The following is a 72,089-nucleotide window of genomic DNA, read 5'->3' as shown; positions in this document are numbered from 1 at the left end:
AGTTCAATATGTACTAGAGAGGAAAAATTACATGGGTAGATAAAAATCATCGCATATTGAGTTGCATCGGTGCAGACTGGTTGTACGTTATGCTACTTGCAATTAGAAATAGATCCATGTCTACTAACTCATGTACGCTATGTTCAGACAAAAATGGTGTTTGCTAAGCCGGACTATATGTGAAATGTGGTTGCTTTGTATGATACAACATGGTTACATATCCATTTTTTTTAGCAACTCTCTTGCTTAAATAAAAAGGTAGAAATTTAATGAGTATTTGAGTTGAAAGAAATAATTAAGTCAAAATTATTTTGGTTTTCTAGCAAATGTGTAGACATCCGATAAGTGTAATAAAAACTTAGATAAAAAAATTCCATGAGTTTAAAAAACACAATTGATCTTTACCGTAGCAACGCATGAACATTTGATCTTTGACTAACATGATGCTTGGGTCAACTTTGATCTCGAATGGAGGCATGCCATCAAGCTGACCACAATCCCCTGATTGGTCTGATTTGTTTTCGACTCCCATGATTTTTTTTACCTGGAAGAACTATGTGACGCTTTGGCTCCCACGATTTTTCTTTTTCTTCTGAAATCTTGGGTTTGCTAGACATGTCCTTCATATAGAAAACCTGATGCACATCATTGGCAAGGACGAATGATTTAGTCGCTTGGTTGGATCGATTGCCTTCCACAAAATTGCATTGAGAAACTCATAGCTTTACGAGTGGTTGTGAAGAGTCCACTAGGAACAGTAGTCCTTCTTGTTATTGCATTGGAAGCATGGACAACATAGATGCTGACATGCCTAAGTACTCACCTTTGTTGTTAAGGGTTTGCTAGTGTCTTGGTAGTCTTTGAGCAAATCCGAGATGTCTATGGCGGCGTGCCTGAGCTGCACCCACTTCTCCTTGGCCGATCACAAGTCACGCGATTTTTCATGTGAAATATGCGTGTACGCGCGCGGTGCGTGGGATTTGAACCCACGACCTCAACCCTCGCACATAGCTTCCTTATTACCATCTCACCTACACAGTACATCTGACTGAGTAGAGGATGCAATCCTTTTGTAGTAACTCGTGGGGGACGCTTTAGTCCCGGTTGGTGCTGTCGGATCCTTTACTCCTGGTTGGTAACAGCAACCCGGACTAAAGGTGTCTGCACGGGACTAAAACCTCTTTAGTTCCGAACGTGTGGAGGCTTGCACCCATGTGCCTCCCTCTTGTCTCTTCTTGGATATATAAATGCAGGTGAGTACATATATGTCTCACTCAGTCACTATACTGTCTTATCTTGATGATCATGCAATAATATATGGGCCAGTCCTAGCACGTACGATGTCTTATCTTGATGTCCCAGCACCTCAGACTTAATGCATGTCTTAGCGCCAACTGGGCCGGCACTCGTGTTCCACGCGCACTAGCAGTGGCTACTAGGTGAGCATGGAGATGTCCTACTTATTGTTGCTAGCTCAATTATTCTTTCTTACTACTTAGGGATCCGCACACGTGATCTCAAATTTTTCTTTTTCCTTGAATTGCGCGTGGTCCATGTATAGGCCCTCTCGATTATTGGACAAGTGGATCCCGAGATGATCGATCCATCCATCGTTTTGTTTTTTGTTTGTTTCTTCATAGATTACAATAGTGAAAACGAGGTACGTACGGTGCAATAATGGTCAAGAAACAATTAATTAGTTCGTCCCTCACGTCCTCAGAAATGGTGGATGTGCTGTCAACATCCGTAGATAAAATAGTTTGCTTGGCTATATACAGCAGTGAAACCGACTCCGTCTTTGATTTGAATGCGGAGTGCATCAATTCTGACTCGACGTAGATTTGTCTGCTCGGAATTCCAACTCGACGAGTTGCAGCTTCGATCCCAAGGTGTGGATGCATGCACCCATGTGCCTCTTGTCTGCTCTTGACTGGCTCCTCGAGTGGACTTATAATTAGTTTGTTTTTCCCTTTGGACTTATGTCCTTGCTGTAAATTGGCATCTTCGTGGAACCAGCAGAGCTGATCACGCCAAGCCAACATTCATCTACAGGTACTTACCTAACCTGCCACTTACTAGATGGTACTCCTAATTTATAGGTGAAGGATCGGAACGGGTGACCGGAGGGGGTGAATGTAAGCCTTTTTCAGATTCTCTTCGAGAACAAGGTCTATATCCCAATTACCACCCCAAAGCACATTTCGCTCCTAATCGCTATTGGTAGAATACAGCTGGTGCACATGAGTGGTGGCATTTGGATCAAACGTAACGTTGCGCGCCGTGAATCGTTCACAGCCAACTCAAATAGTCAAATGGAGGCAAAGATAGAGGCCGGGGTGGCCAATCAAGTTATAGTGGTAGAATTAAGTCTCTTTTGAGAAAATCTTACTATTACTAATTTGGAAGCTCCTTTGGAGGCTTGAAGCCTCCAAGTGAAGCCACCTAGGATCCTAGGTGGACACTCTAGAAAAAAGAGAAATATTTAAAATTCCCACAAACAAGCAAAACATCTAGCCATCAATCAATAGACTCAAATCATCATAGTCATTGGATCTATTATATTTTCTAAAAAAATTACCCACCTATGCCATTAAGAACCATTAAGAAAATAGCCTAAAGTAACCCCTAAATCTATATCTAAATTACCCACCTCTGCCATTATATAAAATAAGCTAAAGTAATCCCTAATCTTCATCTAAATTACCCACTTATGCCATTATAAAAAATAGTTTAAAATAACCGCTTAAATTTGCAACTAAATTGTCTACAACTAATACTTAAAAATAACTTAAAGTAACAATATGACATAACTCAATGTATCATAAAAAAATGCATGGGCATGGGGACCTGATGAACAATGCGAAACAAGGAGGAGTAACCCTAACTTGTTCTAAAATTTGTGGTATTCATTTATTGTCCTTGCCACTCAAGGGGGCTTGTTTGAATGGAAAATTCATTCTACACTGGAAGCAGCTCATCTACTGCTTTTAATCTGGCCAACATTGCAAGTCCAAAAGGAAATTTGCAAAGTAAATTTGGTGGTGGTATGCAAATTTAAACTTCAATTCACCGTTAATTGACCTGTATGTCACTACTAGGGAAACCGCTTTCAGTACCGGTCAGTAACCCCCATTTAGTAACTCGTGGGGGACGTTTTAGTCTCGTTTGGTGTCGTCGGACCCTTTACTCCTGGTTGGTAACAGACTAAAGGTGTCTGCACATGACTAAAACCTCTTTCATATTAGTACCAGATGGAGACACCACCCGGTACTAACTGTTGAAGACAACCGGTACTAAAGGTGTCACAGAGGCCTTCACGATGTCTAGCCGTTGGGCCCGGTACTGATGCTTAGGTTAGTACCGGGCCAATAGCAACCCAGTACTGAGCCTCGGGATAAAAGGTCAGTTTTCCAGTAGTGTGTACTTAGAGAGTATCTAATTGTTGGTTGAAATTTAATAAGTTTTACTTCTTTTGTATTAGTTTTGGTGACACCATCTTATGTGTTTATGCATATATAAATGATTTATAACATCATCATACCAATTAACTCGTGATTAATTTATTTCTGCACCTTTTAGTATAGAATATCTTGTCTGTGCTCATCTCGTTCCCTTTGGTATGCTCAAGAAAGCAATAATATAGATAGTCGGTATCGGTACAACCATCATGGAAGGGTACCTTTAATTGTTTGGAAAACGGGAGGTACGGTTCAATAATCGTCCCTCACATCGAATGATTGGTACATCTAGTATATACTCGCAGTGGACTTAGAGTCTGGTGAGCCTTGAAACAGTAGCATTATGGTGGATGTGCTGTCAACTTCCGTAGATAAAATGTATAGTGAATTTCTTATAATAAACAATGATATAGCAATCCTCAGAAACTTGATCACAGGACGTGGGCTCCACAAGTCAACCAATGGTCTCTGTTAACTTCACAAATTAACAGTGGCATAATTATATAATGGTGCTGATATCATTGTGAATGCTGGTGGACGAAATTAAAACAAGCATGGCATTACCACATGCCCTTGGTAGAATACAGCTGGCGCACATCACTACTAGAGAACTGACTTTAGATCCCACCCCCTTTAGTCTCGGTTTAATTTCGGCCCGGGAGAAAAGGGGTGCGCCACGGTAGGCTAGAATGGGGTGCACCTTTACTCTCGGTTCTTTTTATGCAACCGGGACTACATGCCACCCTTTAGTCTCGGTTAAAATGGCTACTTTCCGGGCACCGACGGCGCCACCCTTTACCCCCGGTTGGAGCCACCAACTGGGACAAAAGACCCAACCTTTTGTCCTGGTTGGAGTTACCAACCGGGATAAACGTTTTACTCCCAGTTGGTAATTCCAACCGGGACAAAAGATCCAACCTTTTGTCCCTGTTGGCGTTACCACCCGGGAGTAACCACCAACCAGGACAAAAGAAGCTCTAATCTTTTGTCCCGGTTGGATTTACCAACCGGGATAAAATTTTATCTACAAGTACCTTTTCTTCCTCCTCCACTCCTCCAGCCCGAGCCACTCCACTCCACAAAGACAGAGAAGCTCATCCTCTCCATGGCGCTGAAGCAAGCCTAGGGGAGGTGCTGCTGAATTTTTTTTCCTTATTTCCGTGGGGATTTCACCTATCCAAAGTGTTGTGAAGGTTAGCTACTTCATGCTTTGTTGTTAAGCTTTGTTTTATACTTTAGAGAGGGAGAAAAATTAGTTTGTTTGTTGTTAAGCATGTAGAGGATTTGTATTTATACATGTTTTTGAGCTACAATGTGATGGATAGTTTGAATGTGAGGGAGAATGGACAGTAAATGTGAGGTAGAATTGAGATTATTTCAATTTTATGTATTAGGAAAAAATTAGAGTAAATGTGTTTTTAATATTTATAAATTAGCCATATAAATTGTAGGTGTAATTTCATACTTTAGTACTTTTCAGATAAAGGTATGAAATTAGCCATTTTTAGAATAAGTACATTACGTGGGAAATATTGAATTTTTTAATAGTTTAGTTATTTGTAAATTAAATATGAGCTAAATAATTTGTGGTACATAGAGATGGCTTCTGATGCTGGAGGTAGTGGCGATGGTGGGGGAGATCGTCGTTCCTCTCGCGGCAAGAGGAAAACCATAGTTTTCCCTCACGATAAGCCGAAGAAAATGAGTGCGTGGGAGAAAGCAATGCTTCATTATTTGCAAAGATGTCACGAAGATGCTGTTGCGGCAAATCAGAAACCTCCTTTTGGTGGTCGTTATGCTCCACCGCCAGTCCCCGATGTTCCACTTATAAGTACTACCATTGCAGGAGGTACAAATAAACCACATGATGAGGCTGCGTCCGTGAAACCTTCGTCTTCGCTTCCCAAGGATGCTTGAAGTCCTTCTAGATAGTACTTAGTGGATGGTTTGTCGTAGTGTATCATGTTGTTGTTGCTCTCAAGTTTAAATTTGTGTATTTCTATTTAAACTTTCAGCTATTTTTGAGTTTGTCGTAGTGTATCATGTTGTTTTCTTCTGAAATTTTAATTTGTATATTTCTATCTAAAATTTTAGCAATCTGATGGATTGTTTTATTTCTATCTAAAATTCTAGCACAATCATGAAATTCCAAGGCTACGAGATAAATGGTTATACATTTTACACGAGAGCTCAAGACCAGAAAAGCACGAACCAGAATAGTGGTGTCCGCATAGAAGAGAGTTATACTTTCCGGATAAATAGTTATACATTTTACACGGTGAAGAGGAGGATGATGATGACAACATTCCGAACTGCGCTATAATTCAAACTTATTGTCAATATAATTGCTAATTAAATATATTTTTGCATGTTTGAAATATGTAAAGTTTTAATTTTTGCTTCATGAAATCCAGCGAAACCCGGCGAGATCCGATGCCTACAAGTTCCACCTGGCGAGAATAAATTTCCAAATAGAAGCAAAAAGAAATAGTATAGAATTTATGACTAGTTAAAACTTATTGTAAACAAACTTTGCTAATTTAATATATTTTTGCATGTTTGAAATATGTAAATTTCTTATTTTTCGCTTCCTGAAATCCAGTGAAAACATAAATCGAATAAATTTTCAAAAACCAAAAAACCAGTCGGAAGATGAAAAACAGGAGAAGGCCCCCATTTATCCCGGTTATAAAAACAGAACCGGGATAAAAGGGACTTTTTCGATTCCCGCCTGGAAGTACCCATTTATCCCGGTTGATCATAAACCGAGATAAAGGGGGGGGGGGGTTTTCATCGCGGGTGATCATAAAATGAGATAAAAGGTGCCCCCTTTTATCTCGGTTTGTATTAGAAACCGGGGTTAAATGTCCTGTAATCCCGGTTTCAGTTACAAACCGGGATAAAAAGGGGGGGTCCTGTATAAAACTTACAGAGTCTTCTACACTCCCCCCGCCCAACACTTAGCGAAATTTTCACTCGTCGTCCTCATCCCGCCCGTCGCCTGCCTCCGCCGCCACCGCTCCCAGTCGCCACCGGCGGCCCATCCTATTCGCCGGCCTCCTCCATCTCTGTCGCCGCCGCCATCATCTTTGCCCGCAATCATCGCCGGCCTCCTCCTCTGTCCCCGTCGCCACCGCCGGCGCGTCTATCCCTGTCACCGCGACCTCCGCGCGTACCCCTCATCGCGCACCGGCGCCACCTCCTCCCCGTTGTCGTAGCCGTCCCCGTCGCCAGCCGGCCGGCCGCCTCCCCTGTCGTCGCCGCGCGTCCTCATCGCCAATGCGCCCACCTCCAACTCCGACCGTCGCCCCGGCCCGAATTAATTTTAGAAATTTGGTAGATTACTTCTAATTGTTTGTTGAATATAGTTGTATACTGCTAATTAATGCTTAGAAATTAATTGAACTTTAGTACACATGTTTACAAATTTTTGTTGAAATGCTTAGAAATTAGTTGAAATTTAGTACAATTTGTATATTACATTTTTATATTACATTTTGCATAGTACATTTTGTATATTGCAATTTGTATATTACATTTTGTATGTTACATTTTTTATTACATTTTGCATAGTACATTTCGTATATTACATTTTGTATGTTACATTTTGTATATTACATTTTGCATAGTACATTTTGTATATTACATTTTGTATATTACATTTTGTATGTTACATTTTGTATATTTCAAAAATGTAATACATTTTGTATATTTCAAAAATGTAGTACATTTTGTATATTTCAAAAAAAATTGTTGAAATGAATTTTTTTTCATGGTTTTTCTATATATGATTTCATGTACAAAGTAGTTGAGATCGATGGCAGACGACGAGGCCAGAAGGTATCTATTGGAGTGGATTATTGCTGGTGATAGTAGTTCCAACCTTCCCATAGCGTACACTGATGAAGAGGGTAGCCAGGCACACATGTTTCTCAACCTGTCTGCCAAAGGCAATGAAGAGCCCGAGCCCCAACAAAACGTTACCGTGGCAGAAGGTTCCAATGAGGTATAGATCATATTTTAACCCTCTGTATATATAATATATGATGTTATTCATTATTACTATGTACTAATTAATTAATGAATCTTGAACTGTTAGCCCTCCCTCTGGATCGACGAACCATCGTCCGAAGCCCCGAGGTCCTTCCAAGGTGAAGACTGGAACAAAAAAGGCTATCATCACGGAAGTCATAGAAGAGGGCAGGCCGGTTGCTCCCCAAAAAGTGGCAACACAGTACGTGAGTCAGATTGGGGCAATCGTAAGGGAGAACGTGCCCATCAGCATAAGGGTATGGAAGGGCAAAACGACTAATCCATACGCGCTCCAGGAACCAGAAAAGAATATGCTGTGGGAAGAAGTTAAGAAACATTTCACATTTCTTGACAGATATATTGAAAATGATGTGAAAGCATGGACACTAAAGAAGATGACCACACAATTCCAGACATTCAAGAAGATGTTGGATACCACCTATATTAAGAAGGGCCGAACTCCAGATTTTACTGTGTATCCACAGTGTAAGGACCACTGGGAGGCATTTGTACAATACAAGAGCATCGAAGATAGCAAGAACAAGGTCGCCCAGAACACAGGCAATGTTGGGGGGAAGGAGTACCATCATAAGCTAGGGCGAGGTGGTTACGCCAAAGCAATTCCCAAATGGAATCAGATGGAAAAAGACCTGATTGAGCGGGGTATCGTACCAGGAACAATTGATTGGCCCGAACGATCAAAAAATTGGTATTACGCTCATGGAGGTGAGATAAACCCAGATGATGGGACGGTGGTCTTCGATGACCTATTACGTGAAGCGGTCACAAAGCTTAACAAGATTATTAAAGATGTTAAGGATGGGACGTTGATGGTGTGCCAAGAGAATGATGAGCTCACAATGGCCCTCGGGATTCCGAACACCCAGGACGTACCCGAGGGTTCAGGCTTGTTCCGTGGAAGTTCGCATTCCGAGGCGACTTGGACAAGTACACAAGCCAGAACCAAAGAAAGGAGCAAGAGGATGAGAGGTGGCAGCGCACAATAGAATTCAAACTGCAATCTGTAGAAGTAAGAAATCAGGAGGGAGGCAGTAGATGAATGGCCGACGTAGTTGACAGCCCTTCTCAACACCTCGGGAGCAGCTGTGCATCCACAGGGCTCCTTGAGCCACATACGCCAGGATTACTGGTGGAAGAGCAACTATTCCCTATGGATGCCATCACGCAACACACCACATGTGAGCTGCATATAGCGATCGGCAACCTCAGCATTAAGGTATGTATATATACATAATATTTATGCACCGGAGCCTCGGGAGTGCTTTGGCAATTTGAAGTTTAAGAAATTCATTTCTTTTATATATCTAGGTGGCGTACGGGAGTGCATTGCCAATCCTGCCAAATCATGCATGCCATGGCATGGAGCTTCCACCTGGCTATGCCAGTGTTGGCGTAGAGAAAATCCCTGATAGCCAATTTGAAGGCCTAGAGCTCGACTTCCCAGCAGGTGACGGGTCAACAACACTAGGAGAAGTGGTTCACTAGGAACGCTGGGAGGCAATGACTGATGAGGAACGCTAGACCGAAATCTAAGTGCAAGCTAGTGAGTGGTTGAGGGAACAGAGGGAATTAAGAAAAGCAAGGGAGATGGAGCCACCGCCAGTAGATCGAAGAGAATTATATAAATTCATCAAGACGCAAGAACAAGACAAGAAGAGTCAACCACTACTATCGAACTATGAACGGGCAATAGTAAAGGTTGATGAGAAGAAAAAAAAGGAAAAAAGTCGAGCTGCCAACTGCACCACCAAGTGAACCAAAATGGACCTTTGAGCTAGGCAAGCCTATGGTTAACCCTGATTCGCTAAAGAAGCTATCAACGAAGATGTACGAATTCCATCAATGGTACATGAAGTTGTCTACCGACGAGAGGGAGATGTTAGGCCTTAAGATAAAACCGATAGATTTTCACGGCGAAGGCGAGGCAGTCCTGTGGCTACGATTCAAGGATATATACGAAGTGTACCATCATGGTGCCCTAGACGTCTCTCTGATGAGCGCCTGGACTCTGTAAGTGTCTGTTTATATGTACATGTAAATATTAGCTCATGTCATTTTTTTATGCATGCGTCGCCGTACTAATTAACTTCATCTTCCATTTTATGTAGGATGCTAATTCGGACGTGCCGACATGAAGCGTACCTCCATATTGGCTTCATGGATCCATCCAAAGTGAACCAAGCCCAGATACGAGATTTTCCAGACAAAACGTTGCTAGCAGTAAATTCTTTAGACGGACAAAAATTAAAGGATCACATACTACTTCCATACAACTTCAAGTAAGTGTGTGTATACCGTCTATATTCGTTTTCTTTTTCCTTACCTGATTAATGTTAGTTACCTCTAATATATATGAACATTTACGTACGCAGCTCCCACTGGATCCTCATTATTATTAACATTGATCGAAGTCACGTCACTGTCTTCGATTCGTTGAGGAGAGATCCGAAGGACTACCAAGACGTTGAACACACGCTAGACATGTAATAATTCTGGACCTCTATCTCTATACAAAATTTGTTTCCTAAATTTTCACCTAACACTATATCATTCATTATTTTAATCCGCAGAGCATGGAAAGAATTCATCAGGGCAGACAGATCAGGTCAATTCAAAGAAAAACTTACATAGAGAACAGACTTCCCGATACGTATGAAGCTGCACATTTTGTACATTCTATAGCATGAATATTTAATAACTTAATTGTTTTTCCCCGCAACAGTGCTTAAGACGGGAACCTGGGAATGATAATCTATGTGGCTACTATGTCTGTGAGCACATGCACAATTTATTGGGACCCAAGACCAGCAAGGCCACGGAGCATGAATTTAAAGTATGTAAAATAAAACTATTAATAGTTATTTATTTTTTACAATTGTTCGTGTAAAATTCACATATATGTATCCAAATTACAGATGTGGAATATTCAATTAGGGCTCTTGAAGAAGGAAAGAGTACCGGCAATATGTGAAGGTCTCATTGGATTCCTGGTGGACGAGGTTGTAAATCCAAAAGGAGACTTTCATTACGATGGACGAAAATTAGACGCTCCCAGCACCTCAACGGGAAGATCATCGTAGATATATATATATATATATATATAGTTTGATTTAGTTTGTATATATATGTAATACGTACGCTAATTAGATTTGTGTATATATATAGTACGCTAAGAATTGTATAGTATTTGTGTAAATACTTGTTTGATTCATTTAAATAATTATTTGATTCGTTTAAATACTAGTTTGATTGATTTCATTATAAAAAAAAGTTCTCAACTACTAAAGGTTAACTAAAGGGGTATGTGAGATATGCACAAAATTATAGGCGCCATGCAGGCGCCCTACGCACACACTTTAGTCCTGGTTTGTAAAACAAACCGTGACTAAGAGGAGACCTTTAGTCCCGGTTTGTAACACCAACCGGGACTAAAGGGGTCTGTCCACCGCCTGGCGTGGCAGCCTCGTTAGTCCCGGTTGGTTTTACAAAACGGGATTAAAGGAGAGTTTTATATCCCGGTTGAGGGACCCGTGATAAAAGACCCCCCCTTTTATCTCGACGGATTAATCCCGGTTGCATTTTCGGGAGATATGCAGTCTACGAACCGGAACTAATACCGAGTTCTGTAGTAGTGCATGAGTGGTGGCATTTGGATCAAACATAATGTTCCTAGCGCCGTGAACCGTCCACAGCCAACTCAAATAGTCAAGTGGAGGCAAAGGTAGAGGCTGGGGCAGCCAATCAAGTTATAATGGTAGAATTAAGTCTCTTTTCACAAAATCATACGATTACTAATTTGGATGCTTCTTTTGAAGCTTTTAGTGAAGCCACCTAGGATCCTAGGTGGCTTCACTCTAAAAACCAGAAACTAAAAATTTTCACAAACAATCAAAACATCTAGCCGTCAATCAGTAGACTCAAATCATCATGGATATATGCATGACTACAAGGGAAGGTATGACGAAAAAGGGTCGGAGGCTCTTAGTGTGTGTACGGGGAAACTGCAAAAGCGCCCCAGGTGACAAGTTGAGACATCGCCCCGTAATGCATTATCCTGTGGTCAGGGCCCGCCTTCCATTCAGGATTGTTTCCGGGCATTATCATCTTTTCTAACAAAACACAGTATCGTATGCACACATGCTCACGCACACGAGTTGCACACCAATGCTCACCCACCAAAACCTCACACTCCATGCCTCTATAAGCACCAATTAAAAAATGGGGCATGCCTACTTTTGATGTTAGTAAAATCATCACATGTTGTCAATGGTCAGCTAACGTGCTATCCGAAGAAAGACAAACCTTAACTACACGCTCCACGTAGTACCACCGCTGCCTCGTGATATCCCTATTTCGCCACTGGGCATTTGTAAGAGAAGTGTTGGGAAATGTTAGAAATCTTGTAACGATGGCATGGACGCAATTAAGTATATTGAATGATGGCACTATATATGCAATCTTTTTTCTAACACACGATATAGATAACGATCCTCACGCACACCTTCCACACTACATTATTGTTAAGGAGGTGAACGCCTAACGAGAGTACATTTTCAAAACGTTCTCGAGGTTCACCGTGTCAAATTATGTATTAGTTTTTAATTATGTATTATTTTCAAATTATGTAACCGTGTTTCATGCAAGCAGCTGCTGGCACCATTGTCCGCGCTTGCGCAGGAATTAAATGTCCCACACTACTATCTTTGAATTCTAATTTTGCCTATTGTTTGGCGGGAAGTGCTAATGGACGCTGCATCTCGCGGACCGCGTGGGTTTAGTTTAATTATTAGTGAATGGCTGGATAAGATGTGGATCTGATTTTAATCGCGTGTCAGCAGTTGCCATTGGGCTTTGTCTGATGCCAATGTCAAGCAGAATACCCCCTTTCCTTGCCATTGGACCACCCATTTGCACCTTGTCCATATCATCAGACAGCCTATAAATTGCAGCTGGCAACGTCCACTAAAGAATCACCTCTCAACACAAAACAAATAAACTTAGCTAGGTAACCAAGGAAGGTAGCAGCAAGAGGAGGCAATGGAGGGAAAGAGGACTACCCCTTTGATGGTGATCATGTGCCTGGTCATCTTGAGCCTCAATGTTAACCCGGCCACCGCGGCACAGTGCAGCTGCTGCGTATCCGCCCGGGCAAAAGCATGTTGTTTTGCTTGTATTACTGCAGGTGGCTCCGACTCACTCTGCAAGAACACTTGCTGTTTCCCATGTGTTCTGTCCGATTCTGGTAAATTCAGTAAACTCACTCTATTCAATGCATTTAATTTGTTATATGTACATACAAGCTTTGTAGCATATCGTGGACTAATACATATGTGTGGCCTTCCATGCATTTCCGTTAATGTAATTTGTTGACTTCACTTCCCATCTCACAACTTCAGGCATATTACTTACATCATGAAGATATCTTGTACTCTATTTCCACTGCAAAATTAATTCATGCGCTAATGGGATTTCCATATCTCAATTTGACAGTTGCTGCTAAGATGGAAGAAATGGCAGTGCTTGCTAAGATGGAAGAACCTGGACAAGCCTAAAACGATATGATTGCATTGCTACCAACATGAATGCCATTCATAGGCATATGTTGCTATGCTTCAAGCTATGGCCAAGTTATGTTCATGTTTATCTCCAATAAATTGTTCACCATATGGGGCGACCTCTAGTCGAGGTCCATCTGTTGGTCTCAACCATATGTGTGTCGTGCATCTGTGCGCGCGCATGTGTGGTGACAAGCATGTTTAATTCCTCTCGCTGCTTGTAATAAGGACACAGACACTGTCCACCGTGATATGTGTCATGAGCAGTCTAATATTTTTATGTATTGTCTCTGGCCTTAGCAATTTTATAGAAACATGATTATTATTATTATTATTATTATTATTATTATTATTATTATTATTATTATTATTATTATTATTATCTGTGTGTGCATGTTTTTTAGTTAATTTATTCTCGGCGGATTTTTGATGTTTTTGTGAGTTTTGGATTATGGGAGATAATTATGATTGTCATGCGAAAGAGTATTCCGAATCCTAGTAGGAATGCCAAAGGGGGAAAGAAACTTGGTCGATTTCTGGGCTGCTATCACTTTCCTTATTTTCTCGGGCCTTGGAGACTTGGTGTCATGGGAACAATACAACACACTAAAGGCAGTATAGCTGCGAAAAGTCAACATGATGGGTGGAAAATACACTCATTTTTATCCTCGTTTAAATCGGATATAACTCACCGATTTGATGAGATATCTCTCTAGACCTGCCACTAATGACTGGTGGCCATTTTCGCGTGTTCCATCCATCCCTGCATCTTCATCCCTGGTGACCCTCCTGGCCATTTCCGGCTTTCTATAGCACACTGTTACAGGGCCAAACATGCATCCCGTGGTCATTCTCACGTGTTCTGACCATCCACGTTGTTTCCATCCCCGAAGCCCTTCTTGGCCGTTTTCGGCCACCTGTGGGCTAGAGCACACGGTTCCTTGGTAACCTCTAGTTTGATCACGGAAACCACTGAAAATGAGTATGCTAATAAGGGTTACAAATTTGGTCAAGAAGAAGGGACTTATAACATTGTGGCTGCTCACGGTTATTTTGGTTGATTAATCCGTCAATTTTGGATCCAATTCGGGATTTTTCTTGGGAAGTTTCGGGAAGAAACTGGCTAGTTACTTCAATTACCTTACCCCACGCCCCTGCACCCAATTTCTCGGACGAGTTATATTCCTTTTTTGCTATTACCCCCAGTCTCTAATTCTTCTATATCTGATGATACCTTGTAGCGGCTAGACGAACCATTTAAATTGGTGTCAATTGGAAGTGCAATGATGTATGTAGCTGAGGCATCCTAACGAATGAACGATTTGAACATTGTAGAGTCTCACGAAACCTCCCCTCTTTACCCTCAATTACATCTAAAAGTGATTTGTATACTTTTAAATTCGATGCCCATGGATTACGGATGGAAGTAAGGGGGAAGCAAAAGATGGGTTGCCAATCTGAAACCAGCTATCTTTCCACTTCTATCGCTTCCTAATAGGGCTGTCATGACCAAACACGTAACCTTTTAGCTGTTCCTCACGTTTTCGTCTCTAGAGCCCCTAGGGCAGCTTTCCGACCTCTAGTGGACTATAGCACACGGTTACATGACCGAACATGTCCGCTGCCCATTTTCACTTATTGACCACCTAGTTTCCATCCTCGATGACCCTTCCGAGCCATTTTCAGCGTTTTGTAAGGAATAAGCACACTTATCCAGTGCCATTTTCAAGTGTTCCGACCATCCCCCATGTTTCCATCCCTGATGCCTCTTCGAGCCGCTTTCAACCTATCAACTATAGCGCACAGTTACAATGGCCAAACACGTATCTGGTGGTCATTTTCTTGTGTTCCGAGTGTCCCCGACGTTTTCATCCACTGTACCCCTTCGGGCCATTTTCAACCTCCTGTGAGGTATAGCATACGATTACATGGTTGAACACGCATCCGGTGGCCATGAAGTCTAGCACATGTTTTATTGGTCCATGACTAGACCTAACATGGGGCATAACCGGGCTAACATTTAGTCATTGCTGATTAAAACTAGAATTTTTTTATATATTTTTTATTTTAGTATTTTGCAAAAATATATGGGTTAAAAAAAATTGGTAATCTAAACCTATACCGTCGTTTGAAACGGCAGAAGCTACACTGTAGCAGCATTACCGCCGGTTGAACTAATTCATATGAACTCGGATGGAGATAAACTTTATATGAAAATTGTAGATCTCGACGAGATCTACAACTTTGTAGTTCAAACATTTTTCATTTGGTATTATCTTGGTGCTCAAATAATCGACACAAGTTTTAGATCTAAAATTAAATTTTAGATCTAAAAAATGTTTCGATTATTTGAGCACCAAGATGGCTCCAAATGAAAATAATTTGAACTACAAAGTTGTAAATCTCGTTGAGATCAACAATTTTGATATAAATTTTATCTATATCTGAGTTCATATTAAATATTTATTATCGTCACGGCCAAATATATAAGATCTATGAACTGATCTATAAGAAGACACCATTGAACTAGCAAGAATAACATTCCTCCTAGCTTTGAAGCTTACCTCTTTCAAGTTTCTGGTCATGCTTCTCCTTGTGCCGACTATGGCCTCTCTGTCCTATGTACTTCAAGTGATATCATCTATTCCATGAGCCACTAGGACCTTTGCCCACAATGACATGATCGAGTCACATTTTTGTCCCACTCTTTCGTCAACTTCCTGTTGGTCGAACATACAAACTCTTGCAAGGAATCTGATGGCATGTTATCTAAAGGAAAGACTTGTGTTATTATGGTTAGACCCAGATGCTCTCTCCGTCGACTGTGGCATTATCATCTGCAAACATCTGCAAACATCTTTGCAATCATTTGTTTTGCCAGCTGCTATCAGATCATTAAAAACTTCATTTTCATAGGGAAAAAGGAAGCGTGCGATACCATCCTGTAATAGTGCACTAGTTTAATTAGAGGAGGGCTATCTTCTAAAGGTCACATTTGTTGTTGTGCAAAACAAGATAAACGTAATGTGCTCTGCCCTAAACATGTTTTAAAGACTAGTCTACCATGTGATAATAAGCTGATGATTTGCCTTTCTCCCTTTGTTCCCCCTCCATGTACAATCGATCTACCTTCTATTCTGCATGGCGCCGCACTAGTACCGGGTTGTGGCAGCAACCGGTGCTAGAGGGTATCCCTTTTAGTACCGGTTGATGCCACCAACCGGTAATAGAGGGTGGGTAGCCCTTTAGTACCGGATTAAGGTAACAACCGGTACTAATGCTCACCCTTTAGTACCGGTTGTTGCCCCCAACCGGTACTAAAGGGGTCATCGAGGTGCGCTCCGGATAGTATCCTTTGGAACCGGTACTAATGTAAACATTAGTACCGGTTCCAAATGCAACCGGTACTAAGGCTAGGGATGAAAGATCGTTTTTCTAGTAGTCACATGTCCTTCATATAGAAAACCTGAAGCACATCATTGGCAAGGACGAATGATTTAGTCGGTTGATTGGATCCATTGCCTTCTACGAAATTGAATTGAGAAACACATAGCTTTACGAGTGGTTGTGAAGAGTCCGCTAGGAAGAGTAGTCCTTCTTCTTATTGCATTGGAAGCATGGACAACATAGATGTTGACACGCATAAGTACTCACCTTTGCTGTTAAGGGTTCGCTAGTGTCTTGGTAGTCTTCGAGCAAATCCGAGATGTCTATGGCGGCGTGCCTCAGCCGCTTAAGCCACATCTGCACCCACTTCTCCTTGGCCGATCACAAGTGACATGATTTTTCACTCAAACTATGCGCGTGCGCGCGCGGTGCGTGGGATTCGAACCGATGATCTCAAGCCTCGCGCATAGCTTCCTTACCATCTCACCTACACAGTAAATCTGACTAAGTGGAGGATGCAATCCTTTATAGTAACTCGTGGGGGGTGCTTTAGTCCCGGTTGGTGCCATCGTACCCTTTACTCTTGGTTGGTAACAGCAACCCGGACTAAAGGTGTTTGCGCAGCACTAAAACCTCTTTAGTTCCAGGTAAAAAAGCTACCGGGACTTTTGTTGAGGATGAAAGGTCGTTTTTCTAGCAGTGTCAGCGTCCTGGAGCGCTGCTGAGATGGACTCCAGCATCGACTTCATGTCCTTCAGGTCGTCGCCAAAGTTCCACAGCAAATTGGCCTGCTTCGCAATAGCAGAGGTGAGCTTGTGTTTTTAGCAATTGCGACAACAAGGGAAGTGAGCAGTCTAGCTAAGATCTCCACCATTGCTGCAGAGCTCCCTGAGACGTGTGTGAATGGTGTGTGAAGAGTATTGTGAACAAAGGTGAAATAAACTTATGTATGCAGCTTGCAGCCTCATAAAAGTTTGCAGCATCCCAAGGTGTGGATGCATGCACTCATGTGCCTCTTGTCTGCTCTTGACTGGCTCCTCGAGTCTTGGACGCCTCGTTATCTCTTTTGAAGCTGAATCTTTATAACTAATTTCGAAGATAGAGTATACTGTTCCTCATCTTTTTTTTCCCGTTGGATGGCATATAGTGTTCCTCATATTCGTTGATCCTCGCATGTTATGCGTCGGCAGTAAAAGAAACTGAACTCATTAACCTCGCACGTTCTATGGGGACACCTCTAATAGTAAAACTCGTACTCTCGCATCACCTTGTTTCTGGAGGGGCTCGAGGCTGGTGACTGGCAACGGTAATAGCTAAACTCCAACTGAGCTATAAGCCTCGAGTGTTCTCAGTCGGTTCCGGGCACCGAGCTTTTACCTTTTTACTCTTTAGTCAGATACAATACTCGGAGGAGAACTATGTGAGGTTATGAGTTCTCAACAAAGCTTAACGAAGCAGGAGCCTCGAGGCTGTACGTTCATTCCGGATCGTAGATGGAGCCTCGAGGCTAGATGATCAACTTGGCATGAAGATGAAGTCTCGAGGTTGGAAAACAAGAGGCGTGAGAAACGTGACCACGTGGAAGAGTTCAATTTGTACGCGTCACCTCAAATGACATTTATGTATGGCATATCCTAAGAATGTAGTGGTTGAGGAAGGACATTTTCGGAATGTAAAGTGGCTGATGGGTCACTATAAAAGGGGAGCCCTACCTCATTGTATAGAGAGATCAACTTTTTCCAATTCCAGGTATTATTCTCTTTTCTTTATCAATCTGTTTGGTGTCAAATTCCTTTGAGACCAACACTAGCTGTTGGGAACGGTTCAATAATTCAGAGGCGAGGACAGGAGGCAGCTCACGTAATGACACACAGTTCGAGGCTTAAATGCAAGTTAGTACATAGATGTCTCACTCAGTCACTATACGATCTTATCTTGATGATCATGCAATAATATATAATAGCACCGTCACAGTCAAGCATGAGTTAGAAAGAAAGAGATCGTTGCTCATGATTTGGTGGGGAAGCAAGAGGAAGCTGTCCTAGCACCTCAGACTTAATGCACGTACGATGTCTTAGCGCCAACTGGGCCGGCAGTCGTGTTCCACGCGCACTAGAAGTGGCTACTATACTAGGTGAGCATGGAGATGTCCTACTATTGTTGCTAGCTCAATTATTCTTTTTTCCTAATTAGGGATCTGCACACGTGATCCCAAATTTTGCAGCATCCCATGGTGCCTCTTGTCTGCTCTTATCTCTTTTGAAGCTGCATCTCGTTGACTAATTTCGAAGATAGAGTATACTGTTCCTCATCTCTTTTTTTTCACGTTGGATGGCATATTCGTTGCATTTTGGGCTCTCGGCCAAACTGAATGAATTTGATGTTATATGTGTAGTAGAAGATAACATAACACACCCACGCTCCATATAGATGCCTGAAAAAGATTACATGCTGTTCAAACCTGTGAACAAATTTGCATGAGGCCACGCATGGATTAATTTCACATCCGTCAGATCCAGTTTCTCAAACTCTGAGACCTGACCGATCAGCAAAGGCACTTGTTGGTTGTTCTTTCCTTTGGTCTTATGTCCTTGTTGTATGTTGGCATGTTAATGATGCACGTGCAAAGTTATCACAATGGCCAACAGCTCTAAGAATGTTTTAAAGGTTAGCCAAACATAAGCCCATTTTATCAGCGGCCTGATGGCATGATTGAAAAAATATTTACGCACGAATCCACCCGTACATCACTGTTGATTAGCTAGCGGTCGGCAACAAACCTACTTGTTGGTTGTTTTTCCCCTTGGACTTAGGTCCTTGCTGTATATTGGCATCTTCGTGGAACCAGCAGAGCCGATCACGCCAAGCCAACATTCATCAACGGGTACTTACCTAACCTGCCACTTACTACCTACTACTACTCCTAATTTATAGGTGAAGGATCGGAACCGGCGACCGGAGGGGGTGAATGTAAGCCTTCAAGATTCTTTTCGAGAATAATGTCTATATCCCAATTGCCACCCCAAAGCACACTTCGCTCCTAATTGCTAAGATGACACAATAGTGAAAACGAGGCGCGAATCCTGCAAGATGTGCGCGCTGTTACTGCACATGCATCATGGCATTCCCATAGAATACAGGTGGCGCACATGAGTGCTGGCATTTGGATCACACGTAACGTTGCTAGCGCCGAGAATCGTTCACAGCCAACTCAAATAGTCAAATGGAGGGAAAAGGTAGAGGCCGGGGTGGCCAATCAAGTTACAGTGGTAGAATTAAGTCTCTTTTGAGAAAATCATACTATTACTAATTTTGGAGCTCCTTTTGAAGCCTCCAAGCGAAGCCACCTAGGATCCTAGGTGGACACTCTACAAAAAAGAGACATATTTAAAATTTCCACAAACAAGCAAAATATCTTGCCATCAACGAGTAGACTCAAACATCGTAGCCATTGGATCTATTATAATTTCTAAAAAAATTACCCACCTATGCCATTAAGAAAATAGCCTAAAGTAACCCTAAATTTATATCTAAATTACCCACCTCTGCTATTATATAAAATAAGCTAAAGTAACCCCCTAATCTTCATCTAAATTACCCACTTATGCCATTATAAAAAATAATTTAAAATAACCGCTTAAATTTGCAACTAAATTGTCTACAACTAATACTTAAAAAATAACTTAAAGTAACAATATGACATAACTCAATGTATCATAATAAAATGCTATGCTGCGTGGGCAATAGACATATCAATCTTCCAGCTGATGTACTGCTTGTTACACCAACCTGACTCACTGCCGCTTTAAGCTTGTACACCACACTACTTACCGTCCAAGCACCACTGATTTCTGTGCAACCGTGTTTCATGCAAGCAGCTGCTATCTCTGAATTCTAATTTTTCCTATTGTTTGGCGGGAAGTGCTATGCATGGACGCTGCATCTCGCGGACCGCGTGGGTTTACTTTAATTATTAGTGAATGGCTGGATAAGATGCGGATCTGATTTTAATCGCGTGTCAGCAGTTGCCATTGGGCTTTGTCTGATGCCAATGTCAAGCAGAATACCCCCTTTCCTTGCCATTGGACCACCCATTTGCACCTTGTCCATATCATCACATAGCGCAGCTGCCTATAAATTGCAGCCGGCAACGTCCATTCAAGAATCACCTCTCAACACAAAACCAATAAACTTAGCTAGGTAACCAAGGAAGGTAGCAGAAAGAGGAGGCAATGGAGGGAAAGAGGACTACCGCTTTGATGGTGATCGTGTGCCTGGTCATCTTGAGCCTCAATGTTAACCCGGCCACCGCGGCACAGTGCAGCTGCTGCGTATCCGCCCGGGCAAAAGCATGTTGTTTTGCTTGTATTACTGCAGGTGGCTCCGACTCACTCTGCAAGAACACTTGCTGTTTCCCATGTGTTCTGTCCGATTCTGGTAAATTCAGTAAACTCACTCTATTCAATGCATTTAATTTGTTATATGTACATACAAGCTTTGTAGCATATCGTGGACTAATACGTATGTGTGGCCTTCCATACATTTCCGTTAATGTAATTTGTTGACTTCACTTCCCATCTAACAACTTCAGGCATATTACTTACATCATGAAGACATCTTGTACTCTATTTCCACTGCAAAATTAGCTCCTACGCTAATGGGATTTCCATATCTCAATATGACAGTTGCTGCTAAGATGGAAGAAATGGCAGTGCTTGCTAAGATGGAAGAAGCTGGACAAGCCTAAAACGATATGATTGCATTGCTACCAGCATGAATGCCATTCATAGGCATATGTTGCTATGCTTCAAGCTATGGCCAAGTTATGTTCATGTTTATCTCCAATAAATTGTTCACCATATGGGGCGACCTCTAGTCGAGGTCCATTTGTTGGTCTCAACCATATGTGTGTCGTGCATCTGTGCGCGCGCGTGTGTGTGGTGACAAGCATGTTTAATTCCTCTCGCTGCTTGTAATAAGGACGTAGACACTGTCCACCGTGATATGTGTCATGAGCAGTCTAATATTTTTATGTATTGTCTCTGGCCTTCGCAATTTTATAGAAACATTATTATTATTATTATTATTATTATTATTATTATTATTATTATTATTATTATCTGTGTGTGCATGTTTTTTAGTTAATTTATTCTAGGCGGATTTTTGATGTTTTTGTGAGTTTTGGATTATGGGAGATAATTATGATTGTCATGCGAAAGAGTATTCCGAATCCTAGTAGGAATGCCAAAGGGGGAAAGAAACTTGGTCGATTTCTGGGCTGCTATCACTTTCCTTATTTTCTCGGGCCTTGGAGACTTGGTGTCATGGGAACAATACAACACACTAAAGGCAGTATAGCTGCGAAAAGTCAACATGATGGGTGGAAAATACACTCATTTTTATCCTCGTTTAAATCGGATATAACTCACCGATTTGATGAGATATCTCTCTAGACCTGCCACTAATCACTGGTGGCCATTTTCGCGTGTTCCATCCATCCCTGCATCTTCATCCCTGGTGACCCTCCTGGCCATTTCCGGCTTTCTATAGCACACTGTTACAGGGCCAAACATGCATCCCGTGGTCATTCTCACGTGTTCTGACCATCCACGTTGTTTCCATCCCCGAAGCCCTTCTTGGCCGTTTTCGGCCACCTGTGGGCTAGAGCACACGGTTCCTTGGTAACCTCTAGTTTGATCACGGAAACCACTGAAAATGAGTATGCTAATAAGGGTTACAAATTTGGTCAAGAAGAAGGGACTTATAACATTGTGGCTGCTCACGGTTATTTTGGTTGATTAATCCGTCAATTTTGGATCCAATTCGGGATTTTTCTTGGGAAGTTTCGGGAAGAAACTGGCTAGTTACTTCAATTACCTTACCCCACGCCCCTGCACCCAATTTCTCGGACGAGTTATATTCCTTTTTTGCTATTACCCCCAGTCTCTAATTCTTCTATATCTGATGATACCTTGTAGCGGCTAGACGAACCATTTAAATTGGTGTCAATTGGAAGTGCAATGATGTATGTAGCAAATCCGAGATGTCTATGGCGGCGTGCCTCAGCCGCTTAAGCCACATCTGCACCCACTTCTCCTTGGCCGATCACAAGTGACATGATTTTTCACTCAAACTATGCGCGTGCGCGCGCGGTGCATGGGATTCGAACCGATGATCTCAAGCCTCGCGCATAGCTTCCTTACCATCTCACCTACACAGTAAATCTGACTAAGTGGAGGATGCAATCCTTTATAGTAACTCGTGGGGGGTGCTTTAGTCCCGGTTGGTGCCATCGTACCCTTTACTCCTGGTTGGTAACAGCAACCCGGACTAAAGGTGTTTGCGCAGCACTAAAACCTCTTTAGTTCCAGGTAAAAAAGCTACCGGGACTTTTGTTGAGGATGAAAGGTCGTTTTTCTAGCAGTGTCAGCGTCCTGGAGCGCTGCTGAGATGGACTCCAGCACCGACTTCATGTCCTTCAGGTCGTCGCCAAAGTTCCACAGCAAATTGGCCTGCTTCGCAATAGCAGAGGTGAGCTTGTGTTTTTAGCAATAGCGACAACAAGGGAAGTGAGCAGTCTAGCTAAGATCTCCACCATTGCTGCAGAGCTCCCTGAGACGTGTGTGAATGGTGTGTGAAGAGTATTGTGAACAAAGGTGAAATAAACTTATGTATGCAGCTTGCAGCCTCATAAAAGTTTGCAGCATCCCAAGGTGTGGATGCATGCACTCATGTGCCTCTTGTCTGCTCTTGACTGGCTCCTCGAGTCTTGGACACCTCGTTATCTCTTTTGAAGCTGAATCTTTATAACTAATTTCGAAGATAGAGTATACTGTTCCTCATCTTTTTTTTTCCCGTTGGATGGCATATAGTGTTCCTCATATTCGTTGATCCTCGCATGTTATGCGTCGGCAGTAAAAGAAACTGAACTCATTAACCTCGCACGTTCTATGTCCCATTCCTCATATTCGTTGATCCTCGCATGTTATGCGTCGGCAGTAAAAGAAACTGAACTCATTAACCTCGCACGTTCTATGGGGACACCTCTAATAGTAAAACTCGTACTCTCGCATCACCTTGTTTCTGGAGGGGCTCGAGGCTGGTGACTGGCAACGGTAATAGCTAAACTCCAACTGAGCTATAAGCCTCGAGTGTTCTCAGTCGGTTCCGGGCACCGAGCTTTTACCTTTTTACTCTTTAGTCAGATACAATACTCGGAGGAGAACTATGTGAGGTTATGAGTTCTCAACAAAGCTTAACGAAGCAGGAGCCTCGAGGCTGTACGTTCATTCCGGATCGTAGATGGAGCCTCGAGGCTAGATGATCAACTTGGCATGAAGATGAAGTCTCGAGGTTGGAAAACAAGAGGCGTGAGAAACGTGACCACGTGGAAGAGTTCAATTTGTACGCGTCACCTCAAATGACATTTATGTATGGCATATCCTAAGAATGTAGTGGTTGAGGAAGGACATTTTCGGAATGTAAAGTGGCTGATGGGTCACTATAAAAGGGGAGCCCTACCTCATTGTATAGAGAGATCAACTTTTTCCAATTCCAGGTATTATTCTCTTTTCTTTATCAATCTGTTTGGTGTCAAATTCCTTTGAGACCAACACTAGCTGTTGGGAACGGTTCAATAATTCAGAGGCGAGGACAGGAGGCAGCTCACGTAATGACACACAGTTCGAGGCTTAAATGCAAGTTAGTACATAGATGTCTCACTCAGTCACTATACGATCTTATCTTGATGATCATGCAATAATATATAATAGCACCGTCACAGTCAAGCATGAGTTAGAAAGAAAGAGATCGTTGCTCATGATTTGGTGGGGAAGCAAGAGGAAGCTGTCCTAGCACCTCAGACTTAATGCACGTACGATGTCTTAGCGCCAACTGGGCCGGCAGTCGTGTTCCACGCGCACTAGAAGTGGCTACTATACTAGGTGAGCATGGAGATGTCCTACTATTGTTGCTAGCTCAATTATTCTTTTTTCCTAATTAGGGATCTGCACACGTGATCCCAAATTTTGCAGCATCCCATGGTGCCTCTTGTCTGCTCTTATCTCTTTTGAAGCTGCATCTCGTTGACTAATTTCGAAGATAGAGTATACTGTTCCTCATCTCTTTTTTTTCACGTTGGATGGCATATTCGTTGCATTTTGGGCTCTCGGCCAAACTGAATGAATTTGATGTTATATGTGTAGTAGAAGATAACATAACACACCCACGCTCCATATAGATGCCTGAAAAAGATTACATGCTGTTCAAACCTGTGAACAAATTTGCATGAGGCCACGCATGGATTAATTTCACATCCGTCAGATCCAGTTTCTCAAACTCTGAGACCTGACCGATCAGCAAAGGCACTTGTTGGTTGTTCTTTCCTTTGGTCTTATGTCCTTGTTGTATGTTGGCATGTTAATGATGCACGTGCAAAGTTATCACAATGGCCAACAGCTCTAAGAATGTTTTAAAGGTTAGCCAAACATAAGCCCATTTTATCAGCGGCCTGATGGCATGATTGAAAAAATATTTACGCACGAATCCACCCGTACATCACTGTTGATTAGCTAGCGGTCGGCAACAAACCTACTTGTTGGTTGTTTTTCCCCTTGGACTTAGGTCCTTGCTGTATATTGGCATCTTCGTGGAACCAGCAGAGCCGATCACGCCAAGCCAACATTCATCAACGGGTACTTACCTAACCTGCCACTTACTACCTACTACTACTCCTAATTTATAGGTGAAGGATCGGAACCGGCGACCGGAGGGGGTGAATGTAAGCCTTCAAGATTCTTTTTGAGAATAATGTCTATATCCCAATTGCCACCCCAAAGCACACTTCGCTTTTAATTGCTAAGATGACACAATAGTGAAAACGAGGCGCGAATCCTGCAAGATGTGCGCGCTGTTACTGCACATGCATCATGGCATTCCCATAGAATACAGGTGGCGCACATGAGTGCTGGCATTTGGATCACACGTAACGTTGCTAGCGCCGAGAATCGTTCACAGCCAACTCAAATAGTCAAATGGAGGGAAAAGGTAGAGGCCAGGGTGGCCAATCAAGTTACAGTGGTAGAATTAAGTCTCTTTTGAGAAAATCATACTATTACTAATTTTGGAGCTCCTTTTGAAGCCTCCAAGCGAAGCCACCTAGGATCCTAGGTGGACACTCTACAAAAAAGAGACATATTTAAAATTTCCACAAACAAGCAAAATATCTTGCCATCAACGAGTAGACTCAAACATCGTAGCCATTAGATCTATTATAATTTCTAAAAAAATTACCCACCTATGCCATTAAGAAAATAGCCTAAAGTAACCCTAAATTTATATCTAAATTACCCACCTCTGCTATTATATAAAATAAGCTAAAGTAACCCCCTAATCTTCATCTAAATTACCCACTTATGCCATTATAAAAAATAATTTAAAATAACCGCTTAAATTTGCAACTAAATTGTCTACAACTAATACTTAAAAAATAACTTAAAGTAACAATATGACATAACTCAATGTATCATAATAAAATGCTATGCTGCGTGGGCAATAGACATATCAATCTTCCAGCTGATGTACTGCTTGTTACACTAACCTGACTCACTGCCGCTTTAAGCTTGTACACCACACTACTTACCGTCCAAGCACCACTGATTTCTGTGCAACCGTGTTTCATGCAAGCAGCTGCTATCTCTGAATTCTAATTTTTCCTATTGTTTGGCGGGAAGTGCTATGCATGGACGCTGCATCTCGCGGACCGCGTGGGTTTACTTTAATTATTAGTGAATGGCTGGATAAGATGCGGATCTGATTTTAATCGCGTGTCAGCAGTTGCCATTGGGCTTTGTCTGATGCCAATGTCAAGCAGAATACCCCCTTTCCTTGCCATTGGACCACCCATTTGCACCTTGTCCATATCATCACATAGCGCAGCTGCCTATAAATTGCAGCCGGCAACGTCCATTCAAGAATCACCTCTCAACACAAAACCAATAAACTTAGCTAGGTAACCAAGGAAGGTAGCAGAAAGAGGAGGCAATGGAGGGAAAGAGGACTACCGCTTTGATGGTGATCATGTGCCTGGTCATCTTGAGCCTCAATGTTAACCCGGCCACCGCGGCACAGTGCAGCTGCTGCGTATCCGCCCGGGCAAAAGCATGTTGTTTTGCTTGTATTACTGCAGGTGGCTCCGACTCACTCTGCAAGAACACTTGCTGTTTCCCATGTGTTCTGTCCGATTCTGGTAAATTCAGTAAACTCACTCTATTCAATGCATTTAATTTGTTATATGTACATACAAGCTTTGTAGCATATCGTGGACTAATACGTATGTGTGGCCTTCCATGCATTTCCGTTAATGTAATTTGTTGACTTCACTTCCCATCTCACAACTTCAGGCATATTACTTACATCATGAAGACATCTTGTACTCTATTTCCACTGCAAAATTAACTCATGCGCTAATGGGATTTCCATATCTCAATTTGACAGTTGCTGCTAAGATGGAAGAAATGGCAGTGCTTGCTAAGATGGAAGAAGCTGGACAGGCCTAAAACGATATGATTGCATTGCTACCAGCATGAATGCCATTCATAGGCATATGTTGCTATGCTTCAAGCTATGGCCAAGTTATGTTCATGTTTATCTCCAATAAATTGTTCACCATATGGGGCGACCTGTAGTCGAGGTCCATCTGTTGGTCTCAACTATATGTGTGTCGTGCATCTGTGCGCTCGTGTGTGTGGTGACAAGCATGTTTAATTCCTCTCGCTGCTTGTAATAAGGACACAGACATTGTCCACCGTGATATGTGTCATGAGCAGTCTAATATTTTTATGTATTATCTCTGGCCTTAGCAATTTTATAGAAACATGATTATTATTATTATTATTATTATCTATGTGTGCCTGTTTTTTACTTAATTTATTCTCGGCGGATTTTTGATGTTTTTGTGAGTTTTGGATTATGGGAGATAATTATGATTGTCATGCGAAAGAGTATTCCGAATCCTAGTAGGAATGCCAAAGGGGGAAAGAAACTTGGTCGATTTCTAGGCTGCTATCACTTTCCTTATTTTCTCGGGCCTTGGAGACTTGGTGTCATGGGAACAATACAACACACTAAAGGCAGTATAGCTGCGAAAAGTCAACATGATGGGTGGAAAATACACTCATTTTTATCCTCGTTTAAATCGGATATAAATCACCGATTTGATGAGATATCTCTGTAGACCTGCCACTAATCACTGGTGGCCATTTTCGCGTGTTCCATCCATCCCTGCATCTTCATCCCTGGTGACCCTCCTGGCCATTTCCGGCTTCCTATAGCACACTGTTACAGGGCCAAACATGCATCCCGTGGTCATTCTCACGTGTTCTGACCATCCACGTTGTTTCCATCCCCGAAGCCCTTCTTCGCCGTTTTCGGCCACCTGTGGGCTAGAGCACACGGTTCCTTGGTAACCTCTAGTTTGATCAGGGAAAGAAACCACTGAAAATGAGTCTGCTAATAAGGGTTACAAATTTGGTCAAGAAGAAGGGACTTATAACATTGTGGCTGCTCACGGTTATTTTGGTTGATTAATCCGTCAATTTTGGATCCAATTCGGGATTTTTCTTGGGAAGTTTCGGGAAGAAACTGGCTAGTTACTTCAATTACCTTACCCCACTGCCCCTGCACCCACTTTCTCGGACGAGTTATATTCCTTTTTTGCTATTACCCCCAGTCTCTAATTCTTCTATATCTGATGATACCTTGTAGCGGCTAGACGAACCATTTAAATTGGTGTCAACTGGAAGTGCAATGATGTATGTAGCTGAGGCATCCTAACGAACGAACGATTTGAACATTGTAGAGTCTCACGAAACCTCCCCTCTTTACCCTCAATTACATCTAAAAGTGATTTGTATACTTTTAAATTCGATGCCCATGGATTACGTATGGAAGTAAGGGGGAAGCAAAAGATGGGTTGCCAATCTGAAACCAGCTATCTTTCCACTTCTATCGCTTCCTAATAGGGCTGTCATGACCAAACACGTAACCTTTCAGCTATTCCTCACGTTTTCGTCTCTAGAGCCCCTAGGGCAGCTTTCCGACCTCTAGTGGACTATAGCACACGGTTACATGACTGAACATGTCCGCTGCCCATTTTCACTTATTGACCACCTAGTTTCCATCCTCGATGACCCTTCTGAGCCATTTTCAGCATTTTGTAAGGAATAAGCACACTTATCCAGTGCCATTTTCAAGTGTTCCAACCATCCCCCATGTTTCCATCCCTGATGCCTCTTCGAGCCGCTTTCAACCTATCAACTATAGAGCACAGTTACAATGGCCAAACATGTATCTGGTGGTCATTTTCTTGTGTTCCGAGCGTCCCCGACGTTTTCATCCACTGTACCCCTTCAGGCCATTTTCAACCTCCTGTGAGGTATAGCATACGATTACATGGTCGAACACGCATCCGGTGGCCATGAATTCTAGCACATGTTTTATTGGTCCATGATTAGACCTAAGATGGGGCATAACCGGGCTAACATTTAGTCATTGCTGATTAAAACTAGATTTTTTTTATTTTTATATTTTTTATTTTAGTATTTTGCAAAAATATATGGGTTACAAAAATTGCTAATCTAAACCTATACCGCCATTTGAAACGGCGGAAGCTACACTGTAGCAGCCTTATCGCCGGTTGAACTAATTCATATGAACTCGGATGGAGATAAACTTTATATGAAAATTGTAGATCTCGATGAGATCTACAACTTTGTAGTTCAAACATTTTTCATTTGGTATTATCTTGGTGCTCAAATAATCGACACAAGTTTCCGATCTAAAATTAAATTTTAGATCTAGAAAATGTTTCGATTATTTGAGCACCAAGATGGCTCCAAATGAAAATAATTTGAACTACAAAGTTGTAAATCTCGTTGAGATCAACAATTTTGATATAAATTTTATCTATATCTGAGTTCATATAAATTTTATTATTTTTTGAATGTGTGGTGCCAAGTTTTAGTTCGTGTCGATTATTTGAGCACCAAGATGACACCAAATGAAAAATGTTTCAACTACAAAGTTGTAGATCAAGGTCACCCCGCACCCACAATGACATGAGTCACATAATGAGGAAGCTATATCTGTCACAGGTTCCATAGCTACTTGGCTTCCTGCTTGTGGTGTTATCTTTCTTGAGGGATTTTGGGAGTTATGTGGCACAACTTCACAAGGCAAGGGCAAAACCAGTAGCCCTTATATAAAGGGGCGTTGTGGCCCCCCTCACAGCTATGCCCATATCCTAGAACTGAAAGTAGCTCTCGTTCTCGTGGAGCTTGATCCCCTGGTTAGGTGTTTGACTTGTTGATTAATATCTTGGAACTGAAAGTAGCTCTCGTTCTCATGGAGCTTGATCCCCTGGGAAGGTGTTTGACTTGTTGATTAATATCCTGGATCTGAAAGTAGCTCTCGTTCTCGTGGAGCTTGATCCCCTGGTGAGGTGTTTGACTTGTTTCAAAGACACTACGACAAATACCTCAGTCAGTAGCCACAGAATCAAGATGTTGGCTCACAGGGATGGATATTGATAGCTTGGCTCATTGCAGAAAGAGTTTTCACGTTCCATGTGCAGTTCAGATTGGGCTTGGCATCGGCTCAAAGGGGCTCGGAGGGATCCATAGCTGTCATCACGGCCAAATATATAAGATCTATGAACTGATATATAAGAAGACACCATTGAACTAGCAAGAATAACATTCCTCCTAGCTTTGAAGCTTACCTCTTTCAAGTTTCTGGTCATGCTTCTCCTTGTGCCGACTATGGCCTCTCTGTCCTATGTACTTCAAATGATATCATCTATTCCATGAGCTACTAGGACCTTTGCCCACAATGACATGATCGAGTCACATTTTTGTCCCACTCTTTCGTCAACTTCCTGTTGGTCGAACATACAAACTCTTGCAAGGAATCTGATGGCATGTTATCTAAAGGAAAGACTTGTGTTATTATGGTTAGACCCAGATGCTCTCTCCGTCGACTGTGGCATCTGCTTCATGCAACTTGACCGTCAATCTAGTTGATGGAGCTTCCTTCATACGAGAATGCGAAGCATCCCGCCGTCCGCCACCCCATTAACCGTTTTTCCAGCACTATGCCTTCCTCTTGTGCCCTAAACATGTTTCAAAGATACTACCACATGTGATAAGCTGATTTGCCTTGGAAAGTGGTGAAGGAGTTGGTGAGAGGTCCCGCGGATCAACCGAGTCCCTTGTAAACAAAAGAACAGAGAGCGAACAAATGGAGGACGAGCAAGAATTCTGACTTATTCACATTCTAATAAGCTTATTCACAATGCACCATTGGTCTACTCTATGCCAAATACCTCAGTCAGTAGCCACAGAATCGAGATGTTGCCTCACAGGTATGGATTGATAGCTTGGCTCATTGCAGAAAGAGTTTTCACATTCCATATGCAGTTTAGATTGGGCTTAGCATCAGCTCGAAGGGGCTGGGAGGGCTCCATAGCTTTCATCACAGCCAAATACATAAGATCTATGAACTGATCTATAAGAAGACACATTGAACCAGCAAGAATAACATTCCTCCTAGCTTTGAAGTTTACTTCTTTCAAGCTTCTGGTCATGCCTCTCCTTGTGCCGACTATTGCCTCCCTATCCTGTGTACTTCAAATGATCTGTTCCATGAGCTACCAGGACCTTTGCCCACAATGACATGATCGAGTCACATTTTTGTCCCACTCTTTCGTCAACTTCCCATTGGTCCAACATCCAAACTCCTACAAGGAATTTGATTGTATATTATCTTGGAAAGTGGTGGAGGAGGTTGTGAGAGGTCTCGCGGATAGTTTAGAATCAAATGCTTTAGAATACCCTTACAAAATTTGTGTTGTCTTATCCTTACAAACTCCCTTTGACATTTACTACCCTCCACTATGGACTTTCCCTAAACATGTTTCAAAGACACTACGACAATGTGATAAGTTGAGTAGACAAACAAAAGAGTATACATGGACATCTATATAAGGATGAAACCAATATGTGGAATATAACAAGGAGTTTGTCTGATTTGCCTTGGAAAGTGGTGGAGGACTTGGTCAGAGAGATCTCACCGCAAGTGCAATTTGACGTGGTACTTTAACAGCTATGATACAAGTGAGACATATATACATGACATATCATTACAATGCATCACAAGTTTAGAGGAGGGCTATCTTCCAAAGGTCCATTTAATGTTGTGCAAAAGATGATAAACGTAATGTGTTGTGCCCTAAACATGTTTCAAAGACACTACCATGCATGCGATAATAAGTTGATTTGCCTTTGGAAACTGGTGGAGGAGTTGGTGAGAGGTCTTGAGTGCGATTTGACGTGTTAATTTGAAATACGTTGACGGACCAAATGTTCCTCTATCTCTTCATCATCAGAGTGGTCATAAGTATCATTATCATCTGCAAACATCTTTGCAATCATTTGTTTTGCCAGCTGCTATCAGATCATTAAAAACTTCATTTTCATAGGGAAAAAGGAAGCGTGCGATACCATCCTGTAATAGTGCACTAGTTTAATTAGAGGAGGGCTATCTTCTAAAGGTCACATTTGTTGTTGTGCAAAACAAGATAAACGTAATGTGCTCTGCCCTAAACATGTTTTAAAGACTAGTCTACCATGTGATAATAAGCTGATGATTTGCCTTTCTCCCTTTGTTCCCCCTCCATGTACAATCGATCTACCTTCTATTCTGCATGGCGCCGCACTAGTACCGGGTTGTGGCAGCAACCGGTGCTAGAGGGTATCCCTTTTAGTACCGGTTGATGCCACCAACCGGTAATAGAGGGTGGGTAGCCCTTTAGTACCGGATTAAGGTAACAACCGGTACTAATGCTCACCCTTTAGTACCGGTTGTTGCCCCCAACCGGTACTAAAGGGGTCATCGAGGTGCGCTCCGGACAGTATCCTTTGGAACTGGTACTAATGTAAACATTAGTACCGGTTCCAAATGCAACCGGTACTAAGGCTAGGGATGAAAGATCGTTTTTCTAGTAGTCACATGTCCTTCATATGGAAAACCTGAAGCACATCATTGGCAAGGACGAATGATTTAGTCGGTTGGTTGGATCCATTGCCTTCTACGAAATTGCATTGAGAAACACATAGCTTTATGAGTGGTTGTGAAGAGTCCGCTAGGAAGAGTAGTCCTTCTTCTTATTGCATTGGAAGCATGGACAACATAGATGTTGACATGCATAAGTACTCACCTTTGCTGTTAAGGGTTCACTAGTGTCTTGGTAGTCTTCGAGCAAATCCAAGATGTCTATGGCGGCGTGCCTCAGCCGCTTAAGCCACATCTGCACCCACTTCTCCTTGGCCGATCACAAGTGACATGATTTTTCACTCAAACTATGCGCGTGCGCGCGCGGTGCGTGGGATTCGAACCGATGATCTCAAGCCTCGCGCATAGCTTCCTTACCATCTCACCTACACAGTAAATCTGACTAAGTGGAGGATGCAATCCTTTATAGTAACTCGTGGGGGGTGCTTTAGTCCCGGTTGGTGCCATCGTACCCTTTACTCTTGGTTGGTAACAGCAACCCGGACTAAAGGTGTTTGCGCAGCACTAAAACCTCTTTAGTTCCAGGTAAAAAAGCTATCGGGACTTTTGTTGAGGATGAAAGGTTGTTTTTCTAGCAGTGTCAGCGTCCTGGAGCGCTGCTGAGATGGACTCCAGCACCGACTTCATGTCCTTCAGGTCGTCGCCAAAGTTCCACAGCAAATTGGTCTGCTTCGCAATAGCAGAGGTGAGCTTGTGTTTTTAGCAATAGCGACAACAAGGGAAGTGAGCAGTCTAGCTAAGATCTCCACCATTGCTGCAGAGCTCCCTGAGACGTGTGTGAATGGTGTGTGAAGAGTATTGTGAACAAAGGTGAAATAAACTTATGTATGCAGCTTGCAGCCTCATAAAAGTTTGCAGCATCCCAAGGTGTGGATGCATGCACTCATGTGCCTCTTGTCTGCTCTTGACTGGCTCCTCGAGTCTTGGACGCCTCGTTATCTCTTTTGAAGCTGAATCTTTATAACTAATTTCGAAGATAGAGTATACTGTTCCTCATCTTTTTTTTTCCCCCGTTGGATGGCATATAGTGTTCCTCATATTCGTTGATCCTCGCATGTTATGCGTCGGCAGTAAAAGAAACTGAACTCATTAACCTCGCACGTTCTATGGGGACACCTCTAATAGTAAAACTCGTACTCTCGCATCACCTTGTTTCTGGAGGGGCTCGAGGCTGGTGACTGGCAACGGTAATAGCTAAACTCCAACTGAGCTAAGCCTCGAGTGTTCTCAGTCGGTTCCGGGCACCGAGCTTTTACCTTTTTACTCTTTAGTCAGATACAATACTCGGAGGAGAACTATGTGAGGTTATGAGTTCTCAACAAAGCTTAACGAAGCAGGAGCCTCGAGGCTGTACGTTCATTCCGGATCGTAGATGGAGCCTCGAGGCTAGATGATCAACTTGGCATGAAGATGAAGTCTCGAGGTTGGAAAACAAGAGGCGTGAGAAACGTGACCATGTGGAAGAGTTCAATTTGTACACGTCACCTCAAATGACATTTATGTATGGCATATCCTAAGAATGTAGTGGTTGAGGAAGGACATTTTCGGAATGTAAAGTGGCTGATGGGTCACTATAAAAGGGGAGCCCTACCTCATTGTATAGAGAGATCAACTTTTTCCAATTCCAAGTATTATTCTCTTTTCTTTATCAATCTGTTTGGTGTCAAATTCCTTTGAGACCAAGCTGTTGGGAACGGTTCAATAATTCAGAGGCGAGGACAGGAGGCAGCTCACGTAATGACACACAGTTCGAGGCTTAAATGCAAGTTAGTACATAGATGTCTCACTCAGTCACTATACGATCTTATCTTGATGATCATGCAATAATATATAATAGCACCGTCACAGTCAAGCATGAGTTAGAAAGAAAGAGATCGTTGCTCATGATTTGGTGGGGAAGCAAGAGGAAGCTGTCCTAGCACCTCAGACTTAATGCACGTACGATGTCTTAGCGCCAACTGGGCCGGCAGTCGTGTTCCACGCGCACTAGAAGTGGCTACTATACTAGGTGAGCATGGAGATGTCCTACTATTGTTGCTAGCTCAATTATTCTTTTTTCCTAATAAGGGATCTGCACACGTGATCCCAAATTTTGCAGCATCCCATGGTGTCTCTTGTCTGCTCTTATCTCTTTTGAAGCTGCATCTCGTTGACTAATTTCGAAGATAGAGTATACTGTTCCTCATCTCTTTTTTTTCACGTTGGATGGCATATTCGTTGCATTTTGGGCTCTCGGGCAAACTGAATGAATTTGATGTTATATGTGTAGTAGAAGATAACATAACACACCCACGCTCCATATAGATGCCTGAAAAAGATTACATGCTGTTCAAACCTGTGAACAAATTTGCATGAGGCCACGCATGGATTAATTTCACATCCGTCAGATCCAGTTTCTCAAACTCTGAGACCTGACCGATCAGCAAAGGCACTTGTTGGTTGTTCTTTCCTTTGGTCTTATGTCCTTGTTGTATGTTGGCATGTTAATGATGCACGTGCAAAGTTATCACAATGGCCAACAGCTCTAAGAATGTTTTAAAGGTTAGCCAACCATAAGCCCATTTTATCAGCGGCCTGATGGCATGATTGAAAAAATATTTACGCACGAATCCACCCGTACGTCACTGTTGATTAGCTAGCGGTCGGCAACAAACCCACTTGTTGGTTGTTTTTCCCTTTGGACCTAGGTCCTTGCTGTATATTGGCATCTTCGTGGAACCAGCAGAGCCAATCACGCCAAGCCAACATTCATCAACGGGTACTTACCTAACCTGCCACTTACTACCTACTACTACTCCTAATTTATAGGTGAAGGATCGGAACCGGCGACCGGAGGGGGTGAATGTAAGACTTCAAGATTCTTTTCGAGAATAATGTCTATATCCCAATTGCCACCCCAAAGCACACTTCGCTCCTAATTGCTAAGATGACACAATAGTGAAAACGAGGCGCGAATCCTGCAAGATGTGCGCGCTGTTACTGCACATGCATCATGGCATTCCCATAGAATACAGGTGGCGCACATGAGTGCTGGCATTTGGATCACACGTAACGTTGCTAGCGCCGAGAATCGTTCACAGCCAACTCAAATAGTCAAATGGAGGCAAAAGGTAGAGGCCGGGGCGGCCAATCAAGTTACAGTGGTAGAATTAAGTCTCTTTTGAGAAAATCATACTATTACTAATTTTGGACCTCCTTTTGAAGCCTCCAAGCGAAGCCACCTAGGATCCTACGTGGACACTCTACAAAAAAGAGACATATTTAAAATTTCCACAAACAAGCAAAACATCTTGCCATCAACGAGTAGACTCAAACATCGTAGCCATTGGATCTATTATAATTTCTAAAAAAATTACCCACCTATGCCATTAAGAAAATAGCCTAAAGTAACCCTAAATTTATATCTAAATTACCCACCTCTGCTATTATATAAAATAAGCTAAAGTAACCCCCTAATCTTCATCTAAATTACCCACTTATGCCATTATAAAAAATAATTTAAAATAACCGCTTAAATTTGCAACTAAATTGTCTACAACTAATACTTAAAAAATAACTTAAAGTAACAATATGACATAACTCAATGTATCATAATAAAATGCTATGCTGCGTGGGCAATAGACATATCAATCTTCCAGCTGATGTACTGCTTGTTACACCAACGTGACTCACTGCCGCTTTAAGCTTGTACACCACACTACTTACCGTCCAAGCACCACTGATTTCTGTGCAACCGTGTTTCATGCAAGCAGCTCCTATCTCTGAATTCTAATTTTTCCTATTGTTTGGCGGGAAGTGCTATGCATGGACGCTGCATCTCGCGGACCGCGTGGGTTTACTTTAATTATTAGTGAATGGATGGATAAGATGCGGATCTGATTTTAATCGCGTGTCAGCAGTTGCCATTGGGCTTTGTCTGATGCCAATGTCAAGCAGAATACCCCCTTTCCTTGCCATTGGACCACCCATTTGCACCTTGTCCATATCATCACATAGCGCAGCTGCCTATAAATTGCAGCCGGCAACGTCCATTCAAGAATCACCTCTCAACACAAAACTAATAAACTTAGCTAGGTAACCAAGGAAGGTAGCAGAAAGAGGAGGCAATGGAGGGAAAGAGGACTACCGCTTTGATGGTGATCATGTGCCTGGTCATCTTGAGCCTCAATGTTAACCCGGCCACCGCGGCACAGTGCAGCTGCTGCGTATCCGCCCGGGCAAAAGCATGTTGTTTTGCTTGTATTACTGCAGGTGGCTCCGACTCACTCTGCAAGAACACTTGCTGTTTCCCATGTGTTCTGTCCGATTCTGGTAAATTCAGTAAACTCACTCTATTCAATGCATTTAATTTGTTATATGTACATACAAGCTTTGTAGCATATCGTGGACTAATACGTATGTGTGGCCTTCCATGCATTTCCGTTAATGTAATTTGTTGACTTCACTTCCCATCTCACAACTTCAGGCATATTACTTACATCATGAAGACATCTTGTACTCTATTTCCACTGCAAAATTAACTCATGCGCTAATGGGATTTCCATATCTCAATTTGACAGTTGCTGCTAAGATGGAAGAAATGGCAGTGCTTGCTAAGATGGAAGAAGCTGGACAAGCCTAAAACGATATGATTGCATTGCTACCAGCATGAATGCCATTCATAGGCATATGTTGCTATGCTTCAAGCTATGGCCAAGTTATGTTCATGTTTATCTCCAATAAATTGTTCACCATATGGGGCGACCTCTAGTCGAGGTCCATCTGTTGGTCTCAACTATATGTGTGTCGTGCATCTGCGCGCGCGTGTGTGTGGTGACAAGCATATTTAATTCCTCTCGCTGCTTGTAATAAGGACACAGACACTGTCCACCGTGATATGTGTCATGAACAGTCTAATATGTTTATGTATTGTCTCTGGCCTTAGCAATTTTATTGAAACATGATTATTATTATTATCTGTTTGTGCATGTTTTTTACTTAATTTATTCTCGGCAGATTTTTGATGTTTTTGTGAGTTTTGGATTGTGGGAGATAATTATGATTGTCATGCGAAAGAGTATTCCGAATTCTAGTAGGAATGCCAAAGGGGGAAAGAAACTTGGTCGATTTCTGGGCTGCTATCACTTTCCTTATTTTCTCGGGCCTCGGAGACTTGGTGTTAGGGGAACAATACAACACACTAAAGGCGGTACAGCTGCGAAAAGACAACATGATGAGTGGAAAATACACTCATTTTTATCCTCGTTTAAACTGGATATAACTCATTGCTAGGCTTGGGTTTGCCCTCTTTCTCCTGATCCTAACTGGTTGATGTTGTTGCTCGCGATGCCAGATGTGTTGCAATGCTTTGTTTTTTATGTTGCAATTTGATCGGAAAATTGTTGGAGAACACGGTCTTGTTGTTCTCCGGTGAGCTCCTCCCTAGGGTCTAATGTGCAAATGTCTGGACTCATATATGCTTGGAGGATCAAATCTGGAGAAAGGCAAGGCGTTTGAATGTTTTCATCTTCAACTGTTGCAATTGATTTCATGATGTTTCATCTAGTCATTTCAAATGTGGCATTTGGTGATTTGAAATGTTTCAACCACTTATTTCAGCTTTTTGCAATTTGCATAAAGCTTCTTTTCTTAATTTCATCGTCGTCGTCATCATCATCACTGTCAAGGTTGTTGTTGGATATGGCTCCATAATTCAGAGGTAAGGAGAGGAGGCAGCTCGTGCAATGACCAGTTGGAGGCCTAAATGCATATGTTATATGTGCTCATTCAGTCACTATATATATTACCTTGATACCATGCAATAATTGTACTGTAGCAGTCAGGAAGCAGTTGCTGACAAGCTGAGGAAGCAAGGCAGCCGTATCATCGAAGACTTAACAATGCAGGATGTCTGATCGTGCACTCGTGGTGCACAACACGACCCAGCAGCCCAAGACAAGGTATGATGTGGCCAACAACAATTTAGAGCCACTCAAGATTTATGTTTGTTGGGGATCCCAAAAATCTGAACATCCTGGAGCACCGTTTGTGGGATAAAAACCCCTTAACCTTGCAAGTTATGCGTCGGCAGGAAAAGTAACAGAACACCTTTAACCTCGCACGTTCTATGGGGACACCTCTTATAGTAAAACTCGCACCCTCACATCACCTTGCTTCTAGAGGGGCTCGAGGCTGGTCACTGGCAACGGTAATAGCTAAACTCCAACTAAGTTAAGCCTCGAGTGTTCTGAGTCGGTTCCGGGCACCGAGCTTTTACCTTTTTACTCTTTAGTTAGGAACAATACTCAGAGGAGAACTATGTGAGTTTATGAGTTCTCAACAAAGCTTAACGAAGCAGTGTCAAAAGAGTTGAACACGGTTGCCCTATCTTGGCTCGCCGTGGTTGCACGTTTATATAGGGGGAAGGTCCCAAGAGATTACAATGCATGTTGTTACAGATAGAGTTAACCAGCATTCAAATACATCAAGATTCTATGTCTATCTACTAGCCGGCCAACTCAAACCAACAACTCTTATCTCTAAGATACAATCCTCGTCTCATACGACGGTTCTTCTAACAGTCCCTCTCAATCTAAACTTCTCTTCCTTTTGATATTTAGATTGCTCTTGAAAGCTTCCAGCAATCCGCACGGCAAGGCTTTGGTAAACAGTCCGCAAGCTGGTCTCTGGAAGCAACCAACAGCACCTGCAGCTTTTTATTTACCACACGCTCGCGAACAAAGTGAAAATCAATTTCTATATGCTTTGCTCTCGCATGAAAGACTGGATTGGCAGACAAATATGTAGCTCCCAAATTGTCACACTGTAAATATGGTGGTTGATGCAGCCGTATACCCAGCTCCTTTAGCAAGGATTCCAACCATATTAACTCTGCAGTTGCATTTGCCATAGACTTGTATTCAACTTCTGTACTTGATCTTGAGATAGTGGCTTGGTTTCTAGCACTCTAAGAAATCAAGTTCAGACCAAAGAAAACTGCAAACCCTCCGATAGATCTTCTATCATCAACACTTCCTGCCCAATCAGCATCACAGAAAGCAATAACCAAGGTGGAGGATGACGCCTGAAAATTTAGTCCAAGATCCAATGTGAACTTGACATACCGAAGTATCCTTTTTACAGCAGTCCAATGAACCGTGGTAGGAGCATGTAGAAATTGACACACTTTGTTCACAGAGAATGCTAGATCCGGTCAGGTAGGAGTGAGATATTGCAATGCACCAACGACGCTTCTGTACCTCGTACTATCGCTTGAATTCAGCAACTCCCCTTCATACTTTGAAAGTTTCTCACTAGTAGACAATGGTGTAGATGATGGTTTGCAATTCTCCATACCAACCCGTGACAAAATCTCCTTTGCATACTTTTCTTGTGTTAGCAGCAGAGTATTCTTTTCTCTTTTAATTTAAATACCCAGGAAGTAACTGAGGTCCCCCAGATCTTTTAGAGCAAAATCCTTCTTGAGATCAGCAAGCAACGTCGTAACAGCTTCACTTGATGAACTTGTCACAATTGTATCATCAACATAAATCAACATATAAATTATGACACCCAATCTTTGATAGATGAATAACGAAGTGTCTGATATAGATGCAACAAATCCAAGTGCAATAAGTTTGGAACATAACTTAGCATACCAAGCTCGCGGGGCTTGTTTCAAGCCGTAGATAGCCTTGTCCAATTTCCACACAAGATGCAAAGCTCCTTTTTCAAATCCTGCAGGTTGCCTCATATAAACTTCTTTTTCCAGAACACCATGAAGAAACACATTCTATACATCTAACTATCTTGGACACCACCCTTTCGAAATAGCAATTGAGAGGACAAGCCTGACAGTTGCAATCTTAACCACTGGACTGAAAGTATCCTCATAATCAATGCCATACCGTTGCTGAAAACCCTTTACAACTAGCCTTGCTTTATATCTATCTATGGTACCATCTGATTTTTTCTTGATTTTGAATACCCACTTGCAATCAATAATATTGTTACCCTTTATTTCAGGAACTAAGTGCCAAGTTTGATTTCTAATGAGAGCATCAAATTCATCTTGCATAGCCTTTTTTCCATCTATAATCATTTAGAGTTTCATGAAAATCCTGTGGTTCCGCAGAAGCTAAGAACAACCCATACCTGATCATGTCCTGGAACTATGTAAGTTTCGTAATCCCACTTTGAAGCCGTGTCCGTTGTCTTGGCACTGAAATAGACGGCGCAGGGGCAGCCAGCGCCAAAGAACTGGCCTGACCAGGCATAGATTCCACACCGGATCCGCTTCCCGAAGAGGATCCAGCGCTAGCACGACTCGGGGCAGCAGGCACGGGTGGGAGACTGTCTGGCGTGATAGATGGGTCCCCCCCCACGCGTCGGACTCCCGGCGGCTGGCGCAGGCGATTGGCCAAGTGCGGGGCCATGCGGCGACGGAGGAGCGCCGGGTGCGGGCGCTGGGCATGTCGTGGAGCCACGCGTCGGAGATGTATTCGACGACATGGGCACTGCTGGGAAGGAGGGGAGCAAAACGGATGCTGCCGCCGAATCTCCCTGGGAGTCAACGCCTGGACCGTCGGCACCTGGCATCAAATCCTCCTGGAATGTGCCGCCGTGATTTTCTGCGTCACCGTGCGCCCAGCCCGGTGACAGTTTCCCCTGAAAAACATCTTGCGCATTACTATCATGCAAACGGTCAGTAGTATAGTAATATTGTCTATGCAACTTACATCCCCCGGATTACGAAGATGGTCAGGTAAAAGAAGAATCTCTTTACTGAGAAGGGCGCCTGCATTGGGATGTAAGTGAGCAAACGGAAAGATCGATTCATCGAAAACAACATCTCGGGAGATATAAATTCTGCCGGTAGAGGGATCTAAGCACTTGAAGCCTTTATGCATGAAACTGTAACTAGGAAAGGTGCATTTAACAGAACGAAAAGCTAGCTTGCGAGTATTATAGGGTTGCAAATTAGGCCAACAAGCGCACCCAAAAATGCGACGAGAGCTGTAATCAGGCTTTTCTTGGAGCAAGTGTTCTATAGGAGTATCGAAATTAAGAATTTTACTGGGAAGCATATTAATGAGATAAGTGGCGGTCAAAAAAGCTTGATCCCAAAATTTTAAAGGCATTGAAGCATTTGCGAGAAGAGCGAGACCAACTTCAACAGTATGACGATGCTTTCTCTCGACGAGGCCATTTTGCTGGTGGGCATGAGGACATAAGACGCGATGTGCTATACCAATTTGCTGAAAGAAGGAATTCAACTTCTCATATTCGCCTCCCCAGTTGGTTTGCATGGATACAGTTTTCTTATTGTGTTTTCGCTCCACTAGATTCTGAAATTCTTTGAACACTTGAAAGACATCAAATTTCTTTTTCGGGAGATAAATCTAGGTGAACCTACTATAATCATCAATAAAGCTCACATAGTAGGAATATCGACCAACAGAATTAGGTGTAAGCCCCCAAACATCAGAATGAATAAGATCAAGCGAAGCTTTTGACGAATTTATTGAACTAGAATATGGAAGTTGATGGCTTTTAGCCATTTGACATGAATCACAAACTGACTCAAAATTAGTACTACCACAAGGAAGATTATTATGATTAAGCACACGCTGAATAATAGGATAAGCTGGATGGCCTAAGCGGCTATGCCATCTAGAAGCAGATGGTTTGATGGCACCATAAACTCTCTTGTCATCGCCTTCTTCTGACAAGATGGATTCTAATGGATAAAGGCCTGCTTTGCATCTACCTTGATGAAGGATTTTCCTCGTTTCCTGATCCTTAGGGCGTGTTTGGCATGGCTCTGGAGCTGACCTCCAGCAACTCTAGCCAATTTTACAGCCAACACACCCCAACTCCAAAACTCCATGGAGCTGTAGTGCAAATGGGGGTGGAGTTTTGGAGCACCTCTTTTGCAACTCCAAAACTACCCAATATGAACCTCCTCGTGGAGTTGGTGGGTAATTACCTACCAATACCACTAGTTACACAAAAATGATTCGCTTCTTTTCTCCCGAGTCTCCGGCACCGTGACTCCCTCCCGCGCGCCTGTTCTTTCTCCTTACCCCCGCTGCCGACCATCCTCCCTCCCGCCTCCCCTCCATCGGTCTCCTCCCCCGATCTCCCTTCTCTCTTGGAAGGGGACCTTGGATCCCTTGATCTCCAAGGCCTTCCTCCCATTGCCACCGCCACCACCACCGACCGTCTCCCCCGTGGTGGTCTCGTCCCACTCTCCGGCTGCCAGATCGAGCAAAGCTGCCACTGCCACGCTCCCCACCACGTAGACGCGCACCCGCTCGTTCCTGGGTTCCTCGCCACCATGTACGTCGAGAACGCGGACGTCGCTGTGGCCACATGGGTGCTGAGACGACGGAGGCCACGGCGGTCATGTGGAACGCGGTGCTCATGTGCTGCACGCGGCTCAGGCTTGTCGACAACGCACTGGAGCTCGCGAAGCGCATGGCAAGATCGGGGCTAGAGCCCAGCTTGCTGACATGGAACACTGTGCTGTTGGGCTGCTCGTATCACGGGTGGGACCAAGTGTATGTGACCAAGTCTACAAAACTTTCCATGTTTTCACAGACATAGTAGCCACATAGATCGTTCCCGTGTTCCTGTCTTAAGCACTTCAGTGGGGAAACAAACAAGTTATGAAATATTCGTGATATAGAATATTGTACAAAATGTGGGAACTCTCTTCCTGGGAAATACCATAGCACTTTCGTGGCAACTCTCTTCCTGGGATGTTGCCCCTCGACATTACCAGGATCATCTCGCCTGATCTTATACCACAGTGCTTCGCACACAGGGCAAGCATCCAGATCCTCATATTCAGCACTGCGATAGAGGATACAATCATTAGGGCATGCATGTATCTTCTGAACCTCCAATCAAAGAGGGAAAACAATCCGTTTAGCTTCATATGTTGTGGATGGCAATTCATTATTCTCGGGAAAAATCTTCTTGACAATTTCCAACATCCCCTAAAATGCTTTATGGGACACACCATTTTTAGCCTTCCATTGCATAAATTCTAGTGTGGTACCCAGTTTTTTATGGTCCTGTTGGCAATCTGCGTACAACAATTTTAGGTGATCATCTATCACGCGCTGCAACTTTGCTTCTTTCTTGTCAGTTTCGCAATCTCTGGGTGCATCCCTTAGCACCTGACCGAGGTCATCAGTAGGGCCATCTTTTGCAAACTCATCTTCATCAGCCTCGCCCATTGTAGTATCTGCAAAAGCTTGACCTGCACCCCAGTCCGGAATGTTGTCATCATCCTCCTCCTCTTCGTCGTCTTCCATTACAACCCCTCTTTCACCGTGCTTGGTCCAAACCAAATAGTTAGGTGTGAAACCGTATCTAAACAAGTGGCTGGGAATAGTCCCCTAGACAGCCTTTGAATAGTCCTTGTTGTTACCGCATTGGGTGCATGGACAACATATGAACCCGTTCTCTAGCTTGTTCGCTTTGGCCACTTCGAGAAAATTATGCAAGCCATCAATAAACACCTTGGTTCGTCTGTCTGCATTATACATCCATTGCCGGTCCATCTGCATCGTATTACGCAAGCCGTCAATAAAATGGATTACAATCAAACTATCCATCACATTGCTGAAATTTTAGATAGAAATACACATTAAAATTTCAGACCCAAACAACATGATACACTACAACAAACTCAAATGTTGCTGAAAGTTTACGTAGAAATACACAAATTTAAATTTGAGAGCAACAACAACATGATACACTACGACAAACCATCCACTTAGTACTATCTAGAAGGATTTCAAGCATCCTTGGGCGGCGAAGATGAAGGTTTCGCTGACGCAGCCTTATCATATGGTTTATCTATACCTCCTGCAACAGTAGTACTAATAAGTGGACCTAAAACACCCGGGAATGGCGGTGGAGCATAACGACCACCAAAAGGAGGTTCCTGACCCGCCGCAATAGCATCTTCATGACATCTTCGCAAATAACGAAGCACTGCTTTCTCCCACGCGCTCATTTTCTTCGGCTTATCGTGAGGGCCAACTACAGTTTTCCCCTTGCCGCAAGAGGAATGAAGATCTCCCCCACCATCGCCACTACCTCCAGCAGCAGAAGCCATCTCTATGTACCACAAATTATTTAGCTCATATTTGCAAATAACTAAACTATTAAAAAAATTCAATATTTCCCACATAATTTACATATTCTAAAAATGGCTAATTACATAACTCTATCTAAAAAGTACTAAACTATGAAATTACACCTACAATTTATTTACCTTAATTTTATGGCTAATGTATAAAGATTAAAAACACATTTACTCTAGTTTTTCCGAATACTTAAAATTGAAATCCTCTCCATTCTACCTCACATTTACTCTCCATTCTCCCTCACATTCAAATTATCCATCACATTGTATCTCAAAAACATGTATAAATACAAATCCTCTCCATTCTCCCTCTTTCTAACAAGCAAACTCATTCTTCTCCCACTCTAAAGTATAAAACAAAGCATAACAATAATAAATGAATAGAGAATGAAGTAGCTAACCTTCACAACACTTTGGATGAGTGAAGTCCCCAACAAAATGAGGAAAAAAAATTCGGCAGCACCTCCCCTAGGCTTGCTTCGGCGCCATGGAGAGGATGGAGCTTCTCTATCTTTGTGGAGTGGAGTGGCTCGGGCTGGACGAGTGGAGGAGGAAGAAAGCAGCTTTAAGGGGGAAAAGATTTTCTCCCGGTTGGTAAACCAAACCGGGACAAAAGTATGGCTCTTTTGTCCCGGTTCGTGTTTACTCCCGGTTGGTGGCTCCAACCGGGATGAAAATGCCAACCTTTTGTCCCGGTTTGAGTTACCAACCAGGAGTAAACTTTTTATCCCGGTTGGTAATGCCAACCAGAAAAAAAGGGCGAGGTTTTTGTCCCAGTTGGTGGCTCCAACCGGGACAAAAGGGGGGGCACTGTCGGTGGCAAAAATCTAGCCGCTCAAATCAGGACAAAAGGGGGGCTTTAGTACCGGTTTTAAACATGAACCGGGACTAAAGGTGCGCCCCATTCCAGCCTACCGTAGCGCACCCCCTTTTCTCTCGGGCCTACATTAAATTGAGACTAAAAGGGGGGGATTGAAAGTCAATTCTCTAGTAGTGCATGTTGGTCTTGCTGCGGGCTTGTGCAGGACTTGCTCTGCTAAAGAAAGGCAAGGAGCTGCACAGTTTTGCGCTGAGAAGATCCTATGATTACGATATGGTTGTTAGAAAAGCCACGATCACTTTGGCGCGCGGCGATCGTGGCCGGGGGCATGGCATTCCAGGAAGTGGAGTCGACGACGTGTCGGTGCTGAGAGGCTGGGGCATCGGCATGCGGTGACGGCAGCCGGCAAGAATGACGATGCTGACGCGGAGGACCCGGACGCGCCGGCCAAGGTGTCCAACATGACGCTGCTGCCGATGGTGCAGGCGCCTGCCGCGTACTCCCCAGCGCCCGTGGCCTCGGCCACTCTATCATTCGCAGCGCCGCCCAAGCCTGGTGGCGGTGAGAGATTTTTTTTTAATCGATTGATTTTGATCGATCGCGTCCAAATCTCGCCGCTCTAATGCCGAGTCGATTTGATTTCTCTCCATGCATCCACGCCTTCTGAGGAAGAAGAAGATGGGGATATAGAGGATGAAAAGTGGGGCTTGAATTTGGGGCAACAATGGCAATCCACACTGAGATCGGTCTTTTTTGGAGCTGATGCACTCTTCTAGCCAAACACCCCATCTAGACAGTTCCAACTCCACCCAAAGCTGGCTCCACCTGGATTTTTGGAGTAGAGTAGCTCCACCTAGAGTTGGAGCCATGCCAAATAGGGCCTTAATGAAAAAGAATTTTGGATGAAATTCATGGAAGGCATTGTTATCGGAAGCTAATTTATGGATGGAAACAAGATTTTTGTGAGCAATAGGAACATGAAGGATATTGTTTAGATGCAATTTTCTACCCAGCATATGTAAAGTTGAATGATCAATATTACTAATTTTCATACCTGGACCGTTAGCAGCCTGTACTTGATCTCGACCATTATACTTGTCCTTGACGGTCAACTTGTCAAGCTCGCCAGTAATGTGGTCGGTTGCGCCACTGTCTGTATACCAGTTAGTATCATAACCATAGCTTGTAGCTGTTGTGCCGGCAACCTTTTCTTGCTCATCTTCGTCGTATCTATACCAGAATCTTGGTGCTTCATGGACATACATTCTTGCAGATTTGACAGATTACTTTCTTGGGCTGACTGCTACTGTTGCTGTTGTTCTGGCCACCACGGTTCTGGCCACGGCCACCGTTGGTGCGCCCTCAATTGCGCCCTCCATTGCCACGACCGCCATTGCCGTGTCCCCGAAATCCTCCACGAGAAGATGAGTTTGCCCAAGATGTATATTGTCCCGCTTCATTATATGCTTCCAGGCGCATCTCATAAAACAACAGATGAGAGTATAGATCGGAAAGAGAGAGGGAATCAGCACAGCCAAGCATCGAGGACACAAACGGATTATATTCGAAATCAAGACCATTAAGTATGTAAGATGCCATCTCACCATCGTCAATAATGACTTCTACTGCCGCCAACTCATCTTTGATAGCCACCATCTTGGTGTAGTAAGTTGATGAAGTCATGCTACCCTTTCTTGCCGTCAGCCTTCACCAGTTCCATGGTCTTGGCCGGGCTCCTTGACAGATCCGTTGAGGACTCCCATGAGCTGCGCGCCCCGCACAGCAGGCAAGAATTGAGCCCTCCATAAGACATAATTCTCCCCTGTAAGCTTTTCAGCTACAGGAGCTCCAAGCTGCGCCGCCGTGGGTGCAGTGGCTGACGATGACGATGATGACACCATGACTGTTGCATGCAAGGTGATGACGTGTGCCAGGCAACAAGGTGGCGTGCGCCAGGTGGTGTAGATGTAGATGTATTTTATGGAAGAAGGGCTCTGATTACCATGTCAAAAGAGTTGAACACGGTTGCCCTATCTTGGCTCGCCGTGGTTGCATGTTTATATAGGGGGAAAGTCCCAACAGATTACAATGCATGTTGTTATAGATAAAGTTTAGCCAGCATTCAAATACATCAAGATTCTATCTCTATCTACTAGCCGGCCAACTCAAACCATAACAACTCTTATCTCTAAGATACAATCCTCGTCTCATACGACGGTTCTTCTAACAAGCAGGAGCCTCGAGGCTGGACCTTCATTCCGGATCGTGGATGGAGCCTCGAGGCTAGATGATCAACTTGGCGTGAAGATGAAGTCTCGAGGTTGGAAAACAGGAGGCGTGAGAAATGTGACCACGTGGAAGAGTTCAATTTGTACGGCATATCCTAGGAATGTAGTGGTTGAGAAAGGATATTTTCGGAATGTAAAGTGGCTCATGGGTCACTATAAAAGGGGAGCACCTACCCATTGTAAAGAGAGATCAACTTTTCCCAATTCCAAGTATTATTCTCTTTTCTTCATAAATCTGGTTGGTGTCAAATTTCGTCGAGACCAACACTGTTGGAAACGGTTCAATAATTCAGAGGCGAGGAGAGGAGGCAGCTCACGTAACGACACACAGTTCGAGGCTTAAATGTAAGTTATAGTACATGTCTCACTCAGTCACTATACGATCTTATCATGATGATCATGCAATATTATATAATAGCACCGTCACAGTCAAGCATGAGTTAAAGAAAGAGATCGTTGGGCACCTCAGACTTAATGCACGTACGATGTCTTAGCGCCAACTGGGCCGGCAGTCGTGTTCCACATTTTGCTAGCACAATTATTCTTTTTTCCTAATTAGGGATCCGCACACGTGATCCCAAATTTTGCAGCATCCCAAGGTGTGGATGCATGCACCCATGTGCCTCTTGTCTGCTCTTATCTCTTTTGAAGCTGAATCTCGTTAATTAATTTCGAAGATAGAGTATACTGTTCCACATCTTTTTTTCACGTTGGATGGCATATTCGTTGCATTTTGGGCTCTCAGCCAAACTGAATGAATTTAATGTTATATGTGTAGTAGAAGATAACATAACACCCCCACGCTCCATATAGATGCCTGAAAAAGATTACATGCTGTTCAAACCTGATCTGAACAAATTTGCATGAAGCCACGCATGGATTAATTTCTCATCTTTATCCCGGATGGATTTTCGGGAGATTTGGCCCCTACTGAAAGCGAGAATAATACACGCATAATTTGATTTCATTCATTTGAGTTGAACGTATTACATTATATGGGGAAAGGAAGAAGCCGGACAGGCCACAGAAGTTGAACGGCGCAGTAGCTGAAAGGCCATCCGCAGGAGGCTATCAATGCATGCGTGCGTGAAGACAAAAGCTGGAAGGATTAGCCATCAATGCAAGGATTAGGTGTCTAACACGTACCAACCGAGACTAAAGGCGAGTTTTCTACCGGTGTATGTATTTAAGCATATATAAATGAGCTATAACATCATCATACCAATTAACTCGTTTGGTATGCTCAAGAAAGCAATAATATAGATAGTCGGTATCGGTACAACCATCACGGAAGGGTACCTTTTAATTGTTTGGAAAACGAGAGGTACGGTGCAATAGTCGACAAGAAACAATTAGTTCGTCCCTCATATCGAATGATTGGTACACATCTAGTATAGTCGGATTAAAACAAATTAATATATACTCGCAGTGGACTTAGAGTCTGGTGGGCCATGAATTATGGTGGATGTGCTGTCAACTTCCGTAGATAATAAACAAAGATATAGCAATCCTCGGAAACTTGATCAGAGACTGTTAACTTCACAGAGTTGCAAGAAAATTAAAAGTGGGATAATTACATAATGGTGATGATATCATTGTGAATGCTGATGGACGAAATTAAAACAAACATGGCATTACCACATGCCACTTGGTAGAATACAGGTGGCGCACATGAGTGGTGGCATTGGGATCAAACGTAACGTTGCTAGCGCGGTGAACCGTTCTGAGCCAACTCAAATAGTCAAGTGGAGACAAAGGTAGAGGCTCGGGCCGCCAATCAAGGTATAGTGGTAGAATTAAGTCTCTTTTGAGAAAATCTTATGATTACTAATTTGGACGCTTCTTTTGAAGCTTTCAGGTGAAGCCACCTAGGATCCTAGGTGGACACTCTAAAAAAATAGAAACTAAAAATTCTCACAAACAAGCAAAATATCTAACTGTCAATCAGTAGACTCAAATCATCATGGATATATGCATGACTACAAGAGAAGGTTTGACAAAAAAGGGTCGGAGGCTCTTAGTGTGTGTACGGGGAAACTGCAAAAGCCGCCCCAGGTGACACGTTGAGACATCGCCGCGTAAGGTATTATCTTGTCGTCAGGGCCCGCCTTCTATTCTGGATTGTTTAGAGGCATTATCTTCTTTTTCTAACAAAACACATTATCTTACGCACACATGCTCACGCACACGAGTTGCACACCAATGCTCACCCACCAAAACCTCCCACTCCATGCACCAATTAAAAAATGGGGCATGCCTAATTTTGATGTTAGTAAAATCATCACATGTTGTCAATGGTCAGCTAACGTGCCATCCGAAGAAAGACAAACATTAACTATATATGCAATCTTTTTCTAACACAGGATATAGATAACGACCCTCACGCACACCTTCCACAATATATATGCGCATGGTCTCTAAATTATTGAGATGATCCCCGTAAGTTCTCGATCGATGCATTTTCTTGATTCATACATCAAGTCATCTAAGTATCCCATAAGTATAACTGATAATTACATGCCTATATATGGTTATTTCTACCTTTCCATGGGACCAAGGGAGTAAGATCAAATACATCATGCCAGCTGGTTCAGTTGGTGCGTGTGAAAGGCTAGTCTGCCTCGCAGAACTCTATCGTTTATTCCATTAACGAGTTGGCTAACTATATACGGTAATCAAACTTATTTTTCAGTCCTTCGTACAGTCGCTACGCGATTATAAAAATAGATCTCGCTACGGGATTAAAAAAATAGATCTCTCGCTAAATCTTAAAGTGGTCAATTTAGATAGCGTCTATGTACGCCGTTATTGTTAAGAAGGTGAACTGCGTACCAAAGTCTAGTTTCAAAACGTTCTCGATGTAAACCATGTCAAAAATTTCTTTTTGGTACCACAGAGCCGGCTGCATGGCCTACACTAGTAGAGAACTCGCCTTTAGTCCCGGTTGGTAGGGTGCATATCTCTCGAAAATCCATCCGGGATAAACCAACCGGGACAAAAGGGGGGGTCTTTAGTCCCGGGTCCTTCAACCGGGAGTAAAGGTCACCCTTTAGTCCCGGTTGGCGCGGGACAGGCCCTTTACTCCCGGTTGGGAAAAGCAACCGGGAGTAAAGGGTGCCCCTTTAGTCCCGGTTGGGTTTCCCAACCGGGACTAAAGTCCTATTTAAATTTTCCTGCATGGCATCTTAAATTTTCATGCATCACGTACGTAGTACCGCGGCCCTTTTGTTAACCTTTAGTAGTTGAGACTTTTTTTATAATGAAATCAACTAGTATTTAAACGAATGAAATTTGTAATTATACAATTACTATATATACGCAATTCATATACACAATTCAACTAGTATAATGAAATCACCTATATATACAAATCGATCTTAGCGCGTGTTATGTATACAAATCAAACTATATATCTACAATCTTCCCGTCGAGGTGTTGCTCGGAGCGTCTAATTGTCGTCCATCGTAATAAAATTCTCCCTGTGGATTTACCACCTCGTCCATTAGGAATCCAACGAGACCTTCACATATTGCCGCTACCCTTTTTTTTCTTCAAGAGTCCTTGTTGAATATTTAACATCTATAATTTGGAAATTTGTGAATGTTACACGAACAATTAAATATAAGGAGCTAGAAAATAATTAACTAGTAATAGTTTTATTTTACGTACTTTAAAGTTGTGCGGCGTCATCTTTAGTCCCTTGGGTCCCATAAAAATGTGCATGTGCTCACAGATGTAGTAGCCACATAGATTATTCCCGAGTTCCTGTCTTAAGCACTTCAGTGTCGAAAAAAATAAGTTATGAAATATTCGTGTTATACAATGTACTAAATGTGCAGACTTCATACGTACCAGGAAGTCTGTGTTCCATGTAAGTTTTTCTTTGAATGGACCTTTGTGTGTCCTTATGAATTGTTTCCATGCGCTGCGGATTAGAATAATGAATGATATAGTGTAACAGGGATAAAATTTAGGAAACAAACTTTTGCATAGAGATAAAGGTCCAAAATTATTACAAGCCTAGCATGTCTTGCATGTCTTGGTACTCCACCGGATCTTTCCTCAACGAATCGAAGACAGTGACGTGGCTTCTTTCAAGCTCAATTATAATAAGGATCCAGTGGAAGCTGCGTACGTAAAATGTTCATGCATATTAGAGCTAACTAATTAATCAGGTAAGGAAAAAGACAACGAAAGTAGACGGTATACACACACTTACCTGAAGTTGTATGGAAGTAGTATGAAATCCTTGAATTTTTGTTTGTCTAGGAAATTGTATACTTCCACCAAGGTTTTTTCCGGCGATAATTGTATCTGTTTTTGGTTAACTACGGATGGACCCATGAAGCCAATATGTAGGTACGCCTCTCGTCGGCACGTCTGAATTAGCATGCTACATAAAATGGAAGACGAAGTTAGTACGGTGACGCACGCAAAAAAAATAATGATATGAGGCAAAATTTACATGTAGATAAACGGACACTTACACAACCCAAGCGCTGATCCGAGATGTTTATACAAATTTCAACAAACCAAGCGCTGATCCAAGATGTTTATACAAATTTCAACAAATTAGTAGTACTTTGTATGAATTTCTACAAAATTTCTACTAATTTCTACATATTTATTGGAATTTCTACAAAATTTCTACTAATGCCTAATAATTTTACAATAACATGAATCCCACAAAGTTCGGAATGTTTATACAAATTTCAACAAATTAGTAGTACTTTGTAAGAATTTCTACCAAATTTCTACTAATTTCAACATATTTATTGGAATTTCTAGCAAATTACAACTAATTCCTACTAATTTGAATGAATTTCTACAAAATTTATCAACTGATTTTCTATTGATTTTCTAACTAATCTACAAATATCTATTGATTTTCTAACTAATCTACTAATATCTATTCATTTTCTAACTAAAAAATAAAAAAGGTCCTTGCTTACGCAAGCCGGTGGGTTTGCGTCAGCAAGAGCTGTTCATTCCCGGTGCCAGTGCCGGCGGACCTCACGCGGTGCCTAGCTGGGCGACGAGATGGCCGGGACGGCGGGACGGCGGCGGCCGGGGCGGTGGGACGGCGGAGGCGGGGACGGAGCGAGGTGGCCACAGCAACAACGGGCGGAGGCGGACGGCGACGAGGGACGGAGGCGGCGCGCGCGACAGAGGCGGTGATGAGGCGGCGACAGAGAATGTGGCGTTGACTGAGGCGGGGACGAGGCCCCGCGATGGAGGCGGCCGGCTGCGACGAGGTCGAGGGGGCACGACGGAGGAGGATCGGAGGCGGGCCGGGGCGATGGAGGAGGAGGTGGTCTGGGCGCGGGCGAGGCGGTCGGGCGGCGGGACGATGATGGCCGGGGCGATGGACGACGAGGACGACGGCGGCCGGCGAGGGAGGCGGATGGGCGGTGACGGAGCTGGCGGAAGGGCGCGGGATCTTGGCAGCGGTGAAAATTTGGCTAAGTGTCGTAACTAGCGTGGGGTGGTGGTAGAAGAGGCTACAGTGCCTTTTATCCCTCCCCCCTTTTATCGCGGTTCGTAATTGAACCCGGGACTAAAGGCCCTTTTATCCCGGGTGCCAACACCAACCGGGACAAAAGGGCCCCCCCTTTTATCCCGGTTGCTAACTGTAACCTGGATAAAAGGGTACGTCCCCAGCGGGAAACGAAAACTACCCTTTTATCCCGGTTGTAGTTGTCAACCGGGATAAAAAGGGGGCCTTTTGTCCCGGTTGGCGTTGGCACCCGAGACAAAAGGGACGGCCTTTGATCCCGGTTGCTTTTGGCAACAGGGATAAAAGGTCCTTTTGTCCCGGTTTCTATTGGCACCCGGGACAAAAGTGCCTTTTCCCACACTTTCATCTCCCGCCTATTTTTTGGAAAAGGATTTTATGTATGTTTTCACTGCATTTCAGGATGCAAAAACAAAAAAATTCACATATTTTGAATATGCAAAAATATATTTAATTAGCAAGTATATTGACAATAAGTGTGAATTAGTCATTAATTCTATACCAGTTCGTTTAGCCTCTAAAATAATTATTTTACTGCATCGCAATGATCGAGAAATTATTCAATTAAATAATTTCAACGCGCAAAAATAATCCATGTATGTGTGTGGTTAACATTGTTCATGTTTATCTAATAAATCTTCACCTCAACAAATTTAAGAACACATGAAATCATACATAGGTTAAATTAAAAATTGTATCAAGTACTTCACAAAGGTCAAGTAAATTTAGCGCATTACAATACAACGTTGTAAAATTTCTTCTTCACGAAAGTTCCTTGATCATGATCGCGGCGTAAGTATGGAGCCTCTTCTTTGGATACCAGGATGCTTGGGTCAACTTCAACTGCGAATGGAGGCATGCCATCAAACTGATCATAATCATCTGATTCGTCTATTTTATCCTCGACTCCAATGATTTTCTTTTACCTGGAAGAACTATGTGGCACTTTGGCTCCCATGTCTCTTCTGGATTTCTCTTGGGTTTGCTAGACATGTCCTTCACATAGAAAACCTGATGCACATCATTCGCAAGTACGAATGGGTCATCACTGTATCCAGTCTTGCTCAGATCTACTATTGTCATTCCGTACTGATCTTTGGTTACGGCAGTTAGCTTCACCCAATTGCAAAGAAATACAGGGATGTACAGCGGTCCGTATTCGAGTTCCCATATCTCCTGTATGAAACCATAATACGACTCCTTGTTATTATTTCTATCTATGGCATCTATGCGGACACCACTATTCTGGTTCGTGCTTTTCTGGTCCTAGGCTCTCGTGTAAAATGTATAACCATTTATCTCATAGTCTTGAAATTTCACGATTGTGCTAGCAGGTCCCCTGGCTAACCAAGCGAGCTGTAGGTAAATCTCAGAGTTACCCATGAGTTGTTGGCGCAACCAGGAGGAAAAAGTTTCCATGTGATGATGTGTAAGCCAAGCATCGGATTTCGTCAGGTTTTTGGAAAACTACCATCTGCCTGTGCTGCTCGATATAGGGAGACACAAAGGATGACTATTGCAGAACAGTGTAGTGTGCCTTGTCGAACAAATCAGTATCATTGCTCAAACTTGATTTCCTTCCAAGGGTGCCCATTCCCCGGAGCCTCCCCTCGTGGCGTGAAGTTGGAACCCCAATCGAGTCAATTGAGTCAATAAAATCAACACAAAACTCGATCAACTCCTCTGTTCCATATCCCTTGCCGGGTTGTTTTGGGCCTTGGATAAGCGCCGGCATCATAATGAACTTCCGCTTCATGCACAGCCAAGGAGGAAGGTTGAACATACATAGGGTCACAGGCCAAGTACTATAGCCACTACTCAACTCACCGAATGGATTGAATCCATCAATACTTAAACCAAACCTTATGTTCCTTGCTTCACTTTCAAAGTTCGGGAATGCTCTATTAATTGATCTCCACTGGGCCCCATCTGCGGGGTGTCTCAGCATCTCATCTTCCATATGTTCTTCTTTGTGCCATCGCATCAACTTAGCATTTGCCTTGTTCCTGAACAAGCGCTTCAAGCGTGGTATTATAGGGAAATACCACATCACCTTCGCGGGAACTCTCTTCTTGGGAGACTGCCCCTCGACATCACCAGGATCATCTCGCCTGATCTTCTAGACAATGTTCAACATCCCCTGAAATGCCTTATCGGACACAGCATTTTTTGCCTTCCATTGCACAAATTATAGTGTCGTACCTAGTTTTTTATGGCCCTGCTGGCAATCTGGGTACAACAATTTTTGGTGATCATCTATCATGCGTTGCAACTTTGCTGCTTCCTTCTCAGTTTCGCAATCTCTGTGTGCATCTCGTAGCACCTGACCAAGGTCATCGTAGGGCCATTTTCTGCAAACTCATCTTCATCAGCCTCGCCCATTGTAGTATCTGCAAAAGCTTGGCCTGCAACCTAGTCCGGAATGTTGCCATCCTCCTCCTCCTCCTCACCATCTTCCATTACAACCCCTCTTTCACCGTGCTTGGTCCAAACCAAATAGTTAGGCATGAAACCGTATCTAAACAAGTGGCTGTGAATAGTCCCCCAGGAATCCTTTGAATAGTCCTTCTTGTTATTGCATTGGAAGCATGGACAACATACGATCCCATTCTCTGGCTTGTTCGCTTTGGCCACTTCGAGAAAATAATGCAAGCCATCAATAAACACCTTGCTCCGTCTGTCTGCATTATACATCCATTGCCGGTCCATCTGCATCGTATTACGCATGAAAATGGATTACACTTGAAAATGGATTACGCGTGAAAATTGATTACACTTGAAAATGGATTACACATGAAAATTGATTACACTTGAAAATGGATTACGCGTGAAAATTGATTACACTTGAAAATGGATTACGCGTGAAAATTGATTACACTTGAAAATGGATTCATGATTGAAAGCATGTCAAACGTTGTAGTGCAAATAATGCTGAAAGTTTAGATATAGATACAAATACACATATTTAAATTAAATATCCAAACAACATGATACAATACAACAAGCCATCCACTGGTTATTATCTAGGAGGACTTTAAGCATCCTTGGGCGGTGAAGATGAAGGTTCCGCTGACCCAGCCTCATCCTGTGGTTTATTTGTGCCACCTGAAATGGTAGTACTAAGTGGACGTGAAACACCCGGGACTGAGGGTGGAGCATAACGACAACCAAAAGGAGGTTCCTGACCCGCGGCAACAGCTTCTTCATGACGTTTCTGCAAATAACGAAGCATTGCTTTCTCCAACGCGCTCATTTTCTTCGGCTTATCCTGAGGGCCAACTATGATTTTCCCCTTGCCGAAAGAGGAACGACGATCGCCCCCACCATCGCCACTTCCTCCAGTAGCAGAAGCCATCTATGTACAAAAATTCTTACCTTAGCGGTGAACTTGTTGAACTTGAAGATCGTGATCATCTCGGTGAGCATGTTCTCAACTGAGCGGCACCATACTTCGTCATGGAAGAGGTTCGATTTTACGAGAAAGGGGACACAGTCATCCACGATGTCTGTTGCCTCTCTTTCTCGTAAAATCGAACCTCCTCCTTGACGTCCGTTGCTGCTCCACGGAGAACATGCTTACCGAGATGATCACGGTATGCCTACAGAACTTGTTGAACTTGAAGACCGTGATCATCTGGCGAGCATGTTCTCAACTGGGCGGCATCGCACTTCGTCATGAAAGAGGTTCGATTCTACGAAAAAGGGGATACGGTCACGATGTCCGTATCCACTCTTTCTCGTAGAACATTCTCGCCGACATGAACACGGTATGCAAGTTCAATAAGTATGAATTTGAAAAACCATATTGAATTTGATAAGATAAACCGTCTAGACAAGGTAGCATCATTCTTAAATCACTGCAAGAATACATACTATATATGACACATCAATCTCCCTCACATTCTAGCTTAAAGTACCTCTCCATTTTCTACTTCATCACATTCTAGCAAATAAACTTTCCATCTCCAAAGCATAAATCAAAGCGTAACACGAGGATGAAGTAGCAAACCTTCACAACACTTGTGTTGGCTGAGTGAAATTCCCACGAAAATGAGGGTAAAAAAATTCGGGCAGCACCTCCCTTGCTTCGGCACCACCGGAGAGTAGGTGAAGCTGAGCTCTCTGTCTTTGTGGTGGACTGGCTCGGGCTGGAGGAGGAAGAAAGACCTCTGTCTTGGTATATAATGGGGATGAGTTTTTATCCCAGTTAGAAACTCCAACTGACACAAAAAGAAACACCTTTTGTCCCGATTGAAAGTTTACTCCCGGTTTGAGGCTCCAACCGGGACAAAAGGGCCGACAAAATGACTAAAAGTTTACTCCCGGTTGGAACCTCCAACCGGGAGTAAACTATTTGTCCCGGTTGGTAACACCAACCGGGACAAAAGGTCCACCCACCCTTTTTTCCCGGTTGGAGGCTCCAACCGGGACAAAAGGGTGGCCTTTAGTCCCGGTTGCAAATACCAACCGGGAGTAAATCTCCCCTCTATTTTTGCCTACCATGGCGCACCCCCTTTTCTCCCGGGCCTACTTTAAACCGGGATAAAAGGGGGTGCATCGAAAGTCAGTTCTCTACTTGTGCTAATAGAACCTTTTTCAGTAAGATGGTCCTTTTTTTAGGGCCGGAAGACAACAAACGGGTAACCATATGCTAATCCAACTGTTTCGGGCCCACCTTATATAATTTAGACGTTTTTCGTCAAAATATATGGACAATATAATTGTCAAATTCTTTCGTTACAGGATTGTATAAAATGATCTCTTGCTAAATCTTATAGTTGTTTATTTAGCTAGCGTCGATGTACCTATTTTACAGTCGCAGTTATTGTTAAGGAGGTGAACGCGTAACGAGAGTACATTTTCAAAACGTTCTCAAGGTGCACCGTGTCAAATTATGTATTAGTTTTTAATTGTTGGCATAGAATTATCTACATATTGAGAAATACAGGTAAAATTGATCATAGTCAAACTGCCTATGCGGAGACTTTAATTTAAACCCTATCTTCCTTTCATCCATCTTTCCAATTATTGGTCTTATATACCGTGGTTGGAATTTCTTGTCATTTTAATTTATGCCTATATATGATAACGTAAGCTCATTTTTTTTCATAGATTCAGTAGAAACTCAATTTTTCTTGCTGAATGCAATGCACACCTTTTATGTCAATTGGAGCCACTTCGCTAATTGCGACCGATCCATCCATATTTCCTCTAATCAGATAGGAAATCAAATTGGTATTTTTTACTTCTCTCCACCTATCAGTTTTAGGATGAATTTCATATATAGATCTAGCTACTAATTCTGTATACATCGTGTTGCAAAGTTTAGCTTTTTTTACTAAGTCTTGTGGTCCTTGTGGAGGCAGAGAAACAGAACGTGGTCTGCTGGGGTACAACCTGGAGTAGGGCGCCGCACGACGAAGTGATCTATACACACATGTAAAATGCAAAAATCTTGGCGACACGGGGAACCCTACCAACCTCCTTCTCTGCCCTCTCTGTAAAATATTCTCTTCTGCCTCTCGGCTGAAACGTGCGAAAGTAAAATTACTTGGTAACAAAGACTGTATACCTTATCCATCAACTGTATACATGTATAAGATACATACGTACATTGGAGCTACACAATACAAGTAGACAGCCATTCGCACCTTATCCATATCAGGACCACCCATTTGCACCTTGTCCATATCATCACATAGCGCAGCTGCCTATAAATTGCAGCCTCAACTATATGTATGTTGTGCATCTGTGCACGCGTGCGTGTGGTGACAAGCATCTCTCGCTGCTTGTAACAAGGACACAGACACTGACCACCGTGATATGTGTCATGAATAGTCTAATATGTTTATGTATTGTCTCTGGCCTTAGCAATTTTACTGAAACTTGATTATTATTATTATCTATGTGTGCATGTTTTTTACTTAATTTATTCTCGTGCGTGTGGTGCCAATGCACAACATGTTTCAAGCTATTATCTGGTTTATTATCGCACGCACAGATAAATTAAGTAAAAACCATGTTATGCTTAAAACCAGATATTATTATCTGGACAAGCCTAAAACGATAGCATCAATGCCATTCATACGCATATGTTGCTATGCTTCAAGCTATGGCCAAGTTATGTTAATGTTTATCTCCAATAAATTGTTCACCATATGGGGCCACCTCTAGTCGATCCATCTGTTGGTCTCAACTATATGTATGTCGTGCATCTGTGCGCGCGTGTGTGTGGTGACAAGCATATATAATTCCTCTCGTTGCTTGTAATAAGGACACAAACACTGTCCACCGTGATATGTGTCATGAACAGTCTAATATGTTTTTGTATTATCTCTGGCCTTAGCAATTTTTTTGAAACAAGATTATTATTATTATTGGTGTGTGCATGTTTTTTACTTAATTTATTCTCGGAGGATGTTTAATGTTTTTGTGAGTTTTGGACTACGGGAGATAATTAAGATTGTCATGCGAAAGAGGATTCCGAATCCTAGTAGGAAAGCCAAAGGGGGAAAGAAACTTGGTCGATTTCTGGGCTGCTATCACTTTCCTTATTTTCACGGACCTCGGAGACTTGGTGTTAGGGGAACAATACAACACACTAAAGGCGGTACAGCTGCGAAAAGACAACATGATGAGTGGAAAATACACTCATTTTTATCCTCGTTTAAACCGGATATAACTCATTGCTAGGCTTGTGTTTGCCCTCTTTCTCCTGATCCTAACTGGTTGATGTTGTAGCTCATGATACCGCCAGATGTTGCAATGCTTTGTTTTTTATGTTGCAATTTGATCGGAAAATTGTTGGAGAACAAGGTCTTGTTGTTCTCCGGTGAGCTCCTCCCAAGGGTCTAATGTGCAAATGGCTGGACTCATGCTTGAGGGTCAAATCTAGAGAAAGGCAAGGCATTTGATTGTTTTCATCTTCAACTGTTGCAATTGATTTTGTGATGTTTCATCTAGTCATTTCAAATGTGGCATTTGGTGATTTGAAATGTTTCAACCACTTATTTCAGCTTTTTGCAATTTGCATGAAGCTTCTTTTCTTAATTTTAGATGTTACATCTATTTTTCTCGACTGTTTCAACAATCATTAAATAATGTTTCATCTGTTTTTCAGAATCTATATGTTGCATACCATATTTCATCTTGTTACACCTATCTAATCGATATGTTTCATGGTTTTGTGTAAGAAATTTTCGGATGTTGCGATTTAGTTTAATTTGAGAAGGATATGCGACATATTTCTGCAATTTTAATGCCCCTATTTAGCTTGGGTGAGCAGCATATTGGAAGCTGGTGCTTGCTCTAGACCCAGCAATGGATAGTGGGATATTTTATGCAACATGGAACAATGTTTCGGTGGGACTTTTTTTTGAGCCAGATCCTGAAGTGGTGTCGGACCTGATCGGACGGCTGCTCGTGCATCCGATGCTAGCACCCCGGACCATACGTTCGGGCGCTAGCAACGCCCATAAGTTATTCATTTGTGATCGTTTAGGGTCACAAACACACAACACATGCTAGTTTTTCATTTAGTGGTAAGTATTAGCACGACTAGATTAATGGATGTATGTTTTGAGTACCAACTTTTTCATTTGATCTCGGATGAATAGAAACTTTATATCAAAATTGTAGAGCTCAACGAGGCCTAATACTTTGCAGTTGATAACTTTACCATCACCTGCCATATGCGGCAATGATCCTAGCCATATTCCTTTTGATATTGGTAAACAATACTGTTAGTTTGCGAAGAACATACATGTATCCATATAAATACTTTCTAAAAAATTTCTGGCTATCTATTTAGTTTCCAAACTTTAGGAACCGTATGTGGCGTGAAAGATCACATTTATGTGGAGTTCAATATGTACTAGAGTAGAAAAATTACATGGGAAGATAAAAATTATCGCATATTGAGCTGCGTCGGTGCAGGCTGGTTATATGCTACTTGCAATTAGAAATATATCCATGTCTACTAACTCATGTATGCTATGTTCAGATAACAATGGTGTTTGCAAAGCCGGACTATATGTGAAATGTGGTTGCTTTGTATGATACAATATGGTTACGTATCCATTTTTTTGTAGCAACTCTCTTGCTTAAATAAAAACGTAGAAATTTAATGAGTATTTGAGTTGAAAGAAATAATTAAGTCAAAATTATTTTGGTTTTCTAGCAAATGTGTAGACATCCAATAAGTGTAATAAAAACTTAGATAAAAAAATCCATGAGTTTAAAAAACACAATTGATATTTACCATAGCAACGCACGAACATTTGAACTTTGGCTAACATGATGCTTGGGTCAACTTCGACATCGAATGGAGGCATGCCATCAAGCTGACAATAATCCCCTGATTGGTCTGATTTGTTCTTGACTCCCATGATTTTTTTTACTTGGAAGAACAATGTGGCGCTTTGGCTCACATGATTTTTCTTTTGTTCTGAAATCTTGGGTTTGCTAGACATGCCCTTCATATAGAAAACCTGATGCACATCATTGGCAAGGACGAATGATTTAGTCGCTTGGTTGGATCGATTGCCTTCTATGAAATTGCATTGAGAAACGCATACCTTTACGAGTGATTGTGAAGAGTCCGCTAGGAAGAGTAGTCCTTCGTGTTATTGCATTGGAAGCATGGACAACATAGATGCTGACATACATAAGTACTCACCTTTGCTGTTAAGGGTTCCTAGTTTCTTGGTAGTCTTCGAGCAAATCCGAGATGTCTATGGCAGTGTGCCTCAGGCACTTAAGCAACAGCTGCACCCATTTCTCCTTGGCTGATCACAAGTCACGCGAAATATGCGCGTGCGTGCGTGGTGCATGGGATTCGAACTCACGACCTCAAGCCTCGCGCATAGCTTCCTTACCATCTCACCTACACAGTACATCTGACTGAGTAGAGGATGCTAGGATTTTTGTTGAGGATGGAATGTCGTTTTTCTACCGGTGTCAGCGTCCTGAAGCGCTGCTGAGATGGACTCCAGCACCGAGTTCATGTCCTTCAGGTCGTCGCCGAAGTTCCACAGGAAATTGGCCTGCTCCGCAATAGCATTGGTGAGCTTGTCTTTGGCAATTGCGACGACAGTGGAAGTGATTGTGAACAAAGGTTAAATAAACTTATGTCTGCAGCTTGCAGCAGGATAAAATAGTTTACTTGGCTATACATATGGACCCATAAAAGTTTGCAGCATGCCAAGGTGTGGATGCATGCACCACTACTCATGTGCCTCTTCTTGGATAAATGCAAGTTAGTACATACATGTCTCACTCAGTCACTATACGATCTTATCCTGATGATCATGCAATAATATATAATAGCACCGTCACAGTCAAGCATGAGTTAGAAGAAAGAGATCGTTGGGCACCACAGACTTAGGCCCCGTTTGGATCCCCACTGTTAAAGTTTAGCACCTGTCACATCGGATGTTTGGATGCTAATTAGAAGTATTAAACATAGACTACTTACAAAACTAATTGCACAAATGGAGTCTAATTCGCGAGATGAATCTATTAAGCCTAATTAGTCCATAATTTGATAATGTGGTGCTACAGTAACCATTTGATAATGATGGATGAATTAGCCTTAATAGATTCATCTCGCGAAGTAGCACAGGGGTTCTGCAATTAGTTTTATAATTAGCTCATGTTTAGTCCTCCTAATTAGCATCCGAACATCCGATGTGACACTGCTAAAGTTTAGCGTCCAGTATCCAAACACCCCCTTAATGCACGTACGATGTCTTAGCGCCAACTGGGCCGGCGCACTAGTAGTGGCTACTAGGTGAGCATGGAGATGTCCTACTATATATTGTTATTAGGATCCGCACACGTGATCCCAAATTTTTCTTTTTCCTTGAATTCCTCTCGATTATTGGATCCCGAGCTGATCCATCCATCGTTTTGTTTTTTGTTTGTTTCTTTATAGATTACAATAGTGAAAACGAGGCGCGAATCATGCAAGATGTACACGCTGTTACTGCACTTGCATCATGGCATTACCACATGCCACTTGCGCACATGAGTGGTGGCATTTGGATCAAGCGTAACGTAAGGGTACCTTTAATTGTTTGGAAAACGGGAAAATGGGAGGTACGGTGCAATAATGGACAAGAAACAATTAATTAGTTCATCCCTCACATCCGCAGAAATGGTGGATGTGCTTTCAATATTGGCATCTTCGTGAAAATAGCAGAGCCGATCACGCCAAGTCAACATTCATCAACGAGTACTTATCTAACCTGCCACTTACTACCTGCTACTCCTAATTTATAGGTGAAGGATCGGAACACGGGCGACCGGAGGGGGCGAATGTAAGCTTTTAAGATTCTCTTCGAGAATAAGGTCTATATCCCAATTGCAACCCCAAAGCACACTTCGCTCCTAATCGCTAAGATGATACAATAGTGAAAACGAGGTGCGAATCCTACAAGATGTGCACGCTGTTACTGCACATGCATCATGGCATTCCCACATGCCACTTGGTAGAATACAGCTGGCGCACATGAGTAGTGGCATTTGGATCAAACGTAATGTTGCCAGCACCGTGAATCGTTGACAGCCAACTCAAATAGTCAAATGGAGGCAAAGGTAGAGGCCGGGGCGGCCAATCAAGTTATAGTGGTAGAATCAAGTCTCTTTTGAGAAAATCTTACTATTACTAATTTGGAAGCTCCTTTTGAAGCCTCCAAGTGAAACCACCTAGCATTCTAGGTGGACACTCTAGAAAAAAGAGAAATATTTAAAATTCCCACAAACAAGCAAAACATCTTGCCATCAATCATTAGACTCAAATCATCGTAGCCATTGGATCTATTATATTTTCTAAAAAAATTACCCACCTATTCCATTAAGAAAATAGCCTAAAGTAACCCCTAAATCTATATCTAAATTACCCACCTCTGCCATTATATAAAATAAGCTAAAGTAACCCCCTAATCTTCATCTAAATTACCCACTTATGCCATTATAAAAAAATAATTTAAAATAACTACTTAAATTTGCAACTAAATTGCCTATAACTAATACTTAAAAAATAACTTAAAGTAACAATATGACATAACTCAATGTATCATAATAAAATGTTATGCTGCATGGGCATTGGGACCTGATGAAAAATGCGAAACAAGGGATTTCACCGGCTAAAATCATCCAGTGTGAACACAGGCCCCTAAGTTCGGAGTATGAATGTCATGCTTCCAACTTTTGTAAGTCCAGCGTCCTGAATCTTCTAGCCAATACAATCTGCTTTATAGCTTCATGGGCTCGATACTTTGACTTTTCTGTTGTTGCTGGATGTTTCTTCAAGCTACTCCTCAAGTAAATCCAATCACTCTGTATCAGCTTGTTATCCTTTCGCATTTTACTTTGACATTGTGCAGTATGTGGAATTAAAGATAATAACAAGCCTCTATAGACATCAATCTTCCAGCTGATGTACTGCTTGTTACACAAGGCCGCTTTAAGCTTGTACACCACACTACTTGCCGTCCAAGCACCACTGATTGCCGTGTTTCATGCAAGCAGCTGCTGGCACACTACTATCTCTGAATTCTAATTTTTCCTATTGTTTGGCGGGAAGTGTATGCATGGACGCTGCATCTCGCGGACCGCGTGGGTTTAGTTTAATTATTAGTGAATGGCTGGATAAGATGTGGATCTGATTTTAATCGCGTGTCAGCAGTTGCCATTGGGCTTTGTCTGATGCCAATACCCCCTTTCCTTGCCATTGGACCACCCATTTGCACCTTGTCCATATCATCACACAGCCTATAAATTGCAGCCGGCAACGTCCATTCAAGAATCACCTCTCAACACAAAACCAATAAACTTAGCAAGGTAACCAAGGAAGGTAGCAGCAAGAGAAGGCAATGGAGGGAAAGAGGACTACCGCTTTGATGGTGATCATGTGCCTGGTCATCTTGAGCCTCAATGTTAACCCGGCCACCGCGGCACAGTGTGGCTGCTGCGTATCCACCCGAGCAAAAGCATGTTGTTTTGCTTGTATTGCTGCGGGTAGCCCCGACTTCATCTGCAAGAACACTTGCTGTTTCCCATGTACTCTGACCGATTCCGGTAAAATTCACTAAACTCACTCTATTCAATGCATTTAATTTGTTATATGTACATAGAAGGCTTTGTAGCATATCGTGGACTAATACGTATGCATGCGTGGCCTTCCATGCATTTCCGTTAATGTAATTTGTTGACTTCACTTCCCATCTCACAACTTCAGGCATGTTACTTACATCATGAAGACATCTTGTACTCTATTTCCACTGCAAAATTAACTCATGTGCTAATGGAATTTTCATATCTCAATTTGACAGTTGTTGCTAAGATGGAAGAAATGGGAGTGCTTGCTAAGATGGAAGAAGCTGGACAAGCCTAAAACGATATGATTGCATTGCTACCAGCATGAATGCCATTCATAGGCATATGTTGCTATGCTTCAAGCTATGGCCAAGTTATGTTAATGTTTATCTCCAATAAATTGTTCACCATATGGGGCAACCATTTGTTGGTCTCAACTATATGTATGTCGTGCATCTGTGCACGCGTGTGTGTGGTGACAAGCATCTCTCGCTGCTTGTAATAAGGATACTGACACTGTCCACTGTGATATGTGTCATGAATAGTCTAATATGTTTATGTATTGTCTCTAGCCTTAGAAATTTTATTGAAACATGATTATTATTATTATTATCTGTGTGTGCATGTTTTTACATAATTTATTCTCGGTGGATTTTTGATAGTTTTGTGAGTTTTGAACTATGGGAGATAATTAAGATTGTCATGCGAAAGAGGATTCCGAATCCTAGTAGAAAAGCCAAAGGGGGAAAGAAACTTGGTCGATTTCTAGGCTGCTATCACTTTCCTTATTTTCTTGAGTCTTGGAGACTTGGTGTTAGGGGAACAATAGAACACACGAAAGGAAAGGCGGTACAGCTGCGAAAAGACTACACTCATTTTTATCCTCGTTTAAACCGGATATAACTCATCGATTTGATGAGATATCTCTCTAGACCTACCACTAACCACTAATTATTGCATAGATGTGCAAATCATTTTTTTATTTATGAATTCTAGATTTTACTATTCATACCAGTTTGTATAAATGCCGGCTCTAGTGCTCTCCCTTCCGATCTCTTTATGTTAATTTTTATAATCGGAAACGTGAGATTGGACTAACTATATATATAGTTTCAACAACCATTCAAAAAATAAATATTAATAATATGAAATCGGCATGCATGGTGTCGGGTCCCTGGTGTCCTATCCGTGTGTGAGGCGGAGTGAAACTGAGAGAGGATGTATGGTGCGTGACAATCGCAAGACATCTCCATGTTCAAGCACAACCACAATGCAAATGCCTGCCCTTCGATCCGACTGGTAGCTAGATTTGTGTACTGACCACTCCTGGCAACATCATAGCTTGTGTGCTGGCAAGACCAGTGACCTGGCAAGGTGAGGTGGGTCACTCAGACATGGTGCATAGTCTGAGGTGAGTCTGCTTTATTCCAATCTCTTTCAACAGTGTTAGACATCCATCGATCATGATTTGTGAAGTACCTGGATTTATTACATAATACAACATTTCCCATCTAACTATTACCATAAGGTTTCCATACACTGCACAACCATGATGAATTCTTGATTGATTTTTGGAACGCCGAAAGCACGATTGTTATTATCCTTTATAATTTCATTAAATTGCCATTAACCATGATACATTCTATGAGATATGGATGATACTAAATCAATGCATCAGCTCTCAACAGTATCGTTCTAACGTTATGGATCCAACTGCTAGCAATACAAGGGGAAGGGGTAAAGATCTATCGGACCTAGTATAGATAAAGCGATAAAAGCATGCAAGGTCGAACTTGCCGATACGATCAAATAACTTGTGAACGTTTAAACAAGACTAGAAGCCGATGAGAACAACCTAAGCAGATCTAATTAAGCAGTAACGCTGAAAACAAATGGAATATTGGACAAACCCTAGCAAGTTTTATTTACAATATAAGATAACTCGATAATTAGCCACACGATAAAAGATTAGAATATTGGATGATGCCTAGAAACTTTTAATATAGATAACGTAATGACCGGATGACGGTACTTACAAGTTCGTCGGATATCGAAGCTGATGCAGCCCTGCGCGCAAGAAGATACTCATCAAAAAGCTACGTTACTTCTACTCCTAAGGGTTTGGCTGCGTGGCGCCCAAAAATTGCATTGATTAATCGAGAGATAAAATCTTGCAAGCCTCAGGGTGCACATATTTATACCCTTGAGGTTGCCTAGACTCCTGATCAGCTAAATTTTGAAGTTGATAAGTTATTCGTTTGTGATTGTTTAGGGTCACAAACACACGACACATGCTAGTTTTTTAATTTGTGGTAAGGATTAGCACGACTAGATTAATGGATGTATATTTTGAGTACCAACTTTTTCATTTGATCTCGGATGAATAGAAACTTTCGATCAAAATTGTAGAGCTCGACGAGGCCTAATACTTTGTAGTTGACAACTTTTTCATATGATCGCGGAGGCCATGGTCGTCACCAGCAAGACCTCGGCGTGCGAGACTCAGGTGGTTCTTCCAACGTTTAATGGGGTGGCTCAGCGCAGGGGGCAGCTGCAACACGTGGCTGTGCAGGCGACCGGTGGCGGCCCAGGTGCAGGCACCTAGCAGAGGCGCGTGGCACCGGGTAGACAACATCCTCGGGTAGCGCGGTGATGGCCCTTGGGGGCACGGCGGTCGGTGGCTCACATGCTCGCGTGGCGGTTCTACGGGGACACTATGGCTGGCGTAAGCGCTCCCCGCGGGCAGGTGGTGAGGGTGCTCCCCGCTGTCACATGCAGCCGGTGGTGTGGCTTCTGTCGCTGTGGTGCAGTGCGGCGGCACCGCTTAACGCGAGCAACGATCGAGACTTGGACGCTCACACTGGGGGCGGTTGTGGGGTGTGGGGGAGCGGGTAGAAGCAAGTGTGCCAGTTCGTCCAATAATGGTTCATCCCTCGCTACAAGAAAAACCTCCTCTAGATACACTTTATTCCTATGTTAGATACGCTTTATTTCATTTCTACTGAAGTATAGATGCGCTTGAGTAAAGCATGTCTGGAGCGTCTCCACACGGACCGTGTCAGAAACTGTAGATACATTTTGTTAAACGTGTCTAAATTTATATCTAAATTACCCACCTCTGCTATTATATAAAATAAGCTAAAGTAACCCCCTAATCTTCATCTAAATTACCCACTTATTCCATTATAAAAAATAATTTAAAATAACCGCTTAAATTTGCAACTAAATTGTCTACAACTAATACTTAAAAAATAACTTAAAGTAACAATATGACATAACTCAATGTATCATAATAAAATGCTATGCTGCGTGGGCAATAGACATATCAATCTTCCAGCTGATGTACTGCTTGTTACACCAACGTGACTCACTGCCGCTTTAAGCTTGTACACCACACTACTTACCGTCCAAGCACCACTGATTTCTGTGCAACCGTGTTTCATGCAAGCAGCTGCTATCTCTGAATTCTAATTTTTCCTATTGTTTGCGGGAAGTGCTATGCATGGACGCTGCATCTCGCGGACCGCGTGGGTTTAGTTTAATTATTAGTGAATGGCTGGATAAGATGTGGATCTGATTTTAATCGCGTGTCAGCAGTTGCCATTGGGCTTTGTCTGATGCCAATGTCAAGCAGAATACCCCCTTTCCTTGCCATTGGACCACCCATTTGCACCTTGTCCATATCATCACATAGCGCAGCTGCCTATAAATTGCAGCCGGCAACGTCCATTCAAGAATCACCTCTCAACACAAAACCAATAAACTTAGCTAGGTAACCAAGGAAGGTAGCAGCAAGAGGAGGCAATGGAGGGAAAGAGGACTACCGCTTTGATGGTGATCATGTGCCTGGTCATCTTGAGCCTCAATGTTAACCCGGCCACCGCGGCACAGTGCAGCTGCTGCGTATCCGCCCGGGCAAAAGCATGTTGTTTTGCTTGTATTACTGCAGGTGGCTCCGACTCACTCTGCAAGAACACTTGCTGTTTCCCATGTGTTCTGTCCGATTCTGGTAAATTCAGTAAACTCACTCTATTCAATGCATTTAATTTGTTATATGTACATACAAGCTTTGTAGCATATCGTGGACTAATACGTATGTGTGGCCTTCCATGCATTTCCGTTAATGTAATTTGTTGACTTCACTTCCCATCTCACAACTTCAGGCATATTACTTACATCATGAAGACATCTTGTACTCTATTTCCAGTGCAAAATTAACTCATACGCTAATGGGATACCATATCTCAATTTGACAGTTGCTGCTAAGATGGAAGAAATGGCAGTGCTTGCTAAGATGGAAGAAGCTGGACAAGCCTAAAACGATATGATTGCATTGCTACCAGCATGAATGCCATTCATAGGCATATGTTGCTATGCTTCAAGCTATGGCCAAGTTATGTTCATGTTTATCTCCAATAAATTGTTCACCATATGAGGCGACCTCTAGTCGAGGTCCATCTGTTGGTCTCAACTATATGTGTGTCGTGCATCTGTGCGCTCGTGTGTGTGGTGTCAAGCATATTTAATTCCTCTCGCTGCTTGTAATAAGGACATAGACACTGTCCACCGTGATATGTGTCATGAACAGTCTAATATGTTTATGTATTGTCTCTGGCCTTAGCAATTTTATTGAAACATGATTATTATTATTATTTGTTTGTGCATGTTTTTTACTTAATTTATTCTCGGCGGATTTTTGATGTTTTTGTGAGTTTTGGATTATGGGAGATAATTATGATTGTCATGCGAAAGAGTATTCCGAATCCTAGTAGGAATGCCAAAGGGGGAAAGAAACTTGGTCGATTTCTGGGCTGCTATCACTTTCCTTATTTTCTCGGGCCTCGGAGACTTGGTGTTAGGGGAACAATACAACATACTAAAGGCGGTACAGCTGCGAAAAGACAACATGATGAGTGGAAAATACACTCATTTTTATCCTCGTTTAAACCGGATATAACTCATTGCTAGGCTTGGGTTTGCCCTCTTTCTCCTAATCCTAACTGGTTGATGTTGTAGCTCGCGATGCCAGATGTGTTGCAATGCTTTCTTTTTTATGTTGCAATTTGATCGGAAAATTGTTGGAGAACACGGTCTTGTTGTTCTCCGGTGAGCTCCTCCCAAGGGTCTAATGTGCAAATGGCTGGACTCATATATGCTTGGAGGGTCAAATCTGGAGAAAGGCAAGGCGTTTGAATGTTTTCATCTTCAACTGTTGCAATTGATTTCGTGATGTTTCATCTAGTCATTTCAAATGTGGCATTTGGTGATTTGAAATGTTTCAACCACTTTTTCAGCTTTTTGCAATTTGCATAAAGCTTCTTTTCTTAATTTCATCATCGTCGTCATCATCATCACTGTCAAGGTTGTTGTTGGATATGGCTCCATAATTCAGAGGTAAGGAGAGGAGGCAGCTCGTGCAATGACCAGTTGGAGGCCTAAATGCATATGTTATATGTGCTCATTCAGTCACTATATATATTACCTTGATACCATGCAATAATTGTACTGTAGCAGTCAAGAAGCAGTTGCTGACAAGCTGAGGAAGCAAGGCAGCCGTATCATCGAAGACTTAACAGTGCAGGATGTCTGATCGTGCACTCGTGGTGCACAACACGACCCAGCAGCCCAAGACAAGGTATGATGTGGCCAACAACAATTTAGAGCCACTCAAGATTGCTGTTTGTTGGGGATCCCAAAAATCTGAACATCCTGGAGCACCGTTTGTGGGATAAAAACCCCTTAACCTTGCAAGTTATGCGTCGGCAGGAAAAGTAACGGAACACCTTTAACCTCGCACGTTCTATAGGGACACCTCTTATAGTAAAACTCGCACCCTCGCATCACCTTGCTTCTAGAGGGGCTCGAGGCTGGTCACTGGCAATGGTAATAGCTAAACTCCAACTAAGTTAAGCCTCGAGTGTTCTGAGTCGGTTCCGGGCACCGAGCTTTTACCTGTTTACTCTTTAGTTAGGAACAATACTCAAAGGAGAACTATGTGAGTTTATGAGTTCTCAACAAAGCTTAACGAAGCAGTGTCAAAAGAGTTGAACACGGTTGCCCTATCTTGGCTCACCGTGGTTGCACGTTTATATAGGGGGAAGGTCCCAATAGATTACAATGCATGTTGTTACAGATAGAGTTAACCAGCATTCAAATACATCAAGATTCTATCTCTATCTACTAGCCGGCCAACTCAAACCATAACAACTCTTATCTCTAAGATACAATCATCGTCTCATACGACGGTTCTTCTAACAGTCCCTCTCAATCTAAACTTCTCTTCCTTTTGATATTTAGATTGCTCTTGAAAGCTTCCAGCAATCCGCACGGCAAGGCTTTGGTAAACAGTCCGCAAGCTGGTCTCTGGAAGCAACCAACAGCACCTGCAGCTTTTTATTAACCACACGCTCGCGAACAAAGTGAAAATCAATTTCTATATGCTTTGCTCTCGCATGAAAGACTGGATTGGCAGACAAATATGTAGCTCCCAAATTGTCACACTGTAAACATGGTGGTTGATGCAGCCGTATACCCAGCTCCTTTAGCAAGGATTCCAACCATATTAACTCTGCAGTTGCATTTGCCATAGACTTGTATTCAACTTCTGTACTTGATCTTGAGATAGTGGCTTGGTTTCTAGCACT

The 72,089-nt window shown here is 42.6% G+C and overlaps 5 protein-coding genes across 8 annotated transcripts; all 5 read left to right on the top strand.

The window, feature by feature from the left end:
• The first annotated feature begins 12,485 nt into the window (after positions 1–12,485).
• Positions 12,486–13,375, top strand: LOC111255720. Its single transcript, XM_022829344.1, has 2 exons — positions 12,486–12,753; positions 13,002–13,375. Exons 1-2 carry the CDS (start codon positions 12,549–12,551, stop codon positions 13,061–13,063), a joined length of 267 nt encoding a protein of 88 aa, XP_022685079.1. The 5' UTR covers positions 12,486–12,548; the 3' UTR covers positions 13,064–13,375.
• Positions 13,376–20,604: 7,229 nt separating this feature from the next.
• LOC101764691 lies at positions 20,605–21,539 on the top strand. Its single transcript, XM_004979516.3, has 2 exons — positions 20,605–20,890; positions 21,139–21,539. The coding sequence occupies exons 1-2, from the start codon at positions 20,686–20,688 to the stop codon at positions 21,198–21,200; spliced, it is 267 nt and encodes an 88-aa protein (XP_004979573.1). The 5' UTR covers positions 20,605–20,685; the 3' UTR covers positions 21,201–21,539.
• A 4,898-nt stretch (positions 21,540–26,437) lies between these two features.
• On the top strand, positions 26,438–27,340 carry LOC101764287. Its single transcript, XM_004979515.4, has 2 exons — positions 26,438–26,699; positions 26,948–27,340. Exons 1-2 carry the CDS (start codon positions 26,495–26,497, stop codon positions 27,007–27,009), a joined length of 267 nt encoding a protein of 88 aa, XP_004979572.1. The 5' UTR covers positions 26,438–26,494; the 3' UTR covers positions 27,010–27,340.
• A 9,273-nt stretch (positions 27,341–36,613) lies between these two features.
• LOC101763480 lies at positions 36,614–66,057 on the top strand. Of its 4 annotated transcripts, none has more exons than XM_004979514.4 (2): positions 36,614–36,892; positions 37,141–37,533. In XM_004979514.4, exons 1-2 carry the CDS (start codon positions 36,688–36,690, stop codon positions 37,200–37,202), a joined length of 267 nt encoding a protein of 88 aa, XP_004979571.1. In that variant the 5' UTR covers positions 36,614–36,687; the 3' UTR covers positions 37,203–37,533. The 4 variants fall into 4 exon arrangements, 1 of the variants encoding a protein (XP_004979571.1); XR_001164670.2 differs by lacking the exon at positions 37,141–37,533 and adding an exon at positions 65,682–66,057 and having other exon boundaries at positions 36,757–36,892; XR_001164669.3 differs by lacking the exons at positions 36,614–36,892; positions 37,141–37,533 and adding exons at positions 65,148–65,427; positions 65,682–66,057.
• Positions 66,058–69,162: 3,105 nt separating this feature from the next.
• Positions 69,163–70,082, top strand: LOC101763077. Its single transcript, XM_004979512.4, has 2 exons — positions 69,163–69,454; positions 69,702–70,082. Exons 1-2 carry the CDS (start codon positions 69,250–69,252, stop codon positions 69,761–69,763), a joined length of 267 nt encoding a protein of 88 aa, XP_004979569.1. The 5' UTR covers positions 69,163–69,249; the 3' UTR covers positions 69,764–70,082.
• Positions 70,083–72,089: the final 2,007 nt, after the last annotated feature.

This window comes from Setaria italica, chromosome VIII, assembly GCF_000263155.2.
Source record: "Setaria italica strain Yugu1 chromosome VIII, Setaria_italica_v2.0, whole genome shotgun sequence".
Taxonomy (NCBI): domain Eukaryota; kingdom Viridiplantae; phylum Streptophyta; class Magnoliopsida; order Poales; family Poaceae; genus Setaria; species Setaria italica.
This window is presented reverse-complemented; position numbering and strand designations above follow the sequence as displayed.

Bases quoted from the DNA above. Each gene is read 5' to 3' on its own strand.
- LOC101764287 (XM_004979515.4), top strand. From the start codon at position 26,495: ATGGAGGGAAAGAGGACTACCGCTTTGATGGTGATCATGTGCCTGGTC. The intron at 26,700-26,947 runs GTAAATTCAGTA...TCAATTTGACAG, and splicing joins ATGTGTTCTGTCCGATTCTG to TTGCTGCTAAGATGGAAGAA.
- LOC101763480 (XM_004979514.4), top strand. From the start codon at position 36,688: ATGGAGGGAAAGAGGACTACCGCTTTGATGGTGATCATGTGCCTGGTC. The intron at 36,893-37,140 runs GTAAATTCAGTA...TCAATTTGACAG, and splicing joins ATGTGTTCTGTCCGATTCTG to TTGCTGCTAAGATGGAAGAA.
- LOC101763077 (XM_004979512.4), top strand. From the start codon at position 69,250: ATGGAGGGAAAGAGGACTACCGCTTTGATGGTGATCATGTGCCTGGTC. The intron at 69,455-69,701 runs GTAAATTCAGTA...TCAATTTGACAG, and splicing joins ATGTGTTCTGTCCGATTCTG to TTGCTGCTAAGATGGAAGAA.
- LOC101764691 (XM_004979516.3), top strand. From the start codon at position 20,686: ATGGAGGGAAAGAGGACTACCGCTTTGATGGTGATCGTGTGCCTGGTC. The intron at 20,891-21,138 runs GTAAATTCAGTA...TCAATATGACAG, and splicing joins ATGTGTTCTGTCCGATTCTG to TTGCTGCTAAGATGGAAGAA.
- LOC111255720 (XM_022829344.1), top strand. From the start codon at position 12,549: ATGGAGGGAAAGAGGACTACCCCTTTGATGGTGATCATGTGCCTGGTC. The intron at 12,754-13,001 runs GTAAATTCAGTA...TCAATTTGACAG, and splicing joins ATGTGTTCTGTCCGATTCTG to TTGCTGCTAAGATGGAAGAA.